The sequence below is a fragment of the Lepus europaeus genome, chromosome X (assembly GCF_033115175.1).
Source record: "Lepus europaeus isolate LE1 chromosome X, mLepTim1.pri, whole genome shotgun sequence".
Classification (NCBI taxonomy): domain Eukaryota; kingdom Metazoa; phylum Chordata; class Mammalia; order Lagomorpha; family Leporidae; genus Lepus; species Lepus europaeus.
This window is the reverse complement of record NC_084850.1, coordinates 111,915,020-111,987,108: the sequence shown is the minus strand read 5'-3', so window position 1 is coordinate 111,987,108 and position 72,089 is coordinate 111,915,020. Positions and strand designations below refer to the sequence as shown.

General features: G+C 41.2%; 1 protein-coding gene across 1 annotated transcript; it reads left to right on the top strand.

The window, feature by feature from the left end:
* Positions 1–31,260: 31,260 nt before the first annotated feature.
* Positions 31,261–31,629, top strand: LOC133752833 (histone H2A-Bbd type 1-like). The gene has a single exon (XM_062183126.1). The coding sequence runs from the start codon at positions 31,261–31,263 to the stop codon at positions 31,627–31,629; it is 369 nt and encodes a 122-aa protein (XP_062039110.1).
* The last annotated feature ends 40,460 nt before the right edge of the window (positions 31,630–72,089 follow it).

The following is a 72,089-nucleotide window of genomic DNA, read 5'->3' as shown; positions in this document are numbered from 1 at the left end:
AGCTACCTGTCTGCAAATAGGATAATTCAACATTAACCCAGAGCTAACTTGGAGAGATTCAGAAAGCACTTAGAGAAACAGAGAGAGACAGAAATCTTATCAGGATCTGGGGTAAAGGAAAAAATTATTGAGGCATGGAGCCCATGGCCTTGCTCCAAGCTGCGCCCAGTCTCACCAACAAATTAATCTCCAAGGAAGGAAAAATAGATTGTAGTTTTCGGCCGACACCTTAACGGGCCAATCCTGTGAAAGGAAGCTGAGTTGGACCAGCCAACATTCCCAGAGCTGAGACAAAGAAGTATGAAGAGTGGAGCCTCTGGCTTTACAGCTCGTGAGGGCAGGGGACTCACTCCCTGCAGCAACATGTGTTTCCTAGCCCAACACCATCTTGGCTGTCTGGATCTGGTGCCCGGCCACGAGACCTTCTGCAAATGCTGGAGTGTCGCCCCAATCAGGATCTCTCAATTGTCTCAAGGTTTTCTTCCAGTCTCACAGGAAGGGCTGATCCACGAACGAGGGAGAGGAGGTGTTTCACAGCCCAATGCCCACACGAGCTCTCATGAAGGGCCGATGCACACTGGAGAAGAAAGGGGTTAGCATAGAGAGTCAGCTCCAGGGGATTGCCCTGGCCTTAATTAGAAAGCCTTACCCCAGAATATTAAGACTGGCAACTGCACTGATCGCTTTTAACTGGCTGACAGGGACCAGGTGTTTTTGAAAAAATGTGAGTTACTATGCAGGAGAGTGAGGCTCTCCAGAAAAAAAAAAAAAAAACTAGAGTGGATCACATGCTCACCAGTCTGGTAGGATGATCCGATGCTGGCTGGAGTCTGAATCAAACGGGATCCACATCACGTTGGAGTTGCTATCCGAGTCATGATGGGGTTGCAATCCAAGTCACAGCACCAAAATGTTATGGGGAAACAGCGGTGGGGAACTTATTGTTGCTGATCACTGCCCTTGCATCCCACTTCTCTGGGACACTTGAGCTCTCTCTCCCAGGTTACTCCTGGAACTAGCAACCTCATCTAAATCCCTTGGGGGTACCATACACACTGTCATTACTACCATCTTTTCTTGGTGCCGTGCTGTCACAAAAGGCTGGAGAGCATGGCTCTGAAATACATTCCATTTGCTGAAAGGGTGAAGCTGTTAAAAAAAAAAAAAGACCATCAGCTGGGGAGAAAGAGGGCATAATTGATGAATAAAGCATTTTCCCTGAATTTTGAAGTGCTACTGTATGTAGTTCCATAACCTACCTGAAGCCTGCACCCATTTTTTACCAGCTAGGATTCCTCTTCTTCAAATGCTCAATCATCTCTTGTGCTTGCTGCTGTTCAGTGATCCTTTTCTATGCCTTATGTTTCTGATCTCATGTGGCTAAATTTTGCCAGCACAAATATCCTACCTTGTTTTCCTCTGAGTTGGCTGGATCCTTTACCTTGGCACAAATGCTGGATCTTCATTTAGTATGTCTGCAGACTGCACTAATGTGGTTCATATCACAACTTCCTTTAGGCTAACTGCATGATCTGACCATGCAACAACTTCCCTATTCTCCATTAGGTCAGCTGCAGCCTCCAAGTGTGCAAATATGCAATCTTCTCTCTCTCTCTCTCTCTCTCTCTCTCTCTCTCTCTCTCTCTCTTTCCCTGGGCAAAATTCTCCCTCTGCAAATTGATGGAATACTAGACAGTGATTGGGAATGAAGGAGCATTTCTGACCCAAAGTACAGAGCTGTGACTAACTGGGAAAGGATGAGGAGGGCCAAGAGGAGAAGTCACAACATCAGGGCAGTGGTGCAAGTGGAAATGAGAAGAATTATGAGGGTTGAGAGGAGGAGTCCTGTAGCATTAGTGCAGGGGTGTCGCTTGAAAGGTTTAATGAAAAGGCCAAGATGAGAACCCATGCACCTTATGGGTGCAACCAGGAAGAAATCTGCAACACTGGTTCCTGGCTAGATGATGTGTACAAGAAGTGAAGAGCACCATCAGTATAATGGTGTTTCTGTGTGGTGGAATGAGAAGGCCATGCCAAGATCTGAATGCCTTAAGGGCTGATTCTGAAGCCAGAGTGCTGTTTAGAGCATTTGTCATTCTATGAGTCTGCTGTGTGGACTGAGTCTCATGTTGGATCTTTCCTTTTTAATTCTATTAGTTATTATTAACAGACACTTGGTCTTGTTTATGTAATCCATTTGACACTTAATCCTATTTATATGAACAACTATACACTTAAAAAAAGCCCATGAGAGTTTCTCAGGCATGGAAAGCCAAGACACTGGCAAAAAAATGACCTAAATGAAAGATCTCTGTGAGTGAGATCCCAGCGGAAAGAACGGGCCATCAAAGAAGGAGGTACCTTTCTCTGAAGGGAGGCGAGAACTTCTACTTTGATCATGGCCTTGTCTAAATAAGGTCGGAGTTTGTGAACTCAAGAGGTTTCCATAGCCTTGGCAGCTCATGACAAGAGCTTCTGGTGATTATTGACGTCATAAATAGGAGTGTCAATTGTTAAATCAACAACGGGAGTCACTGTGCACTTACTCCCCATGTAGGATCTCTGTCCTTAATGAGTTGTACTATGAGAATTAATGGTAAAACTAGTCTTCAAACAGTACTCTATACTTTGTGTGTATTTGTGTGGGTGCAAACTGTTGAAATCTTTAATTAGTATATATTAAGTTGATCTTCTGTGTATAAAGTTAATTAAAAATGAATCTCAATGAAAAATGGAATGGGAAAGGGATTAGGAGATAGGATGATTTGCAGGTGGGAGGGTGGTTATGGGGGGCAAAACTGCTATAATCCAAAAGTTGTACTTTCAAAATTTGTGAGACAGGCACAGGTTATAAGGGAATTTTTTATTGTATGGCTAGAAGTCTGTAGTTGTTGTAAGGCTGGGCACACAGCCTTGTTTCATTTTTAGTTTAAGGAGTAAAATTATATTTATTTTTATTAAACTTTATATTAGTTTTGACTGAGTATTTGAGTAGAATATTGAGTTTTTAATATTTGGAGGAGGGTTTAGTTGTTTTGGGTTTTTTTGAGAGCTTTTGGTAAAGAATCTGAGATTTTGTTTTTGATTTAGTCATTGTTCTTTATGTTGTTGTCATTGTTGTTTTCATTTTTATTGTTTTGTAGCCACCTCTTATTTTACTGTTTCTTGGAGGTTTTTTTTTTTAATTTAATTTTTTGTTATTTTTTTAAGAAAGGATAGAGATGAGGGGCATGACCAGGCTCTATGCTGCAGTCATGGCTTCCAATTGGAATTTATCATGGCTACTTTTATTAAAAGTATATTGTAAGTCTGGTTTTTGATTCTTCGTATTTGGTTTGTTTGTTTATAAGGCAGTGAGAAGGACCACCCTATGGTGTCATTCAGTGTCTTGGTTTTTTACAGTTTTTGTTTTGCCTCCTCTTCCTAGGTTATAATCTGTGATTTGACAGTATTTTTTTGTTCACAAGGCAGTTAGAAAAACTCACTTCCTGATCCCTGCTACTGTAGGGGTGTCTTCCTGCTCAGATAACTCTCTGAGAGCATGTAATGTCTTTTTGACACTAGTGAGTCAATTATTTACTTTAGCCCACTTTTGGGGGCATAAGCTTTTGGCTAGTCAGTCTTGAATCTCACTCTCTAAGGGAATAAAAGTCTCTATACTGGCCTGAGTTAAATCTTGCCTACTATGCCCAGTTTTTTTTCAGGAGCTCAGCTCCAGGAAGAAAAGGCTTGGATTTGGACGAGCCAAAGAACAACTTCAGAGCCCTGTGGAGATTTATACCTCTTTATTCTCACAACTGAAGCTGAGAGCACACAGCAAACACTTCTGCTTGCCCATGGTGGCCAACCAGCCCTGCCCTCAGTTTATTATAAACGCTTAACAGACAACAGTAGCAGGCAGCCAAGGAGTGATACAGCAGAACTGTATCCATTTGTGGGCCTGTTGACTGTCAGAAAACGTATCAGCTTCCTGGGTCAGCCAACTATCAGAAAATGCACAGCGCTGTGGCACAGTGGGTAAAGCTGCTGTCTGCAGTGCTGCCATCCCATATGAGTGCCAATTCAAGTCTCAGCTGATGTACCTTCAATCCAGCTCCCTGCTAATGCACCTGGGAAAGCAGCAGAAGATGGCTCAAGTCCTTGGGCCCCTGCACTTGCATGGGAGACCCAGAAGAAGCTCCTGGCTCCTGGCTTTGGAGAGTGAACCAGCAAATGAAAGATTCTCTCTCTCTCTCTCTCTCTCTCTCTCTCTCTCTCTCTCTCTCTCTTTCTCTCTCTCTCTCTCTCTCTCTCTCTAAATCTCCCTTTCAAATAAATAAAATAAATCTTTAAAAAAATGCATCAGCTACCAGGTCTGCATGGTTGCCATGAAAGCGAGGGAGCCTAATTAACTCCATTTCCCCAAAATTCTGCTTTTCAAATAAATAAAAGTAAATACATAAACTTTTAAAAATAATCTTAGAGGAGAGAGATGAAGTATATTTTGGAGCAAAGAAACCAGTTGCCTGCCAGTATGAAATTCTCTGGCTGAAGTGTTGACCCTGAACCTTCTGAAGTAAATTTACAACACATAATCAGGTGTGATCTCTCCTCATCACCTCCCAAGTAATTAGGAAGTACCCTACCCAAGACCTCCAGCTACTTCCAAGTATCTGATAAGAACATATTTGCATATCTTCAAATTATATTATGTCATGAAGACATTTGGACTGATGAAAACTGACATTTACTATAAAATTAAAATGCATCATATTGAAACAAGGACTCATCAGAAATTCTCCCTGCAGACGTGGGAGCCTGTTTTAATTGCTGAGGCACAGTGGTTTGTTTCATGAAGCAAATCAGCTCAGGGAGCATAAGGAATGTAAATATACAAAGGTCAGAATATTGCAGTGGGAAGCAGAGCTACAGGCACTGTGATTGGTGCTGGTCCCCTGACTGCAGTTTCTAACTCCTGTCTTTCACTTTTGTATCTCTCGTCTTTCCCTTTCTTCTTCTTTCCTCATCTCTTCTCCCCTCTCCTTCCCTCCCCTCTTTCCTCTCCTCTCCTCCCTTCTCCTCTCCTCTCTTCCCTTTTTCTCCCTTCTCTTTTCTTCTCCTTTCAGGATTTATAGATTAGAAATTGAGAGGAAAGCTCTCTCTCTTTTTCACTTGCTCCCACTTTCACTCTCTTGCTCTGTTTTACCTTTGCTGTGCCATTGATCATTCTTAGAGAATTACCACCCAGTGCTTATAGTAATGATTTTAGAACAAGAGAATCAGAGAAAGAAACAGTTTTGCAGTTGAATTCTTAGAAGTGCACCATCATTACATGTGAATGTGCCTTCTAATAATTTCAAAGAGTAGCCATTATAATTATAGCAATAACTACTACTTACTATATGCCAAGCATTTTCCTACATTCTCTATATAAATTAATTCATTTAATCCTTACAGAAATCCTCAGAAGTAGGTGCTCTTATTATGTCCATATTAATGGTCATTAAACTGGTCCTAAGAGTGATGGAATAATTTCTTCAAGATCATCCAGCTTGTAAATTGAGCTAAGGATCTGAACTTGGATATCCTGGTTCCATAGTCTGAGCTCTAAACACCTACAGGAACACACACAGTGATTGGATTAGGATTAGAGCAAATGACCCAATAAACCAGTCAATCTCCAGGAATACTGCTACAACACTTCAGAAAGAGGCACACTTTTGAGCCTATAATTGCTAGCTGCAAGAATATCTTTTATTCTGCACAGTAAAAACTGATCTTGCAATAAATATAACAAATAGAAAAATAAAACTGAGATATGGAGGGAAAAAAGAGCAAACCCTGTTGATATCTTCCAAGCTCCTGGATTGGATAGGGATACAGTCATTTTTGACGAAAAGTTGGATCGATCTTTTCATGTCATGCCATCTCTCCTTTGGTTTAATGGGTATGTGAGCATTTGCTATCATGGATTCTGAAAAACACACTGATGGGAAAAATGTGAATAGGGAATATTATGTCTTTGCACAGAGCATATATATTTTGCTTTGGAGTAAAGAATAAGGTTAAATGACAGACAGGCTGCACCAGGGTGTCTCCAGAAGGCTTAAATAATCCATATTTGCCTCCCAAAACATGAAGCAAGCAGTTCACATTTGCATCACTTAAAACATTTTAAAGTGCTAGTGCTCTGTCCCTCCGTGGTCTTTAGCACATACGTAGCATCAAGAAATTAGTACAAAGATCCTGTGTACTTATGTATCACTTTACAATTGATGAAGTGGCTTTATCCTCTCTATTTTGTTTTTATAACAACCATTGAGCCTCTTGCAGAGTATTCTATTATTGTCATTATATAAATGAGTATTACAGGTCATAAGGAAGTTGCATGGTTTGCCAAAGGCCATAAAAGTAATAAGGCATTGGACTGGGATTTGTAACAAAGTTTGTGATTCTAGGTTTGGTGTTTGTTTCTGAAAATAAATCTTTATTCCCCAGAAGTCTCTCATTTTCTAGGGAAAATTCTTACACTCACAGTGTATCCTAAACACATCTTTATTTTTATTGTTACTTTTCATCAAATTTTATACTGAAGAAGAAATTGTGAACAAATTGTCTTATGTTCAGAGTTACAGTCATTGTAACAGCTGAGAATCAAATTTACAAAATATAGGTAAAGTTAAATATTGTTTTAAGATAAATCTATATTGATTATACAAATGATTTACTATTTGATATGGCAGATGTGTAAAAAAGTTAAACTTAAGGAAAGAGGTTATGTACAGAAATAAAGTAAGATCTGTGCTACTTAGAATTTTCTGAAGGAAGAAGATTATTCCTCCACAGTGTGTATTTTTGAATAGTGACAATTCTGGGTGGCATTTATTTTAATTAGAAATGTGCAGTTTATGGAGAGCCCCTGTACATCATCCTTCATCTAATATTCAGAACTACTTGGGATGCCAAATTATTTTGGAAGTTGTACATTAGTTGGAAAGCTAAACAACGAATATAGAAACTTGGAAATATGTGCACATCAAATACTGTTTTCGAATTTAAAAAACCATCTTTGGGGGCTCATGTTGTGGCATAGCAGGTAAAGCCACTGCCTATGATGCTGGCATCCCATATGGACACTGGTTCATGCTGGTTGTTCCACTTCTGATCCAACTCCCTAATAATGGCCTGAGAAAAGCCGCAGGTGATGGCCCAAGTGCTTGAGTCTCTAGCATCCACATGAAGCTCCTTGCTCCTGGCCTTGGCCTGGCACCCCTGGCCATTGAGGCCATCTAGGGAGTGAACCAGCAGGTGGAAGACCTCTCTCACTCTCTCTCTCTCTCTTTCTCTCTCTCTCCTTCTCCCTCTCTCTCTCTGTAACTCTGATTTTCAAATAAATAAATCTTTTTTTTAAAAAGTCTCGTTTTTAAAGTTCTTTTAAAAGGAACTCATTTTATTGAATAAAATACAGATTTCTTTCAAAGCATGTTAAGAATTTTAGCGAGTTAGAATGGAATGTATATAATACCAAAGAAGAAATTTAATATTTTAATCATTATTCCATTTCAGAGGAGTTAGTAACTATAAAAACACCAACTAATAAAATGTATTCATTTCCTATTGCTGTTGAAACAGAATTGTTGCACATTTAGTGACTTAAAACATTATAAATTTACTATCTTCCAGTGTGGAGATCAGAAGTCTTATATGAATCTTATTGGGTTGGAGTGAAGTGTTAGCAGGGCTGCATTCCTCTGGAAAACCCATTTCTTTGCCTTTTCCAGTTTGTAAAGGTTGTCTACATTCCTTGGCTCATGATCTCCTTTCTCTATCTTCAAAGCCAGTATCTTCAACAATTTGAGTGCTTCTCACGCTGCCAATATTTCTGATTCTCCCCTCCTTACTTCTTCCCATATTAGGACCCTTGCGATTATGTTGAGTCCACCCATATAATCTAAAATAATCTGTGCAACTCCAAGTCATCTTATTATCAAACACAATTCTATGTGTAACTTAAATTCTCCTTTGGCTTGTCACCTAACATGTTCACAGGATCAGGGGTTAAGATATAGATATGTTTGGATGAAACATTTTTTTTTTGCCAGGATGCTGAACAAATCTCTTACATAGTTGAGTTATACAAGAATGCCTAAATAGTGCATTTCCATTGTGAAATTTAGGGAGATAAAAAAATATCAAAAATTTTAAGTATCCTTCCTATATTGTCTATCAAGTAAATGAACAATTAGTTTCTTTTTAATTAATGGGATTTTATTTAAAATTATAATATCGTATTTGGGAAAATACAATTATCAGAATGAACAACTAGTTGTTGTCAGTAGCCATACCATTTCACTTGAAAATTAATGTTTTGCATCCCAGTAATTATCACAGGATGACAAACATTTGACAGTATTCAATGTATTTATTGCTTTTTAAAATTTGTATTTTTTCCTGTATTCCCTAATTAGACTTTCCAGAATGATGAGATACTACAAACAATTTGGGGGAGAATGAGTTTCATATTTGGAAATACAAGTGTAGTATTTTTATTTGTTTATGATGAAGGAGTAACTGAAATGTAAAAATGACACTCTTGCTTTTATCATTGTTAATTTTTTGATAGAGCATGGCTATAGACCAGTAAGACTGGCTCCAAAGGCAATCTCAAAACAGGAAATATGAAAGTAAATAAGTAAAAAGTCTTTCATTATGATAGAAATAGTTCTATAATTTCTTATTGTACACATCTAAATTGATTGACTACTCACTGATAGTAATGAAGTTGGTTATTTGGCACCATTGTGAGGAGTCAGATTTGTTAATAGACAGTTAGAAAGGGACCCTGTGGTAACAAGAAACCAGATGTTTGTATGAAACCTGCCATCCACTTATTAGACAAAAGACATTGCCTAAAAAAAAATGAAAAGGTTGATAAGGAACACACTAGGCCCCATACCCATAGGTAACCATGTGAGAAACTAGGTTTTGGCATCAAACCAGAACACACCACAAAACAGCATGTCTCAAGTGCTTAGCAATTGATCAGGTAGGCATAACCTACCTTAATTGGTCAGGTCAACCATGTTTCTCAACTCTTACATCTCCCAAGTGGTTGGCACAGTAGTGTTTGCTCACTTGTCAGGACCTATGACCACAATGCAACAGACATAGAAAAAAACAAGACAGACCCCTGATGTAGTGAAACTGCAGAAAAATTGAGCAGTTGATATGCAGTTCTTATATACACTCCCAATACTCAGATCCACCTCTCCTGGCAAGCAAGATTCTGTTTCTCCATAAAATCTACTTTCACTTGCTTTGTTCATGGCCCCTTTATTGACCACATTCCTGTAAAACCATTATATTTTGAACCATAATATAAAAGGACCTTCTACTGTTCACATTTTCAAATTACCATTACTAATGAACACACACACACACACAGAGAGAGAGAGAGAGGGAAAGAGAGAGAAATGTATTTTAAGTTGACATCATTAAATATATATCTTTTTTGAAAAAATAATTTTATTTATTTGAGAGGAAAAATTACAGAGATAAAGAGAGACAGAAAGAATTGGAGATCTTCCATTTGCTGGTTCACTCCCCCAGATGACTGCAACAGCCTATGCTGGGCCAAGACAAAGCCAGCATCCTGGAACTCAATTCAGGTCTCCCATGTGGGTGTCAGGGGCACAAGTACTTGGACCATATTATGCCGCTTTCCCAGGAGCTTTACCAGGGAGCTGAATCAGAAGTGGAGCAACCAAGGCTCAAAACGCCAGTCATATGTGATGCCAGCATCGCAAGCAGCAGCTTAAAAACTACAACACTGGTCTTATATGTATTTCTTTACTGCTGTTGACCTCTTCAAAAAAAGATTTATTCATTTATTTGAAAATCAGAGAGAGTTGGAGAGAGACAAGGAGGGAGGGAGTGGGGAGAGAGGGAGAGGGAGAGGGAGAGAGGGAGAGAGGGAGAGAGAGAGAGACTGAGCTCTTCCATCTGCTGATTCACTCCCCAGATATGGCCAGGGCTGGGCCAAGCCAAAGCTAGGAGACAGAAGCTTCTTCCAGGCCTCCCATGAGGAGTCCAAGCACTTGGGCCATCTTGTGATGCTTTTCCCAGGCAATTAGCAGGTAGCTGGATCAGAAGTTGAATAGCCAGGACTTGAACAGGTGCCCATATAGAATTCCAGTGTCATGGCCAGTAGCTTTACCTGCTATGCCACAATGCCAGTCCACTGCTGTTGACTTTAAAGCATTACGAGTAGATAAAGAAAAACAACTAGAAATGCCCCTGGATGAAGATGTGTATGATGAGTGTATTTAAATCAGATATAGCTTGAAACATTTTTCTCACTGTTTTTTCTACCTGTATGAGTCATAAATAGTGTTAAGTGTTCCCAATGAAGTTTTCCCTTGAGTGTTTTTTTTTTTAACCAAGTCCTTTTCCATTGTCAGGTTTCCTTTTTTTCTTTCTCTTTTTTTCCCAAGCTTTACGGTGGTATGAATGTCAAATAAAATTATACATATATATGTATATAGCATATATATGTGTATAGCATATATGTATACATATAAAGTGTAGGATGTCACATTTTGATTAGCGTATGCCTTGTGAAATGAATACCACAAAGGAAAACTGAGCTAAAGTTAGCAGAAGGGAGGCAATATCAAAGGTCAGAGAACAAATCAATAAAATAAAGGCTAGGAAAACAAAAGCAATAAGTCCTGGAAACTAAGATTTGGAGTTTCTGAAAAGATCCACAAAACAAAGAAACCTTTAGTGCACAGTCTAAGAAGTAGCAGGTGATGACTTAAGTAGCTGGGACCTTGCTACCCACATTTGAAACCTGGATTGAGTTTCCTGCTCTTGGCTTCCAGCTGGCCCAGTAGATAGCAGATCTATTTCTCTCACTGTCTCCCTTTCTTTCTATAAAATAAAATAACATAAAAGAACAAAGATATCTAGAGAGATGATGGATATTTAATTAGCTTGATCTCATCACAATATATTATATACACATATAAAGCATCATTTCATACTCTGTACTCTATAAATATAAAATAACTATGTGTTAACTGAAATAATAATAAAAAAGGAAAAATAGAATAAACTTAACTCAGATGAATAAAGAGTCAGTAGCACTTCCTGGAGATTGAATAAGGTGCCAGAATTCTCATTTAAAATGCCATCATAGGGAAATGTTAAAGGAAATTACTACTTAGCTAAAAAAGTTTAAATGATATGTCTCAAATACACCTGCTAACTTTAAAAAGGCTATCCTGTGTGTCTTTGAGGATATGATACAAAGTCGGCATATTTTTGTCATATCTATAGTCAAGGAACTTTTTTGAAGACCCTGGCATTTTCAAACCTGACACTTGTATTTCCAGCTGCTGCCTGTTTAATAAAGATCCAATTTGGGAACCTGTGTTGTAGCAAAGGGTTAAGCTGCCGCTTGTGGTGCTTACATCCCATATCAGAGTGCCCCATTAAATTTTTCTAATGATTTATGTATTTATTTGAAAGGCAGAGTTACAGAGAGAGACAGCGAGTGAGCAGGGGCCTAAGCACTGGGGCCATCCTCCGCTGCTTTCCCAGGCCATTAGCAGGGAGCTAGTTTGGAAGAGGAGCAGCCAGGACTCCAACCCAAGTCCATATGGGATGTCATAAGGATATAGGAATAGCAGGCATTGGCCCTACCTGCTATGCCACAACCCCGGCCCTTACTAAATTTTAAACTATTTCCAATCCTATTCCCTTCCTGTCTTCCGCAGCAACACCATGCTTTTTAAGGATTTATTTATTTGAAAAGCAGAGTTACAGAGATGGAGGAAGAGAGAGAGAGATGGAGAGAGAGAGATGGAGAGAGAGAGAGAGACTGCCATTTCCCATCTGCTGATTCACCAAATGGCTGCAACAACCTGGACTGCCCAGGCCAAAACCTGGAACCTGGAGCTTCATCTGGGTCTCCCATGTGGGAAGCCCATCTGGGTCTTCCCCTATTAAAATGCCAGCAACACAAGCCCTTGGCTAGCAGTGGCGCCATGTTTTCTGTATTTTTTACTGACAAAGACACCACCAGGGCAAACCAAAGGGAAGAAACAGGTGAACGTGTGGAACGCACAACACGCCCGTCAGGCCCCGGGGCGTCACCCCGTGGCAGTGGGGACAGTCTCACTCACCCCGGCCCAGCACGAACTTGTGGAGGTAACTCCGCCATGCTGGCGTCCGGGCCCCCCATCCTGCGCAGGTTGGTCAGGGGCTCGCCCAGCTCCTTGATGTGCTGCACCTGCTGCTGCACACGCTTGGTCTCCAGGTCTCCAGGAAGTGGCAGAGGTGGGCGTCGCCCCTGGAGGCAGCCGGCTGGTGCAGCTCCAGCAGGCTCTGGTTGACGCTCTTGGCCAGGTCGAAGGCGCTCTCCACGGCCCTCCCAGTCCTCACAGTCGGGCCTGGGGACGTAGTGGAGGAGGATGCGGCCCCCGCGCTGGTTCTGCAATCTCATCATCTCCGCGCGCTGCCTCTCCATCTCTGAGCGCCGCAGGAAGTCGTCGGCCAAGCCGGTCAGCGCCACGTCGTCGCTGGAGAAGTAGAAGGCCACGGACTGGGCCACGTAGGAGGCGTCGAGCTGCAGGTGGATGTGGCTGGGGACAGCGGCCTCGCGGTCGCGCTGGTAGTTTTCTTCACGTTAGAGGGCTCGGCGGCCATGGCGGGTGATGGTGGCACAGGTGGTGCAGGTTGAGGGATCACAGTGGGGAAGGCAGAGAGGCAGCACAGACCAGAGAGAGGACAGAGGATTATTTAGCATCCGTATGGCAACAGAGTTTCTCGGCTTCTTCCGAAGAGTAGTCAGAAGGGGAACCTTTGAGGGTGGGCTTCTGGTTGGTGGAGGCAGGTTTCCTGTTGGTCGGGAGGGTGGCTCCGAGCTGTACAGTATTGCTGTAACCAAACTGACAGATACAAGAGGCCATTACTGGGGAATGGCATGGTATGAGTGAGGTTAAGGGTCACAGGCAGAGGGCAATTGTCAGGGGGTACAGGGGACACTACAATGTGTGGCCTTTACTGAAATTTAATTTGGAACAGAAGTACAACCTTTTTGAGTTACCTGGATGATTTTTTAAGCATCTTATTTTAATATGTTGCAAATTTCACATTGTTAGCACTGTTTTCTTATTTTTTTAAATTTTCACTTAACATGTAATACTTGTACAACTTAATGTGACACAGGGCAGTATTTCAACCTATACAAACACCACAAACTGGTCAAATCAGGCAATCAGCATCCCATTGCTCCACCCTTGCTCCAGATCGTCTCTGCCCGGTCTTTACACAGTACATAATACATTGTTCTGATACATAGATAGATAGCCTGACTGTGATGTGGAACACTAGAATCTATTATGCCTGCCTAACTGTGTTTTGAGTACCTTTTTTTTTTTTCATGATGAGTAAATCATTATACAGAAGTTCACACAGCTTGGAAGGAGTCAAGCTTTCAATTGAAGACTATTAGACACAGAATCCCATGTCTCCAAAGAAGGAATGAAGACTACTTCTTGCATTCATTCTGTGTCTATGCACCTTTTATGAGGACCACTACATTGAGAACACACATTAAAAATTATCAAAATTCCCACTGCTGGAATGAGTCATTTCATAGAACATCAGTGAAGGAATAAAAATAAATGCCTCTGAGGACAGTTAAAGTACAAACAATGTTGGATGGGATGAATACATCCACATGGTTAACAGTGTTTTCTCTAAGAATCTATCTAAAGAAAAGCGTACACTTACCCAGAAAGAGCAACTCTTGAATGTCAGGGGAAAAGATCACTGAAATTGTTCATTTGGGGATCCAAATAGGAGAGAAAGTGTTTCTAGGATTATGCTAAAAAGTTAAAAAACTAGAGAGAACAGGGGAGTGACAAAAGTTCATTAACACTGAGAGATAGGGAGGTGGAAAGACTCACTGTTGGGAGATGGTGGCCTAGCAAGTAAAGCTGCGACCTGTAACAACAGCATCCCATATGGGCTCCAGTTTGATTCTCAGCTGTTCCATTTCTGATCCAGGTACCTGCTAGTGGCCTGAGAAAATCAACAGATGATGGCCCAAGTGTTTATACCCCTATCACCCCAGTGGGAGACTTGGATAAAGCTTCTGGCTCCTGGATTTGGCCTGGCCCAGCTTTGGCAGTAGTGACCATTTGGGGAATATACCAGCAGATGGAAAATTCTCTCTCTCTCTCTCTCTCTCTTTCTCTCTCTCTCTCTCTCTCTCTCTCGGTATGTGTGTGTGTGTGGGGGGGGGGGTGTCTATGTCCCTCTCTCTCTGTAACTCTGAATTACAAATAAATCAGTTTTTTTAAACAAAGGAATGACTCACTATTTTGGATATTGGAGCTGGGACTGCTATCACAGAAGTGTGCACTTGAGCACGAGGAGAAAAGTGGAGCTGGCTGGAGTTAATAACGTCTAGCAACTGAGTAAGGAAATCACAGAAATGTCATGATATAGAGGTTGAAGTCACTGAGGAAACCCGCCATTGGAATACAGCTTTGTGGTGTTAGACTTCTGTAGCTAGCAAAACCACAAAAAGCATGATATCTAGTGAAATAAGCACATTTGGAAAATATTCTAATAAGATGCTTAAAGAAATCATCAAGGTGACTAACTCAAAATGGTTGTACTTATGTTCCCAAATATTTAAAATACTATATAGTGTGGAGGGCCACACAGGTTGCCCATGGAATGGAGCTCTTGCCCCCCAACCACTGTGGCATTCCACCCCCTGCTGTAATGGCTCTTTAATGGCTGTCACTGCCTGCTTCCTGCAGTACTGCCCAATCATGAATGTGTCTTGGGCACTAAAAATGAGATGACAAAATAAAATTTCACTAAAGGCCATCGATATGTGATAGCTTTTTTATATTTGCTCGGCTCTTAAAAATTGCCTACCCATTGTATAAAAGCTGGCTTTACTTTTTAAAAAGATTTACTTATTTGAAAGTAAGCGTTTCACAGAGAAGGAAAGAGAGAGAGATTCCTTCCATCCACTGGTTCACACCTTAAATGGCCCCAATGGCCATGGCTTGGCCAGACAGAAGCCAGGAGCCTGATTTCCACCTGGGTCTCACTCTTGGGTACAGCAGTCAAATGACTTGGAGCATTTTAATTTATTATTGATTCTCATTTTAGTTGAAAGAGAGATAGAGACAGACAGAAAAATATTTTCTCTCCACCGGTTTACTCCCCAGATGCTGATAGCAGCAGGGGCTGGACAAGGTGGGAGCCAGGAGCCGAGAACTCCATCCTGGGCGCCATGTAGGTGGCAGTGTTTCCAGGACTTGACCATAATATGCTTCCACTCAGGGTTTTCATTGACAGATTCTGGAATGTGAATCAAAGCTAGGTCTTCAGCTTCCAGCAATCCAATATGGGATGTGGCGTCCAAAGTGGCATCTCAACAGCTGTTCTCACATCCAACCCCGGTTTTAAATTTTAGATTCTTTTAATTCTGAAGGGCTAACATAACACCGCTCCTACATCTTACCTGTCCTTTTTTTCTTTTTCAGCCAGTTACTGAAATATCTTTTTTGTTGTTTCTGGTGGGAATGTTAGATAACACAATTCCAAAATATGAGCAGCTTTCAGAATCAGTAAGTTGCAAAGATTAGTCTGAGAAACTAAACTGCAAAAGTAGGTTTTGGGCCGGCGCCGTGGCTCAACAGGCTAATCCTCCACCTTGCGGCGCCAGCACACCGGGTTCTAGTCCCGGTTGGGGCGCCAGATTCTATCCCGGTTGCCCCTCTTCCAGGCAAGCTCTCTGCTGTGGCCCGGGAAGGCAGTGGAGGATGGCCCAAGTCCTTGGGCCCTGCACCCGCATGGGAGACCAGGAGAAGCACCTGGCTCCTGGCTTCGGATCAGCACAATGCGCTGGCCGCAGCGGCCATTGGAGGGTGAACCAATGGCAAAAAGGAAGACCTTTCTCTCTGTCTCTCTGTCACTATCCACTCTGCCTGTCAAAAAAAAAAAAGTAGGTTTTAAAAAGAACAGTTTTTTAGATGTATTAATTAATTAATTTTGGAAGGGGAGGGAAAGAGAGAGAGAGAGGTCTTCCCTATCCATTGGTTCAATCCGCAAATGCTTGCAATGGCCCTGAGCTGGTAGCAAAACCAGGATCCAGGAACTCAATCGAGGTCTCTCACATGTGTGGCTGGGACTCAGCTGTTTGATGATGCATCCCAGGGTCTGCAGTAGCAAGAAGCAGGGGTCAGCAGCTTGAGCTCATTATTGAACCCAGATTCTCTGACATAGGATGTGAGCATCTTAAAAGTTCTCTTAACCACTAAACAAAACCGCTAAACAAAACAGCCATCCCAAAAGGCTAAATGTTCCTGGGCATTTCTCATTATTTTCCTAAATTTCTATTTAATTTCAATTCTGTCTGTCTTGTCTCTCTAACAAACTGGAAATTTCTTAAGGTCAGCATCCTTAGATTTTACCTTTTTCTATTGTAGAGCTTTCATGGTCGCTTCGGCAGCACATAAACTATTGTAGAAATTTCTTTACTGGGGACTTAACAACAATGGTGAACTGCACATTATATTATTTTTTTCATGTATTTATTTTTAATGGTGAGAGAATGCTAACTGCCATCTTCTGGTTCACTCCTCAAATATCCGTAATAGACAAGGCTCGGCCAGGCCGAAGCCAGGAGCCTGGCACTCAATCCGGGCCTCTCACATGAGTGGCAAGGACCCAGTCACTTGACCCATCATTTGCTACCCCCTAGGGTACACATTAGTAGGAATCAAAACCAGAGCCAGGACTCTAACTTGCACACTCTAGCATTTGATGAAGGTACCCAAGCAGCGTCTTATCACTGTGCCAAATGCTCTGCCTTAGAACCTTGAAATTATTTCATTTTATATTATTACTTATAAAGGTAAATTAGTAGATACCATTTTAAATAACATAAAGAGTGCTAAATCTTACCTTAGTCTACTGAATACATATTCACAGATTACAAACCCTTAGTGGTTAGTATGGGGCTTCTAAGATCGGACTCCACACTCTGTGATGTGGTGTCATTATTTCACAGTTGAATTTTTACTTGTGGGGATAAGGAAAATGTGCCTTTTTACTACTGCAGGCATTCTCACATAAGAGGCACACATGGGCAGGGTTTCTGACATGTTCTGCTTCCTGTGCTGATCCTTCAAGGTGTATCCTGTGTGCTCAATTGATTTCTGCAAGACAAATTGATGATTTGAGCCAATGCAGAGTCCTGGTAAGCACTGCATGGAATATACATGGACTAGCTTATTGTAACATACATTAAAGTCACAAAACCTAGTTTTGGTGATAGCAAATTGCTTATTAAAGGATATAGGATCTACGCCAAAAGATACAGTATGAATACTAATGAACTAAAGTTCCTAAAGAAAGTTGTCAGGTTATGATATACAGCTGTGAGGTTAAAGTGACTGGAATAGGGAAAGCAAGCATGCTGGGTATTACTTAATACACAGGTTCTATCTGGCTCAGAGAAAATAGTCTAAAGTGATAAATAGATTACGGAATATAGAGATAGTCGGGGTCAGGCTGAAGAAACTGAACAGGGGCTGTCATTGTGCAGCAGCAGGCTAAGTTGCCCCCTGCAACAAGGGCGTCTTATATCAGAGTGCCGGGTTGAGACTCAGCTGCTCTGCTTCGGATCTACCTCCTGCTGATGTGCCTGGGAAGGCAGCAGATGACAGCCCAAGTGCTGCTGTCGAGAAAGGATCAGAACATCAAGAACATGCAATCAAAGCTGCTATGAGACAACCCACAAGAGGTGTTAGTCTGTTCAGCAGACAAGCCACCCAGACCATGAACTCAGAGAAAAAGCAGATTCACCAGGAAGAGCCTGTCCAGACACAATCCTCCAAGGTAACATCTGCTTCCCTGAGCTTCCAAGGTCTAATGTCAGCGATAGCCATCAGTCCCAGACTTCTACTAAGGAGCAGCATCCCATCCAGGACCTGCCCGCTAGAGCCAGACAATCTGGCCCTGCTCTGCACACTTATACTGCTAGGCTACGCTTTACTGTCTGAAACCATGGCTCACAGGCAAATCCTGCCTCAGAAGCTGCCCCACTCATACAGCCCTGCCCACCACAGCCACAACCCCACACTAGGCCTGGTCCTCCCTAGCCAAAGCATTCAGGGAAGACCGGTGCTCAACAGGAACCCTTTCCCTACCTGAATCTATCCCTATACTGAATCCTGCTGCTCTTCCTGGGTCCACCTTTGGAAGGAAGTCTTCCAGAGTTCCTCAAACTCTCCTGACCTGGAGAGCTTACGTCTTGCTTCCCATCCTGGTGATGCCACCTGCATGAATACCTCCTCATCCTCATCTCCGGGCACATTCTCCCTTCTTCAGCATGGGAAATGTGGTCAGAGCTTCTCCTCCCTACTTACATCTCCTGACCTGAGCCCCGCCCCCACCACCACTAGGTCTTCTGTCTTGGGCTCCCCTTCCTCTTACCATGTTTTGTTTGGCCTGAGCTCCAGTTCCATGCCAATCATCCCTAGAGTTGGGAACACTTTGATGCTGGAGTTGCTGGCTGAGTCCTGCCTATCTTGGAGAACATGCCCAAATACACTGAAAATTCGTGCCTTTACCATCTGTGTCGTGACCCTCCTTGACCCTCCAAGACTCAAACAAGGAACTCATGTCCACCCACTGACCTGAATCAGATGCCTGCCTGCCATTACCAGTGATGTTCCCATGACTTCTGGTAGACAGTAACCAACATTATGTGCAGTATCAAGTCCTCCATCCCCCAAGACTCCACCGCTCAGCATTTATACACTGTTGGCCCTTGATTCCAGGGCCCCTGCTTCCTCAAAAGGGTCTGTATTGACAGCTGAGCTTAGGTTTCCTTTTTCCACATTGTATTTTATACAATGACATGTTAATGAATAAGGTTTAAAAGTTCCATTTTTTAAAATATAAAATACTTTTATTGAGGCCCCCCAAGATAATTTTATGTCATAATCATAGGGGTAAAAAAAAGTAGCATGCTATGTGACTTTCGAGAATGGAGAAAAAATAAAAGCATATATCAGCAAACATTTGGTGCCTCTATTTGAAATGGAGTTCTGACCATGAAATTCTCATTTAGACACTTCATACCCAGCAAATCACTTAGCAAAGGTGGTTTTCAACTTGAGGCAGAGTTAGGCAGAGGTTTCCAGAGAAAAAGAGGGATGATGGATGTATCCAAAGTGAGGAAGAGGTGGGGCATGATAAATGTGTGTGTGTGCACACATGCACATGCATGCGTGTGTCTGTGCAGGAGAAAGAGAACGCAGAAACACGTGCAGAGTTAGGCTGAAGACTCAATCAAGAAGGTGGAAACAGAAGGGGTCAGAAGAGTCTGGGAAAGTCTCAGTTTGTCGAGCAGAACAATATTAATGTGTTGGGAAGAGGGACGCCTGGGGTCTCTAGGTACTGGGGGAGGGAGCAGGCTGAGTGATTTAAGGTTAATGATTGACATTGGACAATGGTGAGATATTACATGTAAAAATACTTCAATGGATAATACCAATTTTAAAAACAGTTATGGTTGTGATTGTGAGCATATATGGGAGTATGCATGGGTGGGGGAGTGGTGGGTGTGGGGACATGTTTGGATAGAATTGTGTGGGCACACACCATACTGTGAACAGGTTATATATTGCTATATTTTGAGTTTTCTTCCTTGAGTATACCTCTACTTGTTGATAAGATGCAATTTCACTGTTTTAAAAAAGTTACGTTGTGGAGACTTGGTAGCAGACCATGTTTCAATGGATATAGTGAAAAAAATATATAAATAAAGCATTACAAGGAACTCCCTCTCCTCCTTCCCCATATTTCTCACTTCTTTACTTTTCTGATATGTGGCCAATTGACAGTAGATCTGCACAAAAGGTCTTTAGTCCTGAGGCCTATGGAGCTGTTCAGTTTATTGTCATGCTGCTTTTGGTGGAAGAACTAAGAGCCTACAGGGACAATCAGATGAGCCCCCAGGGTGCAAAACCATGGGACTGCTGTAGAATATGTGCCAGGTACCCTAATTGCCTAGGGATGCTTCCAAGGCCAGTGAGGTCTTACATTCACAATCCTCTCTAGGGGAGGAAGAGTTGTGTCTCAAGTGTGCACAATCTTAGGCACAAAAGGGGGTCAGGTGGCCACTGTTGTTGAGAGCTCTGTTTGTGGAAGTAGTAGGTTGAGATGCCTTCAGGATTAGGTGTGAAGCACTGTATGTTGTAGGACATACCTGGCCGTGAGAAGAGGAGGTTCAAGGTACGGGGAGGGACTTCTATTTCTACTTTTGTAAAGGTTGTTAGTGGAAATATATATGTCATTAGCTGTGTAAAAGAGATAGATACCCAATACTGTGTATTATTGTGTATTAGCAAAAGATGTTTAACAAGCCAAGGAGAATGTATTGCTTGCTCACAATAACATTATGAATATTGGGATTTGTGATGAATTAGGAGTCATTGTAGATAGTCAGGGCTAGGAAAGGGGCTCAGGTAGTGTTGTGTTGAAGACAGATTCCCTTTTGTGAAAACCATAGATATTGAAGGGGCTTCATTCTGAAATCTAGATATTAAGCTCAGAGGGACATTGAGGAAAATCTCGTTTTTCAATAATACTTAAAGCAATGTTTTTGCTATCTGAAACACAACAAGAAAGTGTAGCTATGCTGTAAACTCCAAGGGAAAGTGAATGCACAACATGGGTTTTTTTTTTAATTTTTTTTTTATTTTTGACAGGCAGAGTGGACAGTGAGAGACAGAGACAGAGAGAAAGGTCTTCCTTTTTTGCCGTTGGTTCACCCTCCAATGGCCGCCGCGGTAGCGCGCTGCGGCCAGCGCACCGCGCTGATCCGATGGCAAGAGCCAGGTGTTTATCCTGGTCTCCCATGGGGTGCAGGGCCCAAGCACTTGGGCCATCCTCCACTGCACTCCCTGGCCACAGCAGAGAGCTGGCCTGGAAGAGGGGCAACCGGGACAGGATCGGTGCCCCGACCGGGACTAGAACCCGGTGTGCCAGCGCCGCTAGGCGGAGGATTAGCCTATTGAGCCGCGGCGCCGGCCCAACATGGGTTTTGATCAAAATGTGCTGTATGTTTTGATATCCTTGAGGAGATAGGAAGTATCAGAAGGGCACCAACTTGTATGTATGAAGGGAGGTGGGAAGACAAGGAGAGTCATTTTGGAAGGCGGTGGCTGCCATGTGGACGATCAGGTGGATAGTAGGAATGATGTTGGAGAGACTAGAAGAGGAGAGCAGGATGCAAAAAAGAAAGACAACAAAAATGGTGAGGTTAAGAACCCAATGTGGGGACCTTAGGTTTCCTGTTTCAGCATCTTGAATAGAAGCTGACTACCTCCTGACATGTTCTTCTTCTGGCATACCTGAGAATGTTTCCAGTTTCATGATGTCATCCATGTCTATACATTCCTGGACGAGTCTGATAAGATCTCAGTTGGAACGGATTTCCATTCAAAATCAGTATTATACTTTTGATTGAGAATTACAAACCAGGATTGGATACCTTGAAGTTTGTCCGCTGTATTAATCATGAGAAAGACAAAAAAAGATCAAAACATCCTTTTCATGTTGATTCAAGATTAATCCTTTTGCTGCTTACAAGAAACCCATCTATCCAACAATGATCCATACAAGCTGAGAGTGAAAGGCTGGAAAAAGATATACCACGCCAACAGAAATGAAAAGAGAGCGGGCGTAGCCATCTTAATATCGGACAACATAAACTTTACCACAAAAACTGTTAGGAGAGACAAAGAGGGGCACTATATAATGATTAAGGGATCCATTCAACAGGAAGATAAAACGATTATCAACATATATGCACCTAATTATAGGGCACCAGCTTATTTAAAAGACTTGTTAAGGGACTTAAAGGGAGACTTAGACCCCAATACAATAGTACTGGGGGACTTCAATACTCCACTCTCAGAGATAGACAGATCAACAGGACAGAAGATCAACAAGGAGACAGTAGATTTAAATGACACTATAGCCCAAATGGATCTAACAGATATCTACAGAACATTTCATCCTACATCTAAGGACTTTACATTCTTCTCAGCAGTACATGGAACCCTCTCTAGGATTGACCACATACTAGGCCATAAAGCAAGTCTCAGCAAATTCAAAAGAATTAGAATCATACCATGCAGCTTCTCAGACCACAAAGGAATGAAATTGGAAATTGGCAACTCAGGAATCCCTAGAGCACGTGCAAACACATGGAGATTGAACAACATGCTCCTGAATGAACAATGGGTCATAGAAGAAATTAAAAGAGAAATCAAAAATTTTCTGGAAGTAAATGAGGATAACAGCACAACATACCAAAACCTATGGGATACAACAAAAGCAGTGTTAAGAGGAAAGTTTATATCAATAGGTGCCTACATCAAGAAATTGGAAAGGCACCAAATAGATGAGCTTTCAAGTCACCTCAAGGATCTAGAAAATCTGCAGCAAGCCAAACCCAAACCCAGTAGGAGAAGAGAAATAATTAAAATCAGAGAAGAAATCAACAGGATTGAATCCAAAAAAAACATTACAAAAAATCAGCCAAACGAGGAGCTGGTTTTTTGAAAAAATAAACAAAATTGACACCCCATTGGCCCAACTAACTAAAAAAAGAAGAGAAAAGACCCAAATCAATAGGATCAGAGATGAAATGGGAAACGTAACAACAGACGCCACAGAAATAAAAAGAATCATCAGAAATTACTACAAGGACTTGTATGCCAGCAAACAGGGAAATCTATCAGAAATGGACAGATTCTTGGACACATACAACCTCCCTAAATTGAGCCAGGAAGACATAGAAAACCTAAACAGACCAATAACTGACACAGAAATTGAAACAGTAATAAAGGCCCTCCCAACAAAGAAAAGCCCAGGGCCAGATGGATTCACTGCTGAGTTCTACCAGATATTTAGAGAAGAACTAACTCCAATTCTTCTCAAACTATTCAGAGCAATCGAAAAAGAGGGAATCCTCCCAAATTCTTTCTATGAAGCCACCATCACCTTAATTCCTAAGCCAGAAAGAGACGCAACATTGAAAGAGAATTACAGACCAATATCCCTGATGAACATAGATGCAAAAATCCTCAATAAAATTCTGGCCAATAGAATGCAACAACACATCAGAAAGATCATCCACCCAGACCAAGTGGGATTCATCCCCGGTATGCAGGGATGGTTCAACATTCGCAAAACAATCAACGTAATACACTACATTAACAGACTGCAGAAGAAAAACCATATGATTCTCTCAATAGATGCAGAGAAAGCATTTGATAAAATACAACACCCTTTCATGATGAAAACTCTAAGCAAACCGGGTATGGAAGGAACATTCCTTAATACAATCAAAGCAATATATGAAAAACCCACGGCCAACATCCTATTGAATGGGGAAAAATTGGAAACATTTCCACTGAAATCTGGTACCAGACAGGGATGCCCTCTCTCACCACTGCTATTCAATATAGTTCTGGAAGTTTTGGCCAGAGCTATTAGGCAAGAAAAAGAAATTAAAGGGATACAAATCGGGAAGGACGAACTCAAACTATCCCTCTTTGCAGATGATATGATTCTTTATTTAGGGGACCCAAAGAACTCTACTAAGAGACTGCTGGAACTCATCGAAGAGTTTGGCAAAGTAGCAGGATATAAAATCAATGCACAAAAATCAACAGCCTTTGTATATACAGACAATGCCGCGGCTGAGGAAGAACTTCTAAAATCAATCCCATTCACAATAGCTACAAAAACAATCAAATACCTTGGAATAAACTTAACCAAAGACGTTAAGGATCTCTACGATGAAAACTACAAAACCTTAAAGAAAGAAATAGAAGAGGATACCAAAAAATGGAGAAATCTTCCATGCTCATGGATTGGAAGAATCAATATCATCAAAATGTCTATTCTCCCAAAAGCAATTTATACATTCAATGCAATACCCATTAAGATCCCGAAGACCTTCTTCTCAGATCTAGAAAAAACGATGCTGAAATTCATATGGAGACACAGAAGACCTCGAATAGCCAAAGCAATCCTGTACAACAAAAACAAAGCCGGAGGCATCACAATACCTGATTTTAGGACATACTACAGGGCAGTTGTTATCAAAACAGCATGGTACTGGTACAGAAACAGATGGATAGACCAATGGAACAGAATAGAAACACCAGAAATCAATCCAAACATCTACAGCCAACTTATATTTGACCAAAGATCCAAATCTAATCCCTGGAATAAGGACAGTCTATTCAATAAATGGTGCTGGGAAAATTGGATTTCCACGTGCAGAAGCTTGAAGCAAGACCCATACCTATCACCTTACACAAAAATCCACTCAACATGGATTAAAGACTTAAATCTACGACCCGAAACCATCAAATTATTAGAGAGCATTGGAGAAACCCTGCAAGATATAGGCACAGGCAAAGACTTCCTGGAAAATACTCCAACAGCACAGGCAGTCAAAACCAAAATTAACATTTGGGATTGCATCAAATTGAGAAGTTTCTGTACTTCAAAAGAAACAGTCAGGAAAGTGAAGAGGCAACCAACAGAATGGGAAAAAATATTCGCAAACTATACTACAGATAAAGGATTGATAACCAGAATCTACAAAGAAATCAAGAAAATCCACAACAACAAAACAAACAACCCACTTAAGAGATGGGCCAAAGACCTCAATAGACATTTTTCGAAAGAGGAAATACAAATGGCCAACAGACACATGAAAAAATGTTCAAGATCACTAGCAATCAGAGAAATGCAAATCAAAACCACAATGAGGTTCCATCTCACCCCGGTGAGAATGGCTCACATTCAGAAATCTACCAACAACAGATGCTGGAGAGGATGTGGGGAAAAAGGGACACTAACCCACTGTTGGTGGGAATGCAAACTGGTTAAGCCACTATGGAAGTCTGTCTGGAGATTCCTCAGAAACCTGAACATAACCCTACCATACAACCCAGCCATCCCACTCCTTGGAATTTACCCAAAGGAAATTAATTTGGCTAATAAAAAAGCCATCTGCACATTAATGTTTATTGCAGCTCAATTCACAATAGCTAAGACCTGGAACCAACCCAAATGCCCATCAACAGTAGACTGGATAAAGAAATTATGGGACATGTACTCCATAGAATACTATACAGCAGTAAGAAACAATGAAACCCAGTCATTTGCAACAAGATGGAGCAATCTGGAAAACATCATGCTGAGTGAGTTAAGCCAGACCCAAAGAGAAAAATATCATTTGTTTTCCCTGATCGGTGACAACTGAGTGCCAAAGGGGAAACCTGTTAAGTGAAATGGACACTATAAGCAACAATGAACTGATCAGCTCCTGTCCTGACTTTAGATGTACAATGTAATACTTTATCCATTTTAGTATTTGTTGTTATTGTTGTTGTTCTAGTACTATTGGTTGAACTCAGTAATTAACACACAATTATTCTTAGGTGTTTAAATTTTAACTGAAAAGTGATCCCTGTTAAATCTAAGAGTGGAAAAAGAGAGGGAGGAGATGAACAATTTGGAACATGCTCAATCGGACTGGCCGCAAATGGTGGAGTTAGAAACGTGCCAGGGGATTCCAACACAATTTCATCAAGATGGCATGTACCAATGCCATCGCATTAGTCCAAGTGACCAATTTCAGCTCACTATTGATAGCTCTGATAGGTCTAAGACTCAAAGAGATCACACAAACAAGACAAGTATCTGCTAATACTAACTGATAGAATCAAAAAGGGAGAGAAAGATCCAACATGGGAAGTGGGATACACAGCAGACTCATAGGATGGCAGATGTCCTAAACAACACTCTGGCCTCAGAATCAGCCCTCAAGGCATTCAGATCTGGCTGAAGAGCCCATGAGAGTATAGCAGGCATGGAAAGCCAAGATATCATGGAAAAAAAAAAAAACACCTAAATGAATGATCTCTGTGAGTGAGATCCCAGTGGAAAGAACGGGGCCATCAAAGAAGGAGGTACCCTTCTCCGAAGGGAGGAGAGAACCTCCACTTTGACTATGACCCTATCGGAATAAGATCAAAGTCAGCGAACTCTAAAGGCTTCCATAGCCCTGGCAACTCATGACTAGAGCCTAGGGAGATTACTGACGCCATGAACAGGAGTGTCAAATTGTTAAATCAGCAACAGGAGTCACTGTGTACTTACACCCCATGTGGGATCTGTCCCTAATGTGTCGTCTAAAGCCAAGTGATGCTATGACTGGTACTGAAACGGTATTTTTATACTTTGCGTTTCTGCGTGGGCGCAGACTGATGAGGTCTTTGCTAATTATATACTGAAGTGATCTTCTGTATATAAAGAGAATTGGAAATGAAAAAAAAAAAAACAACCTGGTGTTAAAATGGAAATGGCATAGAAAATTAATTAATTTGAAAAAAAAAATTCTGTAGGATCTCTGTCTTTAATGTGCTGTACATTGCTATTTAATGCTATAATTAGTAATCCAACGGTAGTTTTTTCACTTGATGTTGCTATATGGGCAAAAAGTTGAAATCTTTACCTAATATATACTAAACTGATCTTCTGTATACAAAGAGAATTGAAAATGAATCTTTACATGAATGGAAGGGGAAAGGGAGCGGGAAAGGGGAGGGTAGCGGGCGGGAGGGAAGTTATGGGAGGGGGGAAGCCATTGTAACCCATAAGCTATACTTTGGAAATTTATATTCATTAAATAAAAGTTTAATAAAAAAAAAAGATTAATATTTTTGATGTGTTTACAAAGAACGGCAATTAAGTTGCCACTAGAAAGGTCTGCACCCCATAACAGAGTGCTTGGAATTGAGTTCCATTTCCACTCTGCATCCCAGCTTCCTGCTAATGTGTACCCTGGGAGGCAGCAGGTGATATCTTCCGTACCTAAGATTATGCCACTCATCTAGGAGATTCAGATTAAGGTTCAGGCTCCTGGATTTCAACTGGTCCAAAAGAGTGAACCAGAGGTTGGGAGATGTACTCTCGCTCTTGCTCTCTCTCTCTCCCTCTCTCCTACAAACACACACACACACACACAGATAAAAAATAAAAAATAAGTAATTTTTAAAAAGTCCTGGAAGCTGGCATTAATACCGAGGTGAAGACAGTGGGGTGCAGTGTGCAGTCAGTTCTTCATCTGAGTCATGGTAATATATTGTCAAGGTTTTCTAAAAAGTAAAAATCTCATATTTTAAAAATAAACAAGTTTGTTAAAATGGATATCGCAATAACATGATTCTCAATTTTGAACAGAAAGATTTCAGAGAGGAGAGAAAAAGCAGGGTGTTGTATGCAGAGATCAGGAAATATGGGGCTGTGGAAAGATATGGGAGAGATGTAATCTTCAGGGGAAGTTCTTGAAACTTAACAAACTGTGACAATTAAAGTAACAGAAAAGTCTCAGCAGGGAGCGCTGATGGGAAGGCACATGAGGTATGGGTCTGGGCCTGAAAAGAGCAGGCAAATTACACTGTGACAATTCATGTAGAGTTTATGGCCTAGCTCTTTGAGCCCTGTATAAAATACTCCAAGACCAAAGCCTGATCCTCAGTGTCAGGAAGGACATTGAGGTAGGTGATTGGTTCAGGAGAAGCTAGCTCCCAGGATGACCCAACAGTAAGCACATGGGTCACGGGACTTCCAGTCATGGGGAGAACTAGCAGGGTATGCATGAATGGAGCTTGCAGGCCTCCCAGAGAAGAACCCAGCAGGAAATGCAGGGATACAGGTAGTGGCCATCTTAGGGATGTTTGGGCAGCACACATGGATCCAGGATGCAGTCACACTAGGGGAAGAGATGGTAGGAACTGCATGAGTAGAGGACAGATCCAGAATAAGGAAAGTATGGCAGGTAGTGCCGCAGTACAGCAGGCAGTCAGCCTAGGGGATGGACAAGAAGTGCACATGGTGGAATTTTCATTCATGCAGCAGGAAATGACGAGTTAGAGGGAGTATAGAGCCTAGAGGGGGAGCTTGCAAGAGATTTACATGTGGAAGGCACAGATGGCCTAATGCAACTTAAACAGGAAGCTCTGGGTGGAGAGAGCATCTACCTTCCACAGCAGACATCAGGAGAGGCACGGGCAAGAAAAGCTTTCCACCCAGAGAAGGAATGGGCAGGAGATGTATACACAGAGGGCCCAGCCAGGTTAGCTATGGTCTGACAGGAAGGTCATGTGTAGAGAGCATCCCTAGCCCATAGGGGAACTCTTAGATAGGTACATGGATAGAGAGGACACATAGAACAGACAAGCTGATGGCAGGAGCTGCATGTTCAGAGAGGCCATGCAACCTAGGGGAGATTATTATATGTGCATTGATGCAGCCAGCTCAGGAGAGGTACTAGCAGGTGTCACTGGATGGAGGGAACATTCAGCATGGGGGAGGGGACATGACAGGTGATCCATGAGGGTAGGGTGCAGCATCATAAGGAGCATGAGGTGGAGGTGTACGAGTGCAAGGTGCAACCCATCTAGGGGATCACTGACAGGAGACAAGGGTGCAGGCAGCCATTGAGACACTATGACAAAATTCATGGCGATAGAGAGTATCTGACGTCAGGAAGGACGTGGGAGGAGGTAAGTCGGTATGCAGTCAGATGAGGACAGGAACCTGCAGTAAACATATTGACTCAGAGCACAAACAACTTATCAGTAGGATTGGGAGAAGGTATATTTTCCATGAATCCATCTAGATAGTCCAGACAGGAGATCTTGGAGGGATAGAGCATCAGAGACCACACAGAGCACAGCAATAGAGATAGTCACAGTGGGAGCACCTTGCCTAAAGGGATGCCCAGCAGGAGGCACTGATGCAGAGTGCACTCACACCAGCATCTGGGAGGAAGTGCTGCAGACATGATTCAGCGGTTTTCTGGGGAATATAGCAACAGGCACCTGTATGGAAATCATGTGGTCTAGGGATGGACAGCAGATATGCACATTTGGAGACTGCAGCCAGCCTAGCCTACGTGCTAACAATAAGTGAACGAGTGAGTGAACCATTCTGCCTAGAGAAGGACTCAGCTGGAGATGAATAAGTGAATGCTGAGCCACCTAAGGGAGTTGTAACAAGGTTGATGGGAAAGGTGCCCTCATCAGAGACTTGCAGAGACAGAGATACCCAGAGACCTTTTCCTTTCAACTTGACAAATGTCAGCCATGAGACAAGAGGAAAAAGAGAGTTAAAAAATGTCCCCAGCACAGATTCCAAATAGCTATGCTCCTCTCACAGGCCAAGAGATCTTCCACAGGACTGACCTGCAAATTAGGCAAACCAGCAAAAGGAGTGGTAAACCAGAGTCTGTGTTTTCTTCACCCAGTACTGAACAGATCTCTGCAAACTAGCATTTAAGAGAGATATTCAAATGGACAGACCATAAAACAAATTCTTACCACATGATCAAGCAACTGCTCCTTACATTAAGAAATTGAAAACACGTGTTCACACAAAAGATTGCCCATGAATGCTCCTGGTAGTGTTAATGATAATAGCCAAAATGTTGAAAATCTCAAACTTCCATCAACTGAAGAATGGATTAATAAATTGGAATATTTCCATAAAACAGATTCCTTTATAACCATTAAAAAGGAAAAAGTACCAATACACACAAGAATGTGATTGAACCCTGAAAGCATTAAGCTAAATGAAAGCAGACACAAAAGGCCATGTATGTTGCAATCCATTTAATATTAGATGTCTAAAAGCTGGCGCTGTGACAGAATAGGTTAATCTTCTGCCAAAATTGCAGCATCCCGTATAGGCGACGGTTCAAGTTCCACCTGCTCCTCTTCCAATCCAGCTCTCTGCTGTGCCATGGGAAAACAAGAGAAGATGGCCAAAGGGCATGGGCCTCTGCATCCATGTGGGAGACAAAGAAGAAGCTCCTGGGTCCTTGCTTCAGATCGACCCAGCGCTGGCCATTACAGACATTTAGGGAGTAAACCAGCGGATGCAAGAACTGTCTCTCTATCTCTCCCTCTATCAGTCTGTAACTTTTTCTCTCAAATAAACAAAAATTTTTTTAAAAATCAGATGTATAGCACAGGCAAGCCCAGAGATACAGGAAATAAATGAATTTTTGCCAGAGACAATGGGAAGAAATTGTAGTGTGGGTTTTCATTTTAGGGTGATGAAAATATTCAAGAATCTATTATTGATGACAATTTCATTGGGAACACACTAAAAAGTCACTGAATTGTACACTACACATGATTATAATGATAATTTTTTGTTACATGAACTTTACATTAATAAAATGAAAAATAAAAGAACAACGAAATTCCTAACCATGGTTCTCAAACATGGGTAGTACATTACTTGTAAAAGGACCAAAACAAAACAGGACCACTAAATTTGAAGAGAGGAAAACAAAAATTTAAAACAGCCAAGAAAGTACTCTTGATGCATTGGATTCACAGAGAAGAGGCCAGAAAGACATAACCGGGCTTCAAATGTGCGTGTAGTACGTTCACTGCGGTTTACACTCTAGAACAGGAGAATCAAGTGGACACTGATCCGTGTGTCCTGTGAAACAGGCGATGACAACTACACAAAGATGACATCATGGCAGTGATACAGGCATGAACACGTTACAATAGTTATCCCAAAGGAGAGAGGCACACACTATTACCAGTTCCATGGAGAATCCAACTGATCAGTGTTATTGAATGAACATGGACATAGAGGCAAAACCTTGTTTGGTTGCTCTGTGAGAGAGCACAGTGGGCCTCTTGCTGGAGGTGATTCATGTCTGTCAGTGCCCTGCGACTTGCAAAGGGATGTAAAATAACTCAAAGGCAACCTACGGCTACCATCAGGCAGTCACCCTGGGCCAGTTTCCTGAAGACAGGGCCATTTTCCCACCAGGAGATCATTTTGGAGGCGAATGCTAAAGTCAGATCAAAAGTGAGCACTTTCTCAAACGCAGGGGGTGGGCTCATGCAAACAGACTCCCATCGCAGCCATTTGCAGGCTATGCGTCATCAGGGCGCACTGGTCCCCTGTGACGTCACAAGGACTGAGGCGTCACAAAGGCTGCTCCCTAGCCAATGAGGGACACGGTGGGCGGGACTAAGCACTGGCATCTTGAGAGGCCCAAGCCAGCAGGAAAATCAAGCTGAGCCGATTGGGTCCCCAACCCCAGCAACCATCATGCCCGGGAAGAAACCCAGTAAGAAACCCAGCAAGAAAGCCGGCAAGCGCAGGAAGCCGAACGTCTCCCGCTCTACCAAAGCCGAGCTGCAGTTCCCCGTGAGCCGCGTGGACCGCCACCTGCGCCAGGACCGCTACGCGCAGCGCCTGAGCTCCTCCACGCCGGTGTTCCTGGCTGGTGTCCTCGAGTACCTGACGTCCAACATCCTGGAGCTGGCTGGCGAGGAGGCCCACAAGAACAGCAGGGTACGCATCACCCCGGAACACGTGAAGAAGGCGATCGAAAACAGCGAGCACCTCAGGGACCTGTTAGAGGAGGACCCCGAGCCCCGGGATGAGGAAGTGGCCCAACCCGAGGAGAAAGAGTGAGGCCTGAGGCCAGCGCCTGGCTGCACTGCACCCGGGGCCTTGCCCAGCCCCCAGACTCCCATGGAGGAGGCAGCCGTCAGCGCGTGCCAATAAAGTGTTCAGTTGATTCCACGGATTCTGAAGTCCTCTTTCTGTCACTCGGAGCACGGGTGCCTGTGAAACACCCGGAGGGTGGAAGGGGCGGTCGGGAGGGGACTTGGAGTCGGGGATTTCAGACAAGCCGTTCCAGTGGTGCCCATGGGCCTACAACTGTGGCCCTGGTGGGAGGATCTGGCTGGCTGGGGTGGAGGGCAGAGGGAACTTCCTCGCTGGTTCTGAGCAAGGAAGGTGGTGGGAGGCCAGGAAGCTGGCCTGGGGCCCCCTGGTCTGTGGAACACACTGCGTGATGTTGGGAACCGAGACGGAGCTGGAGGCCAGAAGTGGTGCAGACTTCCCTCGTGATGGAGGAGGCCAAAGTCAGAGGGTGAAGGCAAGGGGTGTCGGGCGGAAGGGTGGCACACTGGTTGACGTGAGCTTCATGGGACAGGGGCTTCCCATGAAGAAAAAGAGTATGGAGAAACCACAGGAAATAGACAAAGCAGGGGTTATGTTCAGCTTGATTCCATTTATTATTTATTGATGCCCTGCCTCATTCCAAAAGGAGTTAGGGACGGGATTACTAGCTAGTGTTTCTATGCTTTGTGGACTCTATCCTTCCGCCCTCTTATGAACTCTGATAAATCAAATAGTAATCATATGTAAAAGCTTTCTCTGCCTAAGATGTGTAGTTCAATCAGTTCTTAATTGAAATGAAGAATTTCTATACTATAAACATAACTAATTCTTTTTTTTTTTTTTTTGACAGGCAGAGTGGACTGTGAGAGAGAGAGACAGAGAGAAAGGTCTTCCTTTTGTCGTTGGTTCACCCTCCAATGGCCGCCACGCGCCGCGCTGATCCGAAGGCAGGAGCCAGGTGCTTCTCCTGGTCTCCCATGGGGTGCAGGTCCCAAGGACTTGGGCCATCCTCCACTGCACTCCCGGGCCATAGCAGAGAGCAGGCCTGGAAGAGGAGCAACCAGGACAGAATCCGGCGCCCCGACCGGGACTAGAACCCAGTGTGCTGGCGCCGCAAGGCAGAGGATTAGCCTGTTGAGCCACGGCGCCGGCCTTAAACATAACTAATTCTCAGATGAGACACCTAACCTGTCTCTGAGCATGGATGTCACAGATGATTGACTAACCAGGGGCTGACTACCTGCTTGGAGAAGGAAGTGTCCACTCTGTCCCTGCTGATGGACTCAAAGTGCACACAATGGTCGGAAACACTCTCATAGGCTGTTTCAAGTTACAGATCGCTGTCACGTCAAGTGTTGTAGCCATCTGACCCCTTGACTGTGTGTGTCCATCCTCACTTGAGGTTTCCACTGTTCCTTGCATCCTTGGTGGCCACCCTCTGCTGCCTTTGGTCTTCCACACGGGGCTGGGCAGAGCCTGCTCCATTGCCCCCCACAGTGGGTCAGAGGACCTGCATTCGAGATCCCACTTTCTGGCCGCGTGGTCCTGGGCCTTCACCTCTTCCCCTATGCAGGTTTCCTGGTGTATAAATTGGGCAACCCTGGCCCTCATTGTTAAGGTTTCTACCACACATTTGTGATTCCTACACTCAACACTCCCAGCCTTACCGAAGCTCCTCCCCTGTTCATCTGAGGAGCAATCAGGGCTCTCCCAGAAACTACAGGTACCAGTGACCCCATGCTGGCAGGTGCACTGCACCCCTCCTCTCTCAGAAGTGAAGCATCTGTGTTCCCTGGACATGAGGACACATATTGCAGCATCCTTCAATGAAAACTGAGTGCCTCTAGGATGGGAAACGACGGGGAATTAACAACGATGCTCACATCCTGACAGGTTGCTTCCATATTCTCTGATGCTGAAAAACCATTTAGTTTGCTTATAAACCTGTCAATCAAGAAGACATATCCAAGGTATTATTACATCATGTGAGAATCCCGAATAGGTTGGTGAACCTTGTCAAATAAGGAGTTCTTGTGTGCTCAGATGGTCACCATACAGCCCATGCAATTGTCAGCACATATGGTCATGGTGACTCCTGTATGAAACCAGGCTTCCTCACCTCTTTCAGACTCTGAGACCTGAAGTGGATTCAAAAGTTGAGCTAAATAAGGCCCCGTGGCCGAGCCCTCTGCAGCATCAGAGAGCATGGGTGGATCAGCAGAGACACTGCTGTTACTTTAACCATTAGGTTCATCTGTCCTTGTGGTATTCACAGGGATATAGGGCCATAACTAGCCAAGCATCCAGCACTCTGAACAATCTGCTAAACTCAAGATGCAGAGAGAGAATCGCAGGCCTTGGAAGGCGTTATCCACCCACACTTAGGTGGAGTGGAGGGGGGGATTGTGAGGAAGGATTCCCTTCAGTCTGGGCCCTCTGGGCTGAGCCACATTGATGATCTGAGTTCTAATGGCAGAGGGGAAGCTAAGACCCAAGTGAGCAAGGACAGAGGCTGAGGAGGGCGTGGCTTCCAGCCAGGTCTGTGATCACAAACTCTGCCAGGGTGGGCCAGTTCCAGCACAGGTCACCACAGCAGAAAATATGTGTGAGAAGAAATGAGCCCAACAGGTAATTTGGAAGATAAAGTCAGGCAGTGTTGGCATGAATGAGATGCCTGACCACTAGGCTGTTCTCTCACAACCAGAATCCTTTGAGAAGAGAGGCATTTTGAAAGCCCAGGTTCACCCTCCCTCGCATGAGAGAGATCTTGCTGAATGGAAAGAGGGAGACAGTCCAACTCTTTAGAAAGGGCTGGTAGAGCCTAAAATAGGACTGTGGAACGAGGAGTCCTTTTGCTCCCCATAAATACATTATTTTCTAATGCACAGATTACAAAACAATAGCTCACACACCTAATCTGGATATCACACATGTTTGCCAGACCTATGTAGACATTTTAAAGAAAATCAATGAGTGGGTGACATTTAAAAATCCAGGATTTTTACTGAATACGTAGATTTCTTTCTTTTCTTGATAAATTAACTATATGGGCATAGGCATAGTGACAGCTCAGGATGACACGATGTTTTCTCATTGAGACCAAAATACTGACTAAGTGTTTACTATGCCCCTCAGAATATCTGCATCCCACATCAGAATACCCAAGTTTGAGTGCTTGCTACACTTCCAATCCCAGTGCATCTGCGAGGCGACAGCTGATAGCTCAAATACCTGGGTCCCTGCCATCCATAAAGGAGCCATGGATTGAGTTCCTGGATCTTGACATGGCCCTAGCAATCATGGGCATTTAGTGGAGTCAGCCAGAGGATGGAAGATCTCTATTTCTCTGTCACCTTATCCTCCAAATAAAATGAAAATATTCTTTTAAAAAAGACCAACATCTCTGGTTTGCCACTGTCCTCATCCCTTTTGATTGTGCTTCATGTCTGATTGCCTTTACTTATTTATAGGAACTTCCAAAACTACTACAGATGCTTGAGTTTATTGCTTTCACCATGAATTAATTTCCACCCACAATTTTCAGATAGTCACTCTTCACATTTAATGAAGTAGTACAGTGGAATACTTCTCACACTACCTTTGGTGTGGGCCAGCACTTTCTGGTTTTGCCGTTATTGTGATGTTGCTGAATTTAACTGTGAACTAGTATGTGATCCCACTTCACATGACTAGCATGCAACTCACATTTGTCACTCGAGTTCCACAATACTGTACTGGTATATACACTGCTCAACAAAATGCGGTCACTCACTCCAATGTTGGGGCAAAGTCAGATCCCTGAAGAGGACCCTAAATACCAACTCTCAGTTTCCATTCTTGTACCTGTCCCATCAGACCGTGTGTCTGCTGCCATTTTCTCATGGCTCAGCTCACCACCCATGCCTCACTTACCACACCCACCCCAGTGTTCTATGTTATGTACCATGATGTTCCTTCTGGGTCCTCTCTGGGCTTTTCATAGGATGAATTCATGGACTTTCTGCCATACCCCCCCATCTACGTTACCGTTACGCTTCATCAATGCATTTCCTTTAGCCTGCCCTAAGCTGGATGCACATGGAACTCATATACCACCTTCCAGGTTTTCTCCTACACTGAGCCTTCTCCCCATCCCTGAACCCCCGGACAGTCCTTCCCTAGGCTTGCTGTTCACTCTCGCCATGTACCTCCTGTGAGACTCTCCCCTTGACTGGCTACCCTCTTCATCTTTTCATCTCCTGTTGAGTCCCTGCTCCCCACAGTGGCAGCCCGACTCATGCATGCATTTCCTCTCAAATTGTCTGCTACATTCACTGTACATTCCAGCCATGCACCTCCTGCTGAATTCTCCCTTTAACTGCCTCAAACCTCCACTGGTGAACTTCCCTGGGTGCTTCTGCTAGGCAGCAGTATCCTCCTCCACTTATGGATGCAGTGCTGAGTCTTCTCTTAGACTTGCTCTACACTCCAGCTTTGTACATCCTGCTGAGATGTCTCCTACCCATGTTATTCTCTCCAAACAAACACTTGCCAACAGTTCCTCCCATAACCCAATTGCACCTTCCATCAATGCACATCCTAATTTCCTTTGTCCCATGCACCCCGACCAGGATTCAACTTGGGTCACTTCTTCCTTCTCCCATATACATACTGCCTATTCTCTTCTAGGCCCTATCCATTTTCCAGCAGTCTAAATGATCCCTGCCTCCTCTCATCCCAAATAAAACACTTACTTGCAAGTTTCTGCCCTAGGTTGGGTGCCTGTCATCCCTTGCAGCAGGATGGGTCTTCCCAGCTGCCTTGTGGACAGGAAGCAATGCCACAGGCTGAGACACAGGAATAGAGCCTGCGGGCTGCCTTAGAGAAGTCAAAAATAGCTCAGAAGGATTCCTAGACAATGGCTGATGCCATGGGGTGGGTCCTTCTCACTGCTCTCTGGGTAGAGGAGAAAGATGAGTTGCAGGAAGAGATCTGAAAAGCAGAGCTTGCAATGCACCTCAAGGCAGAAATGGAAAAAGACAGCAACACTGAGAGTAGCCAGGATGACCTCCAGCCCGAGGCCTTGCACTCCACATGCTCCCTTTCTAGGGAAAGGGTGGGAAGAACACAGCAGCAGCTACAGCAGCGATCCCACTACCATTGGTTGTAAGTTCCAGGCCCCTTGAAGAATTTGTGGGTGGCAGGGATGTATATCCCATCCTCCACAGACCCTATTGACCCTGTCCCTGCGATGGGATCCATGGCATGGCCCCTTTAAGATACCCAAGATTAAATACCCAGGCTTACAGAATGGTCTCTGCCTGGCAGTGCAATGCTGCTCCGCTACACAAGTGCTGTCGACCAGCCTACCCCTGGCACTGGGCACAGGGCTGAACATGCCCCCCGGGGACTGCCATGGCAGTGCCAACTGGGAGTCTGGGGTTGTAGACAAAGTGCGCATCAGCTGGTCCATACTCTTTCCTATGGTGGGGAGTGAACTGTGGCTGCAATGGCGATGGCATGAACAGACCAGGGAAAGGCCTAAGGCCGCAGGGAAGCTGAGCACTCTGATAGGAAAAGCAGCAGGGCATACCATTAGAGTGTCTGCAGGGCGGAGAGCCCAGACCCTCCATTCTTCAAGAAGCAATGGGCTGGGACTCCCTGAGAGATAAAATCCAAAGCCCAGAAAGCACACAGTGAGGCTGAGGGCGATGCTAAACTGCTGGGGCCCAAGAATAGCTGGTGAGAGACAAAGAGAAGACAGCACAGCTGAAGGGAGGTGGGGACAAAAGAAAATCCCATCCGTGCTCCGGAAAGAGGGCCATCACCCTTTGAGCTCCATGCAGCACCAGAGGCAACCTGGCAGTTGTAATGGTTGAGTGGTCTGGTGGTGAGGATAGTGCTGAGCCTTCAGTATTATTCAAGGCTTTGAGTCCACCCAATTGTGGGGTATAGTGGTGGACGGTCCTGTGCTTGGGGTTAAACCCCAAACAGTTGGTGCCTCTGTTCACTCAGCCTCGCAACAATGACACAGTGCCACATTACATCATTATCTAATATAATGCAATATTAATCTGTGGCTCCCTTACAGATTTGAAGGCAGTTATTTCCATTTTGCTGAGTCATCTGGAGTCACCACTCTGAGATGACAAATAGACTTTCTTGGACTTTTGTCCCAGTCAGATGAATACAGCCCGATGGCTACAAGCATCCTGGTGGAATGAACATCTTTGCAACAGTGGTCAACAGATTTGACTTGTTGCGTAAACACCAAGTTACTTATCAGCTTCGCAGCTGGGCTGCCTTGGAAGGTAGTCCCAGCCACTGACCACATTGGATGTGGTTATGAAATCACACTTGAACTCATGCCAAGACTTTAGTCTGGGAGTGATATAACAAAACACAATCAAGGTTAGTGTAGTCCCTAGTTTGCTGTAGTTTCTTGCTGTAACTTGTATTGTTGTGGCCTTTGGATGTAACATTTCAAACCCAATGTATACTCCTCACACAGGCACCTTTATGGAAGATAATGTACATGTTGATTGAGAAGCAGGAAAACTTGAAGGGGTGGAGGGTTGGGAAGGTGAAGTTAACAAGTTCTGGTGCTATTATGCCTCCTTATGCGTGTGCCTCTATGGCAACCAATGTCATGGTAACCATAGGCCAACTTGCTTGGCTCGCTGCTCATGAGTCTGTTATGTAACTGGCTCCAGGCCACTGCTGTCTGTAAACCCGTATAAGTAACTTGGGGCACAATTAGATGTGGCTGCTTGTAGACTGATGTGACACATGGACACAGCTATGTGTGGCTCTATGTAGATGTCTCTGTGTGTGTGTCTGACCACTGCCAGGGACACAGAGGCAGAGATCTTCTGTGGTTCCACCCTCACTAGGGTCCAGTGGTTGTTCCTTGTGCATCTTCTCACTGCCACTGTCAGGAAAGGAGATATAAGTCCACAAAAGGGCGGACGTTGTGGGGCAGCGGGTTAAGGCCTCAGCTTGCAGTGCCAGCATCCTTATGGGCTCCAGTTCATATCCTGGCTGCTCCACTTCTGATCCAGTTCTCTGCTATGGTCTGGGAACACAGTAGAAGATGGACCAAGTTCTTGGGCCACTGCATCCATGTGGGAGACCTGAGGGAAGCTCCTGGCTCCTGGCTATGGATCAGCTCAGCTCTGGCCAATACAGTCGTCTGGGGAGTGAAACAGCTAGTGGAAGACCTGTCTCTCTGTCTCTACTTCTCTCTGTAACTCTGTCTTTCAAATAAAATAAATCTTTACAAAAAAAATAAGCTCACAGAAAGCTCAGAGTTCTTCTCTGACCTGTCAGAACTGAAATTGCTCAACCTGGGCCCTAAGCCATGGACACACACAAATCAAGCTGAAGGTTCACATCCAGTGATTTTTCCACTCTTCTTCTATTGCTATCCACTGAAATCAAGTCGTAACTTTGCCAATGTTATAGTATTCCTTAAATAAATTCATTAAATAAGTTTGCATTTTGAAACATAAATCACTTGGAAGGCTCACATCCAGTGATTTTTCCACTCTTCTTCTATTGCTATCCACTGAAATCAAGTCGTAACTTTGCCAATGTTATAGTATTCCTTAAATAAATTCATTAAATAAGTTTGCATTTTGAAACATAAATCACTTGGAAGGCTCACATCCAGTGATTTTTCCACTCTTCTTCTATTGCTATCCACTGAAATCAAGTCGTAACTTTGCCAATGTTATAGTATTCCTTAAATAAATTCATTAAATAAGTTTGCATTTTGAAACATAAATCACTTGGAAGGCTCACATCCAGTGATTTTTCCACTCTTCTTCTATTGCTATCCACTGAAATCAAGTCGTAACTTTGCCAATGTTATAGTATTCCTTAAATAAATTCATTAAATAAGTTTGCATTTTGAAACATAAATCACTTGGAAGGCTCACATCCAGTGATTTTTCCACTCTTCTTCTATTGCTATCCACTGAAATCAAGTCGTAACTTTGCCAATGTTATAGTATTCCTTAAATAAATTCATTAAATAAGTTTGCATTTTGAAACATAAATCACTTGGAAGGCTCACATCCAGTGATTTTTCCACTCTTCTTCTATTGCTATCCACTGAAATCAAGTCGTAACTTTGCCAATGTTATAGTATTCCTTAAATAAATTCATTAAATAAGTTTGCATTTTGAAACATAAATCACTTGGAAGGCTCACATCCAGTGATTTTTCCACTCTTCTTCTATTGCTATCCACTGAAATCAAGTCATAACTTTGCCAATGTTATATTATTCCTTAAATAAATTCATTAAATGAGTTTGCATTTTGAAACATAAATCACTTGGAAGGATGGCCAGTTTTCTGGCATCATAAATTACTAATGGTTTCTAAAAATACATTTATTTTATTTATTTGAAAGGCAGAGTTACAGAGGAAGGAAGAGAGAGAAGGAGAGGGAGAGGGAGGGGGTGGGGAGTGGGAGAGAGAGAGAGAGAGAGAAAGAGAGATCTTTATTCCACTGGTTCAGCCCCCAAGTGGCTGTGATGGCCAGGGTGCCAGGCCAAAGCCAGGAGCCTGAAATGCCATCTGGGTCTCCCACATGGGTGGCAGGGGTCCAAACACTTAGAACATCTTCTGCTGCTTTCCAGGGCACATTTTCAGGGAGCTGGATGAAAAGTGAAGCAGCTTGGACTTGAACCAGTACTCAGATGGGATGCCGATGTCACAGACGGAAGCTTAATCCTCTGCACTGCAATGCCAAATCCAGTAATGGTTTATTAAATAAAGACAAATAGCACGTGTTCTCCCTGATCTGTGATAACTATAGGATGCAAAAAATGTAACATTTATGAGAGAAATTGGCATTTAGGGTTTTGATTATTGTTTACAGTCCTCATCGCTACTGTGGAGGAATAGTGGTTTTTTCATTCTTACTATTTGTTGAATTATTTACTTAGTGGAGGGTTAAGCTTATGATTATAAAATAAATGGAAAGTTTGTCTTTGTAAATAATGATGATAATAATAATCCCAGATCTAAATAATCCCAGATCTATTTACAATTGTATGAGAACTCTCCCCAACTACATTTTAATGGCGTTTTGAACCAAATTTTAAAAGGTTTGAGCAAGTCTTTCTGTCAAAGGAGTTTACCTCTCAAGTGGAGACCATTTTGTTTTCTATTGCTGACAGACTGGTCCTGGTTGTGAGTTTTCCTGATGATTTTTCTGCAACCACTTTTGTAGTTTTCCACACATTATTGCATGGTTTCTTAACAATGTACACAGTATTCTTTGTTTTGTTGTTATTCCCTAGATAATGGATTCACATATCATTGCAGTCACTATTTTGAATGTTTGCACTCCTGAGCTCCTCACAAAACATTCAACTGTTGATTTCAAGTATTGAAGATGCCCTGTGTATGGTCATTACAAGTACTTGATTGATTTGAGCTTTATTAGAGGAGAAAACATTGATTTTCCTTAAATGTATATAAAGTTACTAAATATGTATAATGGCAATTATATCTTGAAGGAGCTTGTGGGGGAGCAGGGATATGTATGAAGCATCTGTACTGCTTTTTGGGCTTAGGCAACATGTCATTGGCCTAGCCTCACTGATGCAGCTCCCAGTGGAAAGTTCACCTCACTTCCAGGGCACAGTCTGGGTGCTCAAGGTCCGGGGATCCCTTTCTTGAATAGCCCTGACTCCCCTTTCAGGGTTGAGTGGGCTCCATCCTGAGCCCACAACGCTAAGTACGGACCTAGCTCAAATGCACATACACCTTCACCTAAGGGAAGCCAACACGTAGATGGGGGGGTGGTGGTAATTATTATACAGAGTACAAAAATATATAACGTATATGAACGAAGTTGACATTATGAGATTTGATTGTTTATAGCCCTTGTCTATACTTTTGGTTTTTCTACCTACTATTTGTTGCACTCTTTATTTAATGGAGGATTAAGCTTGTGATTATAAAGTAAATTAAAAGTATGACATTGTCATTGTAAAAATGGAAAGAAAAATAAGAAAGGAAGGATGAGGGAGAGAGGGATTGAGGGAAGGAGGGAGAAAAGGATAAGAAGTTTCATTATGCTCACAAAATTTTATATATGAAATTTGTTCTCCTTCTATAAATAAAATTGTAAAATCTGTATATGAGGATGTCTGTATGGGTGCAAGGTCCCACTTAGTTTGGGAGGATGTAAAGTGAAGAGAAAAAAGGAGTCACAAAGGGCCACAGGTGTGCTATTTTATTTTTTTAATTTTACTTTATTTTACATTTTTAATTAACATGCAATATTCTAACATTTTTATGGGGCCCATATTAACCAAAATCATTTACAGATTCAATACAATCCCCATCAAAATACCAATGACATTATTCAAGAACTAGAAAAATCATTCCTAAAATTCATTTAGAAACAGAAAAGATCCCATATAGTACAAGCACTTTGGAACAAAAACACAGATGGAGGTACACAATATAAATTTGGAGACATACTACAGAACGATTGTAACCAAATCAGCATGGTATTGACATAAAAAACAGACACCAATGAAACAATAGAGACCCCCGAAATAAATGCATGGATTTACTGCCATGTGGGCTTTGACAGGGATGCCAAAAACATACCACAGAGAAAGAATAGTTTCTTGAGTGAATGGTATTGAGGAAACTGGATATTTGTATGCAAAAGACAAAGATGTCCCTTCCCCACTTCTCACACTACACAAAAATCAACTCAAAATGAATCAAAGACCTAAATGTGGAGCTGGCACTATGAAACAGTGTAATCTGCCACCTGCACTGCAGGCATCCCATATGGGCACCACTCCGATTCCCAGCTGCTCCACTTCCAACCCAGCTCCCTGCTAATCTGCTTGGGAAAGCAGTAGAAAATGACTCAAGTCCTTGGGCCTCTGCACCCATGTGGGAAACCCAGAAGAAGCTTCTGGCTCTTGGATTTAGCAGGGCCCAGCCCTGGCCATTGCAGCATTTTGGGGAGTGAACCAGTGTATGGAAGACCTCTCTCTCTGCCTCTGGCTCTCTCTCTGCCTCTCTCTCTGTAACTCAGCCTTTCAAATAAATAAATAAATCTTTTAAAAAAAAGACCTAAATGGAAGACATGAAACTACTAGAATAAAACAGAAACACTTCAAGATATTCTTAAAGGCAATGATTTTTTGGATAGTACCTCAAAAGCATAAAGGGATGATTTTTCTGTGCTGTTAACTTCTAGCAGAAGTTCAGAGTCTAAGAGTTCATAATCTGAACTTGTCCTTCTAAATTATTAGGAAGGCACCATGTCAGGGTAAAAGCATAGACATATTTACTTGTCAATTTCTTTTTTTTTAACTTTTATTTAATGAATATAAATTTCCAAAGTACAGCTTATGGATTACAATGGCTTCCCCCACACACACTTCCCTCCCACCCGCAACCCTCCCCTTTTCCGCTCCCTCTCCCCTTCCAATCACATCAAGATTCATTTTCAATTCTCTTTATATACAGAAGATCAGTTTAGTATATATTAAGTAACGATTTCAACAGTTTGCCCCCACATAGCAACACAAAGTGAAAAAATACTGTTGGAGTACTAGTTATAGCATTAAATAATAGTGTACAGCACATTAAAGACAGAGATCCTACATGATTTTTTTTTGACAGGCAGAGTGGACAGTGAGAGAGAGAGACAGAGAGAAAGGTCTTCCTTTTGCCGTTGGTTCACCCTCCAATGGCCGCCGCGGTAGCGCGCTGCGGCCGGTGCACCGCGCTGATCCGATGGCAGGAGCCAGGTGCTAATCCTGGTCTCCCATGGGGTGCAGGGCCCAAGCACTTGGGCCATCCTCCACTGCACTCCCTGGCCACAGCAGAGAGCTGGCCTGGAAGGGGGGCAACCGGGACAGGATCGGTGCCCCGACCGGGACTAGAACCCGGTGTGCTGGCGCCGCAAGGTGGAGGATTAGCCTAGTGAGCCGCGGCGCCGGCTACATGATATTTTTAAAAAATTAATTAATTTTCTATGCAATTTCCAATTTAACACCAGGTTTTTTTTTTCATTTTCAATTATCTTTATATACAGAAGATCGATTCAGTATGTAATTAGTAAAGATCTCATCAGTTTGCACCCACACAGACACACAAAGTGTAAAAACACTGTTTTAGTACTAGTTATAGCATCACTTCACATTAGACAACACATTAAGGACAGATCCCACATGAGATGTAAGTACACAGTGACTCCTGTTGTTGACTTAACAATTTGACACTCTTGTTTATGGCGTCAGTAATCTCCCTAGGCTCTAGTCATGAGTTGCCAAGGCTATGGAAGCCTTTAGGGTTTGCCGACTTCGATCTTATTCCAACAGGGTCATAGTCAAAGTGGAAGTTCTCTCCTCCCTTCAGAGAAAGGTACCTCCTTCTTTGATGGCCCCATTCTTTCCACTGGGATCTCACTCGCAGAGATCTTTTATTTAGGGTTTTTTTTTTTCCAGAGTGTCTTGGCTTTCCATGCCTAAAATACTCTCATGGGCTCTTCAGCCAGATCCGAATGCCTTAAGGGCTGATTCTGAGGCCAGAGTGCTGTTTAGGACGTCTGCCATTCTATGTGTCTGCTGTGTATCCTGCTTCCCATGTTGGATCGTTCTCTCCCTTTTTGATTCTATCAGTTAGTATTAGCAGACACTAGTCTTGTTTGTGTGATCCCTTTGACTCTTAGACCTATCAGTGTGATCAATTGTGAACTGAAGATGATCACTTGGACTAGTGAGATGGCATTGGTACATGCCACCTTGATGGGATTGTATTGGAATCCCCTGGCACGTTTCTAACTCTACCATTTGGGGCAAGTCCGATTGAGCATGTCCCAAATTGTACATCTCCTACCTCTCTTTTTCCCACTCTTATATTTAACAGGGATCACTTTTCAGTTAAAATTTAAACACCTAAGAATAATTGTGTGTTAATTACAGAGTTCAACCACTAGTACTAGAACAAAATAAAAATACTAAAAAGGATAAAGTATTACATTGTACATCAACAGTCAGGACAAGAGCTGATCAAGTTTATAATCTTCTCATAGATTTGTATATGTTGGCTTTATTTTGTTTGCTTGTTACAAGGCCCACAAATGTTGTAGGTGGCCAGAGCAAACATGATATTACTAGACAAGAAGTTCACATTTGCTTTGCTAGCATATGCTGACGACATTGTATGTTATATGATAAAGTCAGTGGAACATATCATAATGGTTATTTGAACCTTGATAATTTCTCCTTATGTATAAATGGTTTCCCAGATTTCCTTTTTTAGATACCATAGAGGTAAGATAGCAATTGAGAAACCCACATTTAAAGTAATAAACCAAATTAGTAAGATTTCAAACTATCAATATTCCTGAGATGAAAGTTCAAAGAAATTTCATAAAAAATTATTTATCCACCCAACAAAAACAGATCAATGTTGTACTTGGTACATGGAAGACAATTTTCAGGATGTCTCAAGGATAAAAAAAAGATGAATGAAGCACAGCTGTAATTTTCTTGTCTAATAGTAACGACAAGATAAACATGTTCAAGGTTATAATATAGGGCAACAAGTAGCATGTCCATGAGAAGTACAGAAATGACTCTATGGGAGTGCCAAGGCAGGCAAATTGTTGTAGGATTTACATGCCCTGTTTCATTGTGCACCTCTGTCTATCCACAAGAATTTAGTTCCCTTATGACACGATGACTTCCATTACTGTATGTCCTTTGCTGCACAGAATGTCTAAGGCATTTCAGGAATAATAGAGATTTACTGAATGATGGAGCATTGAAGAAATACTCGAGTTACATTGCTTTTTTTAACTTAATATTTTATTTATTATTTTTAAGAATTTTTTATTCACATTATGTCAAAGGCTTAATCCTCTATTAAATAAAGAGTTCAAAAATTAAAAAGTATAAAGATCATAGTCCAGGCCGGCGCCGCAGCTCACTAGGCTAATCCTTAGCCTGTGGCGCCGGCACCCCGGGTTCTAGTACCGGTTGGGGCGCCAGATTCTGTCCTGGTTGCTCCTCTTCCAGTCCAGCTCTCTGCTGTGGCCCAGGAGTGCAGTGGAGGATGGCCCAAGTCCTTGGGCCCTGCACCGCATGGGAAACCAGAAGGAAGCACCTGGCTCCTGGCTTTGGATCGGCACAGCGTGCCGGCCACAACACGCCAGCCATAGCGGCCACTTGGGGGGGTAAACCAACAGAGAAAGGAAGACCTTTCTCTCTGTCTCTCTCTCTCTCACTGTCTAACTCTGTCTGTCAAAAAAAAAAAAAAAAAAAAGATCATAGCCCAGCAGGAGACTTTGTGACCAAATAGACATTTATCCAAAGAAGATACACAAATGGTTGATAGGTATATGAACATCATTGGTTTTCCTTAATACAGCTGTTTTCAAATCTTCATTCAAGCATTTAAAATTTCCAATTCTTAGATGTTGGCTTCCTGGTACTTTATCTTGTTTGTTAGTTAGGTGAGGTCATGATTTCCTGGAAGATCTTGATACTTGTTAATGTACAGATTTAGTTATAGTAACACAGCTTCAAGTATGACTGTCCCTCCAGAAATTCTAAAGCTATCTATTTGTTTCCGAGCCTTGTAGACACTACTTTTTTTTAAAGATGTATTTATTTATTTGAAAGGCAGAGACAAAGAGAGAGAGAGAAAGAGAGAGAGAGAGAGAGAGGTCTTCCATCCGCTGGTTCACTCCCCAAATGGCTGCAATGGCCAGAGTTGTGCCGATGTGAAGCCAGGAGCCAGGAGTTTCTTCTAGGTCTCCCATGCAGGTGCAGGGGCCCAAGAACTTGGGCCATCTTCTACTGCTTTCCCAGGGCATAGCAGAGAGCTGGATTGGAAGTGGAGCAGCTGGGACTTGAACCGGCACCCATATGGGATGCTGGCACTGCAGGCAGTGGCTTTTCTTGCTACGCCACAGCATCGGCCTCTCTTGTGAACACTTCTGCTACACTCTGCCTATAGTCAACATACTTAAAAAATTTTTTTAGGTTCATATATCTCATCTTAAGTGTTCTTACTTCCATAAAAATAGAGCTTTCTGTCCTTGTAGGAGTTACCACCAGGATATTTGTTAGTTTCCAGTCCTATAATGTCTCTACTGTTGCTTAACAATAGAGATTTCTTTCCAATACATTTCTTTCCAAGACTTTACTCTGTGAAGACCAAGTGTTTCTAATGATTCACCCTCAATTCTGTCCTTGACAAGTGGCTAAAATCTTTGAATGACTTAGAAGTATTAGTGTTCTACATATACAAGTGATGCAAACTTCCTGATACATCCTAAATACCTTCTGATTATATAGCCTGTTTACTTACTTATTTGAAAGGCAGAGTGACAGAGAGAGAGAGATCTCCCATTCTCTGGTTCACACCCCAAATAACTACAACACTCAGGGCTGGATTAGGCCAAAGCCAAGAGCCAGGAACTTCATCTGGGTCTCTCACATGACCAGCAGGGGCCCAAGTACTTGGGTCATCATCTGCCACCTTCTCAGGCACTTTGGCAGGGAGCTGAACAAGAAGTGGAGCAGCAGGAACTTGAACCAGCACCTGACGTGGGATGCTGGTGTCACAAGCAGTGGCTTAACCACTGCACCACAATGCTGGCCCCTGACATATTATTAGGAACACTTTCTTTTTGAATGCTTAAAGAATAATTTCAATACTACAAAGCCACAATGTTTTGAATAATTTTATGTCTGATGCTAAACAACATTTACAGTGAAGCTAAAACAATTCAAAAACAAAAAGTAGTTTTTTGCCCGGTTTTAGGAGAAATGGCCAATTTGGGCATTGGAACATATTCATGGGAGATATTAAAAGTAGGAGTATTCTGGTGCAGAATTTGAAATGAAATCCACAGTAAGACATGTGGAAGTGTGTGTAAGTTTAAATTTTGAGTTTTGAACAGAAGATAAGTAGGTGGAGATAATGTAGGAGCTGAGGAGCACAGAGAATATGTTTGTTATTCCTTACAATTCAGTGGAGAAAAATGACTAAAGAAGTTGTGCTACAGCCAGCAGAGTTAGCAAATATTCTTTATGAAAGGTTTCCAGTGCTGTATAAGAGTTCATATGCTTTGTACTGTGCTGGGAAAAAAAATTTTAACAACACCCAAGCAAATCACCACTTAGAAGATACTTGTTCTTAAGCTGTGCCTTGCCTAGAAGGAACTCACTAATCTTCATTTACAAATATGTTACTTAGTTATTTAAACATCCATTGCTTTTCTTCTGATGATAGCTACCTGGGTTCTTGACTGTGTCAGAGATAGCTGGTGGCTAACTAGTGATGACTGAACATCAAGAAGACATTTTAAATTTCTTGGTCCTTATACTATATCTAATTTCAAAACATATAATATCTGATTCTTTTCAGGCATACTTTTTCATACCGTTGTTTTAATTTTAGAATTATAATTATATATGTTTGTCAATAGATTTTTACCAACGTTTTCTTAATCATCACTAGTTAGGTGAAGATCATCCTCTAAATTATTCCTCAGAAAACACTCATTAAAAATGAAACTTCTTTGTCTATAATTTTTGAATCTGAAGGACAGCTTACCTGGATGCAAGATCACTGGCTCAAACTTTCCTTTACAAATATCTTTTAAAGTCTTCCTTTAATGTCTTCTGCAATTTAATGATGCTATTGAAAAAAAGATACAATCCAATTTTCTTTTTTTTTTTTCAAAGATTATTTATTCGAAAGGGAGAGGGAGAGAGACAGATCTTCCATATGCTGGTTCATTCCCCAAAGGGCCACAATGGCTGGAGCTGAGCTGATCTGAAGACAGCAGCCAAGAGCTTCTTCCAGCTGTCCCATGCTGGTGCAGGGGCCCAAGGGCTTGTGCCATTTTCTGCTGCTTTCCCAGGCCATAGCAGAGAGCTGGATAGGAAGTGAAGCTGCCAGGACTGGAACCGGCGCCAATATGGGGTGCCGGCACTGCACACAGTGGCTTTACCCACTATGCCACAGCTCCGGCCCCCCAGTGTTCTTATTTGTGCATTTTACTGAGATAGCCAAAATATTGTTCATAATTTTTACCAAATTATGTCTTAAGATTTACTATTTTGAATTATTTTCATCAAGTACATAGTGTTGCCTTTCAAATGTGTATTTCAATCACTTTAACTTCAAGAGTGTTTTCTTAAATTGCAGTTTTGAATATTTATTTGCTTTCATTGTTCGGATGTTTGGGGGGAATCAAGTTAGTCACAGTGAACATTTTTATTCCCAATTTCTTTAGCTTCATGGGGTTTTGTGCATGGGTGAGGAATGGGAGCTTCTCTGAGGAATCAAAGACTGCTCAACTCTAGGAAATCTATAAGTCTATAAAAGCCACATCAGTGTTTTAAAAGATTAAAATATTGTCTGTACAGAAGCATATTTTTACAAAATTCAACACAATTTTATGATGTAAAACTGCACAAATTAGTATAGAATTGTACTAGAGAAAGCTTCTACAAAATTTCCAAAAGTACAATTCAAAATTATTCATTTTATTGATTAGTATAGAAACATTTAATGATGTATCATGGGATGTTTTAAAAATAGAACAGCATAATGAGCCTCAATTATTTCATCCTTACATCTACTCACTTCCCTAATAAATTAATTCCTTGGTATCATACAAAGTTCACCAATGAGTGTGATGGTGTGTGTGTCTCTGTGTGTGTATGTGTGTGTATAACTAAGTACTCATGAATTTAAACATTTTAAAACATTTATGTTTTTCACTTATTGAGGTTATTTATTATTCATTCTCAAAATGTATAATTTTTGGCAAGGTATGATTTTTTTCTAGGTGTTTTAGCATGATTGATATATTATTTAATAATTTCCTTGTTAATAAGACCAGATGATTTAGGCTCACCTTCTATATTTTTACCCTTAGATGTATAATTAGCCATTTCTACAATGAGACTTATTTTTTTCTTCTGTTTCCAGGGACTGGTTTTAATTTATTTCCTCTCTATGACTTACTGTGCTTTCTCTGGTGGCTAGTCTTCTTTGGGCTCTCTACAATTTCATCTTTTAGAATATTTTTCTACTTGTTTACTGAGCTCTGTTAAATCCTATTTCACATTATCCTCCTTTCACTCCATCACTTCCTGTTTCGTGGCCACCTTTTCATGAGTTACTACATTTGACTGCACTCTGTGATGTTTTGTATACCTATAATTGCTTTTTCAGAATTTGTATTTGTGTGTTCTCTATTTTATTTAACTTTCCTTTTTTTGTTCTTATTTCAATGTTAAGTTACAATTTTCTTAAGTTTTGTGAGAGCCATCTTAGGTGAAGTTTTCTATTATTTTTAGAAATATTGCTTTTGTTTATCTTTTATCTTAAAGTAAACATTTTCTTTTTATTTATTTCTTTGAAAGTCAGAGTTACACAGAGAGAGAAAAGGCAGAGAGAGGGAAAGAGAGAGGTCTTCCATCCAATGGCCCGCTCCCCAATTGGTTGCAATGGCTGGAGCTGCGCCGATCTGAAGCCAGGAGCCAAGAGCTTCTTCTGGGTCTCCCACGTGTTGGGCCATCTTCTACTGCTTTCCCAGGCCGTAGCAGAAAGGTGGATCGAAAGTGGAGCAGCCGGGTCTTGAACCGGCGCCTATATGGGATGCTGGCGCTTCAGGCCAAGGTGTTAACCCACTGCCCCACAGCGCCGGCCCCCTACAGTAAACATTTTCAGCAAACATTCCTAATTTCCTGTTACTTGCAAGTAAGTAGGATGGATTTTCCTAGATAACGAGTTGGAAGATGTGTGTTTGGAGGCTGAGGGCATTACAGCGTGTGCCTGGAGAGCATTCCAGGCTTCACTGTCCACATCTCCCTCCTCTGTCACTAAAGTATCTTAAAATGTGTTCCTTTCTGTAGCCAGCAGTGCTTTGGTTCTCTGAGCCCAGCTTGGTTCAGGTGAACTTCCCCCCCGCAGCCTGGATTTCCAATTCCCTTCTTCTTAGACACTCTTTCTTGCCAGCACATTTTACTATCCACCACCTATGGGCTCCTGAATAGTTTCTGAACCTTGTCTCGTTCTTCCTTGCCTAGAGATCTTGAGGTGTTCAATGTCAGTAATGCTCACAGTGGTCCCCTTTCAGGTGGGATGCTTTCATTTGAGAGGCAACTATTTGTGGAAGAGGTATGAAGCCCTTCAGCGCTCGATCCTTCCCCCAAATTCCCTTCACAAATACCTGCTTACGGTCTGGCTTCATCTTTGATGAAACATACATGCAACTTGGAGTCTGCTCATGTTTTCCGTCTCCGAGTTTGACTAAAAATGTGGTTGCTTTGTTATAAAACCCTTGGTTATAAACTACTTGGTCACAATCTGATGTCCCAACTTTGATAAATCATTAGAAGCCCTTTTTTTTATTAAACTTTTATTTAATGAATATAAATTTCCAAAGTACAGCTTATGGGTTACAATGGCTTCCCCCCTCCCATAACTTCCCTCCCGCCCGCAACCCTCCCCTTTCCCGCTCCCTTTCCCCTTCCATTCATGTAAAGATTCATTTTCAATTCTCTTTGTATACAGAAGATCAGTTTAGTATATATTAGGTAAAGATTTCAACATTTTGCCCATATAGCAACATAAATTGAAAAAAACTACCATTGGATTACTAATTATAGCATTAAATAGCAATGTACAGCACATTAAAGACAGAGAACCTACATAATTTTTTTTTCAAATTAATTAATTTTCTATGCCATTTCCATTTTAACACCAGGTTGTTTTTTTTTTTTTCATTTCCAATTCTCTTTGTATACAGAAGATCACTTCAATATATAATTAGTAAAGACCTCATCAGTTTGTGGTTTTTTTTTTTTTTTTTTTTTTTTTTTTTGGACAGGCAGAGTGGACAGTGAGAGAGACAGAGAGAAATGTCTTCCTTTGCCGTTGGTTCACCCTCCAATGGCCGCCGTGCTGTCGTGTTTATCCTGGTCTCCCATGGGGTGCAGGGCCCAAGCACTTGGGCCATCCTCCACTGCACTCCCTGGCCACAGCAGAGAGCTGGCCTGGAAGAGGGGCAACCGGGACAGAATCCGGTGCCCCGACCGGGACTAGAACCCGGTGTGCGGGTGCCGCAAGGCGGAGGATTAGCCTGTTGAGCCACGGTGCCAGCTAGAAGCCCTTATTTCTAAGGGCTGCTAGAGGCCAGTCTTGGTCCTATGCGCTCTGGATATGACTCAGCACAACCAAACCAAGAGCTAATTGAAGCCATTATTTCGTTTTCAGATGGAGTTACTTGAGGTCTGGGAAGGTTAAAGTAATTTTCTTAACCTGCCTCACAGATTAAATTAGAAATGCTGGGATTTAAAATCTATGTGTTTTAAACTCAGAGCCTAAAATTCAATCCCCTGAAACGACTTGCTACTTTTCTTGTAGATTTTGATCTTCCAGGATTAGGATTATTTCTGTAAATTTGCCACTCTGTATAGAGTAATGCATTCTGTCACAATTTAATGTAAGCTAAACATAAAGACCTTGACTTACAAACTTTACTGAGTGTGGTTCCTGGAGAATCTTGCATATTTTCATTTAACCTTGAAAGCAGAAATCTGGCATCTAATTTTAAATATGGAAAGATAAATACGGTTTATATTACAGGAGTATATATTAAAATAAAAACCTATTTCTTCTTTTCCACAATATTTGACAAAAATGCTAAGAGAAAACAAAGAAGATAATATGCTGAAAATATTTAGCATGTTAAAATCCTAAGATGCTATTAATTTAAATGTTGTACGTCATGATCATTTTTGCCTTTTTGATCTGTCGAGCTTCACAGATTAATAAGAATCATGTGGTATTCAAGTGTAAATCAGATAACTCTAGTTTCAAGGTTATACATTTGTGAAATTTGAAGATTACATGTGGATCTAACATTTAACAAATACTTGTTATTTGTAAGACATTGTTAAATACACAGATTTGAAGCAAAGTATAGAGCTCACACTTGACAAGTATTTGTAGATAACGTATTAGTTTTCTATTGCTGCTAAAACAAATTTCCAAAAACTTAGTGACTTCAACAGCACAAGTGCATTGTCTTACAGATCTAGAGGTCAGACCTGAAATCAGTTTCACTGAACTAAATTAACATGCTGGCATATGGAGACTTTGGGGGGAGAATTATTTCCTTTTTTCATCTTTTAGTAGGTACCTGTACTCCTTGATTTGGGGTCTTTGCCCCCATCTTCATGTGCATCACTCCATCTCTTCTTCCATCATCAAAATCTATTCTTCTCTTCCACATTCAACCCCCTCTTATAGAACACTTATGATTACATTTAGGAGTTAGCTGACTATCCAAAATAATCTCCCATATCAATATCCTTAGCTGAATCAAATATGCAAAGCACTCCTTACATTGTATATCTCACAGGTCAGGGATTAGGAAATGGATACCTTTGTGGTCATTATTCAACCTATCACATATACACCACATGTATGTGCTATTCAGTCAGCTATATGTACATATACACATACATATTTTGTTATATATTTCATATGATTTAGCCTATACACGTGAATATATATGTACATAATGTATGCAAACCACATTATTCTATGTATATGATAACTGCCCCTTAATTTTCATCATTTAGACAACAAGTCTGAGGCTCAGATTGTTGAATGCACTTCCAGAAGGATTTCAGCTCTTCAGTATCATGTCTGGATGTAGAAGGAAATACTTTCTGATATTTAAGGTCCATCCCAACTTACTGAACTTCCATTAAGTACTGAAGTTCTAAATGAATAGAAATTTAATCTTGCAAAATACAAACCGGAGTAAAATAAAGGAAAATGAGTTTGAAGCTGACATATATTGAGAAGTTTAATTTTTCAGTGAATTATGACTTTGTGAACACTAGATTATCATTTCTAGACCAAAATCATTAAAGCATGTTCAGGGCTGTTCAAATACCCTGAATAACATCCAGTCTTTCTCACCATGATATCTCTTACATGAGTCCAAAGTTCAAAGGCAGACTTAGATTTGTACAGGGTTTCAAAGTCATGTACATTTATGTTATTGGTTCTGGCTGCCATAATAAAATACCACAGACAGAATGGTTTAAACAACAGAAATTTATTTCTTACAGTTATGGACACTGAAGGCCCAAGATCAAGGTGTCTGTAAGATTGATACCTGTAAAGTTCACTCCCCAAATGCCTACAACAGCCTGGGCAAGCAGCAGACATGATATCAATTTTGGATGCATCTGACTCAGAACTTAGAATGACTTTGAGTAATATGTTAAAGTATTCAATGGAGAAAGAAGACACTATGAGAGAATTGTTAATAACAGCACAGAGATGAAATCTCTAAGAAATAATCAAGAAGAAATGCTATGTATTAAAAATTTAACAGAAAGACTAACAGATTTGATAGGTACATTGGTTGAATGTGGTCAGATGTGTGGTCAGAACTGGATATGGTCAGAATAAGTGAGCTGAAAATAAGTCAATAGAAACTTCAAAAATAAAAGGAAAACCAAAAAAAGAATTTAAAAAAGTCAAAATATATAGTAACTATGGCAGAATTTCAAAATATGTAATACAGGTATAATTGGAATAACAGAAGGAGAACAAAGAACAGAACAGAAGAAAATATATGAAATAATAATGGGTGAGAACTTCCCAAAATTAATGACAAGTCATTAATCACAAATCAAAGAAGCTCAGAAAAAAACAAGCAGGAAAAAATCCTGACAGTTCATCACCTAGGTGTATCTTATTCAAACTGCAGAAGACCAATGGCTATGGAAATCTCCATGTACTATTGTTAAGTTGTCTATTTTTCTCTTTAGTTCTGTCAGTTTTTGCATTATGTGTGTGCAGGCTGTTATTATGTTCATCTATGTTTATAGATGTCATACCTTCCATCTACACTGACCTCTTAATAGCATGAAATAGCCACACACCAAATGCTTGTTATTCACACTGTATCATTTTTTAATCCTTTTACTTCGATTCTATTTGCATCTTTCAATGTAAATGTGAGACCCATAGAGAAAATATAATTTTGGTTTTGGTCCAATTTGACTCTTACAGGATTTGATCAGATTATTTAACTTGTTCACATTAAATGTTATTATTGATATAGTTGAATTTACATCTGCCATTTAAAATCAATTTTGCTGGATTTAAGAATTTTGATTGTGGCAGAGTAGTTAAGACACCACTTGGTGATACCTGCATCCCACACCCGAGTACCTAGGCTCAAATATTCGTTCCTCTTCTGATCCAGCTTCCTGCTAATCTACACCCTGAGAGGAAGTGAGGAAGTATATGATAACTTAAGTACTTGGATCCCTGCTACGCACATGGGAGACCCAGGTTGATGTCCAGCCTCCTGGTTTGAGCCTGGCCCAGCCCTGGCTGTTGCAGGAATTTGGGGAGTGAACCAATGAATGAAAGACCTCTCTCTCTCCAAAATAAAAAAATAAATAACATTTTTTAAACATCTTAATTGACAGTTTTTTTTTTATTTTCAGCACCTCCATTGCCTCATCTCACTGCCTTTTGACATTTATTATTTCTGATATTGTCTATTATCTTTTTAGTTTTCTTTTGCTGCTTTCAAAATTCTCTCTTTAGCTTTCAAATTGTGAACATAATGTCCCTGAATATATTTGGAAGCTGTGGTAAGCAAAACAGCATGGTACTGACATTAAAAGAAGACACAAATGGGACATAATGAAGAGCCCAGAAGTAAGTTCATGCATATGCAAGCAACTGATTTTTGACAAAGATGTGAAGAACATACATTGAATAAAGGACATATTTTCAAAAAATGGTGTTGGGAAAACTGAATATTGATGTGCAGAAGAATTAAAGTAGACCCTTACCTCTTACCATATAAAAATCAACTCAAAATGTATTAAAGAAAAATATAAAAATATGTGAAATTGTAAAACTACTGGAAAATCAAAATATATTTTGAAGGAGATAGTGTGATACCTCTAGTTTTGTTCTTCTTGTGCAATATTATTTTAACTATTCAGGGACTTTTGTATTTCCACGCAAATTTTAGGGTAATTTGTTTCTGTTAAGAATGTCATTGGTAATTTGATAGAGATCACATTGTATCTGTTGATCCTTTTGGGCAATATGGACATTTTAACAATATTAATTCTTCCAATCCATAAAGACATCTTTTCCACTTTCTGTATCTTCTTCAATTTATTTCACCAATATTTAATAGTTTATAGTAGATATCTTTCACATAAACAAAAATTAATTTCTAAATATTTTAGTTATTTTTAACTATTATGAGTAAGTTTATTTTCTTCATTTTTCTGTTAGATAATTCACTATTGATGTATAGATAGCTACTGATTTTTGTATGCTGATTTTATATTCCACAACTTTGCTGAATTCACTTATTAGACCTAGAAGGTTTTTTTTTATGGCGTCTTTAGGATTTTCTATATATAATATCATGTAATACAAAAACAAGCGGAATTTAATTCTTTCTTTTTTTTTCTTTTTTTTTTAACTTTTATTTAATGAATATAAATTTCCAGTGTACAGATTTTGGATTACAATGGCTCCCCCCCCCCATAACTTCCCTCCCACCCGCAACCCTCCCCTCTCCCGCTCCCTCTCCCCTTCCATTTGCATCAAGATTCATTTTCAATTCTCTTTATATACAGAAGATCAATTTAGTATAAAGATTTCAACAGTTTGCACCCACATAGAAACACAAAGTGAAACATACTGTTTGAGTACTAGTTATAGCATTAAATCACAATGTACAGTACATTAAGGACAGAGATCCCACATCAGGAGCAAGCGCACAGTGGCTCCTGTTGTTGACCCAACAAATTGACACTCTAGTTTATGGCGCCAGTAACCATCCTAGGCTGTCGTCATGAGTTGCCAAGGCTATGGAAGCCTTCCAAGTTTGCCGACTCTGATCATATTTAGACAAGGTCATAAAAGACAGGGTGAGGATAGTAACCAATGATCCTAAGAGTGGCATTTACCAGGTTTGAACAATTATACAGCATTAAGTGGGGAAGAGGACCATCAGTACACACAGGTTGGGAGTAGAGCCATTGGTGGTAGAGTGGAGGTTATGATTACAAAGGAATGAGGCCCAAGTGCACTAGACAGGGCCTAGAACAAAGGACAGAGTCATTATTAGAGGAGCTAAGAAAGGTGCTGTCTAAGCTACAATTAAGTTTTCTGATTGAGAGGCAAATAGAACCTGATAGAAGGGGCTTGATAATAATCTGGTGGGCTTTAGGCCTTGTAAATTCAGAGGCCCAGATCTATCTATCTCTTCACATGGGGTATATCCTAAGGGAGGTGTGAACCTCCTAGGGGAAGGCACTCTGTTGACTGTCATTACTTGGCTGGGCTGGGAGGAGAGCTGGCCAGGTAAAGGCAGGTGGCATCTCTAACAAGCAATTTACAGTTCTGCCTGCAATGTTGCTGACCCTACTTGGCCATCCCCTCAGCTGCAGTGGTCACTTTGGAAGTTGGGCTGAGTGAAGGGCTTTTCAGCTTAGAGCCAATAAGATCTGTGGCTCTGACCTGGGCATCCTTCGACTCCAGGGCAGGTCCATTTCCAGTGATCCAACTCTAGGCAGAGCTGCCAGGGCTCTTCACAAGCTGACTTCTGCTGAAGCCCAGGCTTACCACATTGAAAGCCACTGCAGTGGACTGGCCTGTTGGGTCTCCCTGAGGGCAGATCACTGTACAGATCAGCCATTAATAGGCCTGCCACCCATTGCTTCTGATGCCGAGCTTTCTTTTCCTCCTGGTTTGTGTTAAAGCAGACCAGACGATGCAAGTCAAGGGAGTGCCCGTGTCCCATCTCTAATCTTCTGTGGCCTGAACTACAAGTCTATAGTCACAGGCATGTTCTGTAGTAGTTTTTCTAAGGTAGACAATGCCCATGAGCAAAATTATATTCTTACTTCAAAACTTTCTTTCCCTTTGGTCTGAAAGGGAGGTTTTTTCTACTTACTGTATACTTCGCTGATGGCAAGGTGAATCTAGCTATGAGATTATTATTTGAGTTCTTATTTTGGCTATGCTATTGCAGAAAAATGTTAGCCATCTCTTTTATAAGGTCTAAAGATTAAATTGTGCATCCTACAGATTCCTTCATAATAGAATTAGTTTCCTACCTTGAAGAGAATAGAGAAATGAAAGAACAAGTTGGGCTTAGAATAGAGAAATGAGGGAGCAAGTCCTAGATCGCTTGCTGACAATAGCAATATCACATGAATACTTAGCAAACCGTTTCAACCATTAGATAACAACTTAAGAAAACATTTACCAGAAGGTCCAATGCCTCCTATAAATTTTAAGAATCATGTATTTGAAAACACCTCTTAAATATCTAACATGGTGTAGTTTGTTTAGCCAGTAAACTTAAGCACAACCATCTAAAATGTTTTTAGTTTCTTTCTACCAACAAGTTTAAAACATATGATACACAGATTCAGGTCCCACAAATTAAAATGTGTCTTTGATTGATTTTAGCAGCTTAAATTTATGGACAATCTTATCTATAAGCCATTTAAAATAAAACTCTTAATAAAATTTCCCCATGTGGACATACAATATGTACACACATATAATATAGCATAATAGGCCAATATAGCAATTTTAATAATAGCTTTTAAAATCTTTATCTCTTTTTGTAGATTGCCAATTGATTTGAATTGCCTTTTCTTTTTAGTAACCTCAGTTAACCATACTTTCTCTCAGTTGGTACTGTTAATACATTATTGGCTTCATCTGTTTACAGAGCCATCCCAAAGTACTGAATACAATAGAAGTGGCTGGAAAAAGTCCATAGGAACCTATAGGAGGACAGCTAAACACAGAACCAACAACGCTTTAGTTTTATGAGCAGCAGATCACATATAACTGTGGATGACAAAAGACTTTAAGTCGCCATGTTTAAAATTATAAACTCATCAACCAACAAGAGGCACTTGCTTACTTCACAGTATTTTTGAAAGCACCTGCAGGATTTTACAAGTATTTAACCCTTTAAGCCTCTGGGGCTTTCTCATTAAGATAACTATCATGTCTAGTAACACAAGATCATTAGACTTTTTAATTCTCAAACATTTGTATTAATAGCATTTTCCATTATAGAAACTTAAAGTCTGGTACCACATCACATCTTGACAGTCCTTCTAATATACTCCAAATAGACTGATTAGTTGGTGTCTCTATAAGATGAGAGACATAGGTCCTTTGATTTTTATCAGTTGGGCCCAAACTGGAAAAACCAAAGTCCAGGATTTACTGGAAATTTTAGAGACCAGATTGTTTGAAACTTTGATTTTTTGAATGCCTGTCAAGAATGCCAAGAAGGCTCAAAATCCAAAATATCTGGTTGAAATAAGATTTCTTAAAATCATGACATAACATAGACCAAATTTGATCATTGTTACAAGGTGATTATTCAAATCTTTGAAAAAAGCACATATTTAAATAACCCATAGCTCTTAATAAAAATTCAGCTGTTTTTGAACAATTAGAATTTAACAGACATCAAGAGAACATAATAGATTACTTTAACACATTGCTTTAACAGAGCATCAGAGTTTAATTCTATGTCAAAGAGAAATTGAGCTTCCTGTGATCTTTTGCTGTGAGGTTTCCTTCCTTTACCTTCTTTCATATTGGTGACCATGTTTCTGTGTTTCTGTGTGTAACACATCTTTAAGCATCTTTTGCAGGGCAGGACGAGTGGCAACAAATTCTTTCAGTTTCTGTTTGCTATGAAAAGTCTTAATTTCACCTTCATTCACAAATGAGAGCTTTGCAGGATATAGTATTCTGGGCTGGCAGTTTTTCTCTCTTAGTACCTGGGCTATGTCTCGCCATTCCCTTCTAGCTTGTAGGGTTTCTGATGAGAAGTCTGCTGTGAGTCTAATTGGAGATCCTCTAAGAGTGATCTGACGTTTCTCTCTTGCACCTTTTAGGATCTTTTCTTTATGTTTCACTGTGGTGAGTTTGATTACAACATGTCGTGGTGAGGATCTCTTTTGGTCATGTTTACTAGAGGTTCTATAAGCTTCCTGTACTAAGATGCCCCTGTCCTTCTCCAAACCTGGGAAATTTTCTGCTAGTATCTCACTGAAAATGCCTTCTAATCCTTTCTCCCTCTCCATGCCTTCAGGAACTCCTAGAACCCGAATGTTGGGTTTTTTAATAGTATCCTGTAGATTCCCGACAATATTTTTTAGATTTCTAATTTCTTCTTCTTTTCTTTGGTTTGCCTGTTTCCTTTCCTGTTCTCTGTCTTCTAAGTCTGATATTCTCTCTTCTGCTTCGCCCATTCTGTTTTTAAGGCTCTCTAATGTGTTTGTCATTTGATCTATTGAACTCTTCATTTCATTATGATTTCTAGTCACTATCAGAGTTTCTTGTTCCACTAGTTGTTTCATTTCATTTTGATTCCTCCTTAATATTTCACTTTCACGAGAGAGATTTTCTATCTTGTCCATGAAGGATTTCTGTAGTTCAAGAATTTGTTTTTGAGAACTTCTTAATGTTCTTTTCAATTTTTTGAGATCCGCTTCTTGCATTTCTTCTATCTCATCATCTTCATAATCTTGAATTGGGGTGTCTTTTTCATTTGGGGGCGTCATAGTGTCTTCCTTGTTCTTGTTAGCTTGGTTTTTGCGTTTGTTGTTTGGCATGTTGGAGATATTTGGTTTCTTCACTGTGGTGTTTTTTCTTGTTACACTATGGCTCTATATTAAGTGGACTGTCTGCTTTCAGTGGAGCCTTAGAGGCTTGAGATGAGTGTGGACTGAGAGCTGTGTTTGGTTCCTCAGGGTTGAGGGTGTGTCAAGGATGACACTCCCAGGTTAGGTGTGGTAAATCTCTCTCTCTTTTTTGATTTAAAAGGGAAGTAATTCCGCACAGCTGAAGGTAATTGAAGGTAGTTAGCAGGCAAATGATATACCCACAGGAGCCAAAGATCGGAAGCTCTTTCCCAAGGACCACACAGGGAATCTCTGCTGCCCTCAGTGTGGGCTCCAATTCTCCTGCAGTTTCCCACTGGGTTGCCAAGTTAGATGCTAATCTCCTGTTATTTCACCCCTCCCCCCAGAGCCAGGTTTTTCTGCTAGGCTCAGGGCTGGTGCAGACCTGAGGTCGCCCTGCTTATGACGTATGTCCAAAATGGCACCTGCTCTTTGTCTTGCTCGCCTTTGAGAGGTGAGCGGAGAGAAACTTGTGTCCGTATCAGTCACTTTTTTTATTTTTTTTCTCTCTCTTCTAGTTAGCCTGGTGAACTTTTCCCCACCGAGTTTCAAGCCTCGTTCCCTCTAGCCTCCTCTTTCTGCTTGCCTGCTGGTATCTCAGGCTATGGAGGTTCGGCTCACCTCGCGTTCCAGCGCTGGTGCGTTGAGTCTGCCACTGGTGTCCCGAACTTGGGCTCCCACGCTCTCCACGCAGGTCCACTGTGAATCACTAGTTCCGGAAGAGTTTCCTCTGCTGTTTCATCCCCTACTCTTCCTTGACCCTGCAGTATCTCCACTTATATTAAACTTTCTCTCCCCCCGGACTAAGTGTGCTCCCTGCCTATTCCGCCATCTTGCCGCCAATCTGATAACTCTCGGAATTTAATTCTTTCTATCCAATTTGAATGACAATTATTTTTTCTTGCTTAATTCTCTGGCTAGGACTTCTTGTACTGCATTGAATAGAAGTATCAAGAATAGACATTTATGTCTTGTTCCTGGTTTTAGAGGAAAAACTTTCAACTTTTCCCCGATAAGCATGATGCTTATTCTGGGTTTATCATTCTATGGTGTTTAATATGTTAAGGTTCATTCCTTCTATACCTAATTTGTGCAGAGTTTTTTAAAATAACAGGCTATTGAATTTTTGTCAATGCTTTTCCTGCATCTATTTAAATGTTCATGATTTTTGCCCTTCATTCTGTTGCCGTGGCGTATCATATGCATTGATTTGTGTATGTTGAATCATCTTCGCATCCCTGAGATGAATCCTACTTGATCATGGTGAATGATCTTTGTAATGTACTGTTGAATTCATAGGGTAGTATTTTGTTAAGGATTTCTGTATGCCCTGTAGTTTTCTTTTTTGTTATGCCCTTCTCTGCTTTGTGTATTGGCTCTTTCCATAATGTATTTACTTCTCTATATATTAAGGATCTGAAAAACATTGATGGGAAAGGTTTATCATCTTTCCATTCCATTTCCCATAGCTTTTTAAAGTCCTTTCATATGTTGAAAATATATCTATTTTGGGACTGGCTCCGTGGCGCAGTAGGTTTAATCCTCTACCTGTGGTGCCGGCATCCCATATGGGTGTCGGTTCTAGTCCCGGCTGCTCCTCTTCCAATCCAGCTCTCTGCTATAGCCTGAGAAAGCAATAGAAGATGGCCCAAGTCCTTGGGCCCCTGCACCCACATGGGAGACCAGGAAGAAGCACCTGGCTCCTGGCTTCGGATCAGCACAGATCCAGCTGTTGCAGCCATCTGGTGAGTGAACCAACGGAAGAAAGACTTTCTCTCTGTCTCTCCCTCTCACTGTCTGTAACTCTACCTCTCAAATAAATAAATAAAATCTTTTTAAAAAAGAAAATATATCTATTTTATTTATACATTTTTATTAATTGATTGATTGATTTTAAAGGCACAGAGACAGAGAAACAGAGAGAGGGAGAGCTCTCTCATTCAGTGGTTCACTCTGCAAGTACCTACAACAGTTGAGGCCGATAGGCCAAAGGCAAGAGCCAGGAACTCAGTCCAGGCCTCGCACTTGGATGGCAGGGACCCCATTACTTGGGCTATCACTGCTACCTCCCAGGATACACATTTGGAAGAAATTGGAATTAGAAGTACAGCTAGGACTTGAAGCCAGGCACTCCAATAAGGGATGCAGACATCCCAAACCAGGTCTTACCACTGCACCAAAGTCATAACCCCAAATATTCCTATTTTTATTGGTACATCTCCTCATACAAAGGTGTCCTCTTAAAGCTTACTTTTATCCTTGGCAGAACCCTTTTACCACTGCATGAGAGCTGGTGATAGGGACACAGTTCCCAGAGTAACAATCTTATTTCAAGAATGGGCACTGGTATACTGCAGTATCAACCCTGGTCTACTCAGCTCGCCCCTCCGGCATGGAACTTCCACTTCATCAGTGAGCAGAGGCTCAGTACTCTTTGCCTACAGAAAGTGAGAGATATTGGTTTCAACCTATGAGGATTGGGTGTAAGAAGGTAATTCAATATTTTCTGCATACCTGGAACAGAGTTTTTGCACCAGAGAAGTAAGAGGAGTGAGAGAAACACCAGCAGCCTGTGCATTATGGAACGAAAATGTAGCCACTCATACTTAGGACAGAGACTCTGTAACAAAGAACAACTGGGGATGGGTGAGTAATAGACCAGGTTGCAGGTCAGATGCCAGACGAAAAGGACTAAAATTTAGTAGATTCTTTTGAATAAGTGCATCTCCTATGCGCTACAGTTTTAGGAAAATTTCCCGAGACTTTAGAAGATTTTTCTTTTATATTTTTTGCTTTTTTCTTTATTTTATAATTTTTAAACACTTTGCCACATTCACTTCAAATGTAGACATTATATACATATATGTATATGCTAATTTTTCTTGAAATCAGAGATATTAATATCAGAGTGAGGAATTCATGACAATCATCATAATGGGAAAGAAGGGACTTTGTTGTTTACATAGTATGATTCAGTGAAGTAATACTTATAACTAAATACCAAATCATTTGACATCCACAGAATTTGCATACTCTATTAACTTCCATAGAGAAAGCATGTGATATTTGTCTTTCATAATTTTTGGTGATTAAATTGTTTTTTTTTTTTTGGACAGGCAGAGTGGACAGTGAGAGAGAGAGAGAGACAGAGAGAAAGGTCTTCCTTTGCCGTTGGTTCACCCTCTAATGGCCGCCACGGTAGCGCGCTGCAGCCGGCGCACCGCGCTGGATTAAATTGTTTTGGTAGGGAAGCGGTCTAGCATGTCCCTTGTTCCATCATGCCATAATTTGTACCTCTAGTAACTATTCTGTACTCTTTGTCCTCATGGTTTTAGCTCAGTATCTTTCTGCTTGATTTTGAGTCTGCCTCCTTTTTTATGCTAAAAGAATGAATGAAATTCCCAGAAAGATGGCTGACAAGTTCTTCGGTTTGGTGCTACTGGGTCCTACATGACCCACTTCCCATTTCCTGACTCTGATTTGGGGGAAGGGATTATGTCTTGACTCTTTCCCACATCCATGAGAGCAACTGTTTATTTCCAGTATACAGAAGACAGCATTTCTAGTATATAGAAGACAGGCCTTATGCATGTTCCTTCTATGCAATATTATACTTACAGTATCCTGGCACCTTAAAATTTGCCTACAAATTTTGTTCAAAAATCTATAAACAAAGAAGATCTTAATCATCTACCATGCCACTCAAGTGATTCTGAAGTAGATGTGAGGATTTATTGTGACACAGAACCATACATCTAGTGACCTCAAATGTTTCCTATTTCTTGGTAAGACACAACAAATGAAATAAAATTAGTTTCTTCATAAGATCCCTAAGATTTTTGGAAGAATGCAAGTGGTATTCCCTGGAATCATCTTAACGTTTGGCTAAAAAAAAATCAAAGAATGTTGTTACTGTTCCTTAAGTCATTGATCTGTATTACTTCCCTCAGGATACTTACCTCCCATGAACTAGACACAGCTTCTTGTAACACAGCCTAAGATGGTGGCATACAGGTTGTGGGAATAAGCATTGTTAGACGTTTTATCGCTTATATTCTGAGTGTCATCACTGCAATGAACATATTTCTAAATGGAAACATATCTATAAATAGTTGAACTGAAATTCTAATAGGTCACAGATTGCACATGTCCTTAGAGCTCTCTATTTTTACATAAAATCACTGCCAATCATGGCAAGTGATTGTCTGCTCTACACTTTGGGACTACGAAGACATTTTTGCTTTTGTTCATACTGAATACTGATTGTTCTTTATAACTTCTAAAATTTTCTCTATGTTCTCTTATAGATAGGATCTCAGCTGAATTCTATTTTTACAAGAGATAATGCATTTTTAAAATCTATTACCTTTTTAGTCCCCAAGGGTAATTAGTAAGGTTACTAAAGCATATGTTCTTAAAAAAATAGACATACTAATTTTTTAAAATAATTCATTTGGTTCTACCCAAAGTGAAAACATACGGAATGTTACTGATTTGACAGGGTTTAAATTACATATACGTTGATCCCAGCAACTGAGGCACAGAGGAGGGCACTCCAGTTAACAAGTAGTGTCATGAGCCTTACAATACCATTGCAAGGGAGTCTGCACTTAAGCTCACTGCATGAAATGATGGGCACAGGAGATGGGCAGGGTGGCTGTAACAAACTTTATTTTCATGGAGTATTTGTTTCTCAGAGGATTCATAACTATTGTTATTTTGTTATTTCTCACTTTGTTGACCTAGAAAGTGCTATTTTTATACCAACGTCAATGATCAATGTCAAAGAGAACAGCTGTTTATGTTCTCATATTATTTTGCTTCAGAAGCAATGCATGGCTTTTATTACTTCATGCCTGAAATAGAAATAATATTTATAGTGAGCAATTTGACTATGAAATCATTAAGCATATGAGAAGGATTTAGAAGATTTGATTTTAATTCTGATCTGCCACAAACATGCTACAAAATTATTCCAACATCAGTGCTTTCAAATACAGGATGAGAAAGTCCAAGTCTGTCTTTTCTTCCTCCCAACTGTTCTGACTACAAATGAAATGTGAGCTAAATACTTACATATGACTATATCTTTAAAAGTACTTTTTATGAGGATTTATAGCATAATGAGGAATAAAAACTAGAAATATTTGTAGCAGAATAAAACACAATTATTATCTATTTTAGGCTAAAATATAGGCATAATGGCTCCTTTCATTATTAATAAGGTTGGAGACGGTGCAGCGCTGTGGTGCAGCAGGTTAACGCCCTGGTCTGAAGTGCCGGCATCCCATATGGGTGCCAGTTCCAGTCCTGGCTGCTCCACTTCCAATCCAGCTCTCTGCTATGGCCTGGGATAGCAGTAGAAGATGATCCAATTCCTTGGGCCCCTGCTCCCACGTGGGAGACCCGAAAGAAGCTCCTGGCTTTGGATCAGCCCAGCTCTGCCCGTCGCAGTCATTTGGGGAGTGAACCAGTGGATGGAAGACCTCTCTCTCTCTCTCTCTCTCTCTCTCTCTCTCTCTCTCTGGCTCTGCCTCTCTCTGTAACTTTTTCAAATAAATAAAATAAATCTTTTTTTAAAAAAAATAAGGTAGACTTACAGTATGTTGCCATCTCCAATTTACACCATGTATACTCATTCACAGCACCAGCTAGGTCAGATCAAGTGCTCAAAATCCTGATATATATAAAACCAGAGATATATGAAGTCAACAATTTCTGAAGTGTCATGTGACTTTTATTTGATAGAAGCTCTCTCTCTCTCTCATTCCTATCCCCAACCAAGGGTGACCATTATATGGAGTTGGAAACACCCTCTAAGTAGATTAAGATTGGATTCCATACACACAATTGGAGAAAATATTTTATTTCTAAGTAAAACAGTAATTGGAAAATGAGCTACAGTTCAGAAATTGAATACAGACAAAGCAAAGGACTGAGATGTTGATAGGTGGTCAGGGTCTGAGTCTGAAAAATACCTTAGATTGATGAAATCTCTGAGAGGTTAAACAGTTGAGGTTCTTGGCCGGCGCCGCGGCTCAGTTGGCTAATCCTCCGCCTGCAGTGCAGGCACCCCAGGTTCTAGTCCCGGTCGGGGCACCGGATTCTGTCCTGGTTGCTCCTCTTCCAGTCCAGCTCTCTGCTGTGGCCCGGGAGTGCAGTGGAGGATGGCCCAAGTGCTTGGGCCCTGCACCCCATGGGAGACCAGGAGAAGCACCTGGCTCCTGGCTTCGGATCAGCACAGCACACTGGTCTTAGCGGCCATTGGGGGGTGAACCAACGGAAGGAAGACCTTTCTCTCTCTCTCTCTCTCTCTCTCTCTCTCTCTCTCTCTCCCACTGTCTAACTCTGCCTGTCAAAAAAAATTGAGGTTCTTGGTACTCTCAGGACAAAACAACCACTGATGACTATGGCAGAACATGTAAGTTAAGTTGAATAAGGTCATGGAGATGGGGGGAGTAACAATTTAAACTTCTCTAAAAGGCTGAACAAAGTAGTTGCTATATCTATGCTAAGGTTGTACTAAAAGTGGGACATTCTGTTGGCTGAGGCACTCCAAGTAAAAATGTTCATTCTAATCTTACTCAAGTTACATCTGGTATAACTAAAAGGAGAAACTAAAACTAGGGATAGGTAACAAATATCTTTCAGAAACCAGTGTTCAAAGAATTAAGAATGTAAATAATCCAATACAATCCTTAATAAACATATCCATTATATACGAACCCAAAATCAGGGAAGTAGAATTTGTTTTCAAGCACTCAGAATATTATAAAAACAGAAATAAAAACACAAAGTTTCAAAGTTCCTCTAACTCCATTATAAGGACTCACAAAATCAAATATGGAAAAATAAAATTAAGAAATTTAGTGACAAAAAGATACTTTCACAAAGCACTAATTCAAATATCAGACACATAATTCTGAATAATTTACTGATTAAAATGGAACTCAATGTTGGAATTACAAGACTGCTATGTGGTGCAGCACTTGAATTATTGCTTTGGAGGTCGGTCCACACCCTGTATTGGAGTGCCTGGTTTGAGTCCTGGCTACACCACTTCTGATCCAGCTTTCTGGCTAATGCACACCCTGGGAAGCATAAGATGATGGTTCAAATGCTTGGGTCCCTGCCTCCTATGTGGGACACTTAGATTGAATTCTGGCCTCCTGTCTTCAGCCTGGCATAGCCTTGGCTGTTGCAGTCATTTGGGAAGTGAAATGGCAGATAAATCTCTCTCCATCTGTCTCTCTGCCTCTAAAATAAAATGAAAATAAGTTTATTTTAAAGTCATTACAGTAATAACTATTAAATAAAAAAATTAATCACAGTATCTCAAACTTCAGTTTTCCATTCAAAATAAATATAAAGGACAAATGCATAGCCTTAAATATATTTCTAGAGAAACAGAAAACCTGAAGATAAGGAGAAACTTTTTGCATATTAAGTTGCCCCTTGGGATGCCCATATCTCATATCAGAGTAGCTGGGTTAGATTCTTGGTTCCCTTCCCTATTCCAGCTTTTTACTAATGTGTACCCTGGAAGGCAGCACTGTGATATGGGTTGATAACCCAAGTACAGCAGCCCTGACACCCACAGGGGAAACCCAGATTGACTTTCTGGCTCTTGGCTTCAGCATGGTCCAGTCATCCTGTTCAGGGAGTATAGGAATGAGCCTGCAGATCTCTCTCTCTCTCTCTCTCTCTCTCTCTCTCTCTCTGAGATTCCTAGCATAATTAAATTTACTGTACAAAGGGATACAACTGGGGCCAGTGCTATGGCATAGTGGGGCAAGCTGTTGCCTTCAGTGCTAGCATCCCACATGAGCACAGGTTTGAGTCCCTGCTGATCCACTTCATATCCAGCTCTCTGCTATGGCCTGGGAAAGCAGTAGAAGATGGCCCAAGTCCTTGGGCCCCTGTACCCTATGAGAGACCTGGAAGAAGCCCCTGAATATTGGCTTTGGTCTGGCCCAGCCCCAGATGTTTCAGCCATTTGGGGAGTAAGCCAGCAGATGGAAAATATCTCCCTCTGTCTCTGCCTCTTTTTTCTGCGACTCTGCGTTTCAATAAATAAATAGATCCTTTTAAAAAAAGATCCAACTTTGTATTGAAACGATGGAAGACTTGAATTTAATAACTGTAGCAATCCAGGACAATGAAAAATCTTCAGATAGACATGGTTGTGGGTGAAGAAAATGGAATGGAGTTGAAATAAATGAACTAGAGAAGGATAAGTGGCTATAAATGTAGGGTATCTGGCTTGTCAACCACATAAGCACAAAACCCAGTCAAAATTATATGGGAGAGCTGAAGCATCAGAAAAGGAGATAGCAAGATCATTGAGCCCTGTCGGTTACAGTAAGGAATTGAGCATTGTTTACTAAAGACCTTTTTTAAAAAATCTGACTACAGATATGAGTTGGAGGTATAGTGACTGACCATATGATTTATCTTCACCGAGGACATATTTGACAATGAAAGGTAGTACTATGAATAATTTTATAGGGACAATAAGCATAAACCAGGGCTTCCCTAATCAAATAGTATATATGACATTGTTCAGTAGTCTTAATGAAGATTGCTCTCAACAGAGAATTCAAGACATTGAAGGACTGCTGCTAGCCTCACAGTATCTGCATAAAAATTAGAAAAAGGAATTCCTTCCCGGTAGTGGATACAACCAAATACCAGGTATATGGATTTTGTGACACTGTGTAGTAAGAAGCCTTTACACCAATATGAAACAGTCCTATATAGACATTGGCTTCAACTAAATTAAGGCAGAGTAAAGGGTTTTTGAAGAAGTTTAGATTTGGGGGGAAGAGGGATTAAATTTGAGTCACTAGCAAATGATAGTATATACAGGAAGTGTGGTTAAAATAACCAGATTTCCAAACCGAGCTTTGGTTTGAAGTTCACATACAATAGGATTTTCTTCATCATTAGGAACCAGTACTTCTAATCCCATACAGTTTCCAAACATTCTGCTAGCCTTTTTTTGGTCCCCTTATCTCAGTAACACAGCTTCCCTCAGCATACTATACAGGGGTTTCACCTACTTGTAATCTAAAACCTTTACTGATAGGAGGCTAACATCTATAAAATATTCTTTAGAACAAGAGTATTTAATGTGCAAATGATAGAGTTAGGCTTTACCAATGCCATTTTTGGTCTCTTTGGTAAATCATTTCATGTGTGAAAATTAGAGAAAGGAAGTAGTCCTTTAGTCTAAGACATCTGAAAATTAAATATCTTTAAACTGTGAAATACCAATTATTCTTTCATTTGGAAAAAAAATTAGATAATTGTAAAAACTTCAATCCACAAGGCAGGATCCTAAAAATCTTAATAAATACAGAGGTCTAAATTTCATTTTTATTCTTTTCATTTAACGCTTTATATACTAGATAATTATCAACTATATGTTCAAACATATGTCTTTATAAATGCAGTGAAAATGCGAATTTCTATTAGAGTTATGCAAACTAAGAAAGAAATTTAAAATACAGACATCATTGCTTGCTTTAGTTTATAATATATTCCTTTCAAAAAGCCAGTTGAAAATCTCTGAGAAACAGTAGAGAGTTGTTTTCTTTAGTGTAGCAAAATGCCTTGACTAATCAAAATAAGTGTTCAGATCTCTTATTCAAAGGAATGTGGTTTAATTAAAAAATGATAGGGAGGAGGCAGCAAGATGGCGGAATAGGAACGGAGCACACGATTAGTCCGGAGAGAGAGACAGGTTAATATAAGTGGAGATACTGCAGGGTCAAGGAAGAGTAGGGGATGAAACAGCATAGGAAACTCTTCCGGAACTAGTGATTCACAGTGTACCTGTGTGGAGAGCGTGGGAGCCCAAGTTCGGGACACCAGCAGCAGACTCAACGCACCAGCGCTGGAACGCGAGGTGAGCTGAACCACAATAGCCCAAGACACCAGCGGGGAAGCGGAAAGAGGAGGCTAGAGGGAACGAGGCTTGAAACTTCGTGGGGAAAAGTTCACCAGGCTAACTAGAAGAGAGAGAGGAAAAAAATAAAAAAAGCGACCGATACGGACACAAGTTTCTCTCTCTCCGCTCACCTCTCAAAGGCGAGCAAGACAGAGCAGGCGCCATTTTGGACATACGTCATAAGCAGGGCGACCACAGGTCTGCACCGGCCCTGAGCCTAACAGAAAAACCTGACTCTGGGGGGAGGGGTGAAATAACAGGAGATTAGCATCTAACTTGGCAACCCAGTGGGAGATTTCAGGAGAATTGGAGCCCACACTGAGGGCAGCAGAGATTCCCTGTGTGGTCCATGGGAAAGAGCTTCCGATCTCTGGCTCCTGTGGGTATATCATTTGCCTGCTAACTACCTCCAATTACCTTCAGCTGTGCGGAATTACTTCCCTTTTGAATCAAAAAAGAGAGAGATTTACCACACCTAACCTGGGAGTGTCATCTTTGACACACCCTCAGCCCTGAGGAACCAAACACAGCTCTCAGTCCACGCTCATCTCAAGCCTCTAAGGCTCCACTGAAAGCAGACAGTCCACTTAATATAGAGCCACAGTGTAACAAGAAAAAACACCACAGTGAAGAAACCAAATATCTCCAACATGCCAAACAACAAACGCAAAAACCGAGGTAACAAGAACAAGGAAGACACTATGACACCCCCAAATGAAAAAGACACCCCAATTCAAGATTATGAAGATGAGGAGATTGAAGAAATACAAGAAGCAGATCTCAAAAAATTGATAAGAACATTAAGAAGTTCTCAAAAACAAATTCTTGAACTACAGAAATCCTTAATGGACAAGGTAGAAAATCTCTCTCGTGAAAATGAAATATTAAGGAGGAATCAAAATGAAATGAAACAACTAGTGGAACAAGAAATGGTGATAATGACGAGAAATCATAATGAAATGAAGAATTCAATAGATCAAATGACAAACACATTAGAGAGTCTTAAAAACAGAATGGGCGAAGCAGAAGAGAGAATATCAGACTTAGAAGACAGAGAACAGGAAAGGAAACAATCAAATCAAAGAAAAGAAGAAGAAATCAGAAATCTAAAAAATACTGTCAGGAATCTACAGGATACTCTTAAAAAACCCAACATTCGGGTTCTAGGAGTACCTGAAGGCATGGAGAGAGAGAAAGGATTAGAAGGCCTTTTTAGTGAGATACTAGCAGAAAATTTCCCAGGTTTGGAGAAAGACAGAGACATCCTAATACAGGAAGCTCATAGAACCCCTAATAAACATGACCAAAAGAGATCCTCACCACGACACGTCGTAATCAAACTCACCACAGTGAAACACAAAGAAAAGATCCTAAAATGTGCAAGAGAGAAACGCCAGATTACTCTCAGAGGATCTCCAATTAGACTCACAGCTGACTTCTCTTCAGAAACCCTACAAGCTAGGAGAGAATGGCGAGACATAGCCCAGGTGCTAAGAGAGAAAAACTGCCAGCCCAGAATATTATATCCTGCAAAGCTCTCATTTATAAATGAAGGTGAAATAAAGACCTTTCACAGCAAACAGACATTGAAAGAATTTGTCGCCACTCGCCCAGCCCTGCAAAAGATGCTTAAAGATGTGTTACATACAGAAACACAGAAACACGGTCACCAATATGAAAGAAGGTAAAGGTAGGAAACCTCACACCAAAAGATCACA

Excerpts from the sequence above, each read along its gene's own strand:
- LOC133752833 (XM_062183126.1), top strand. The coding sequence starts at position 31,261 with ATGCCCGGGAAGAAACCCAGTAAGAAACCCAGCAAGAAAGCCGGCAAG.